This window comes from Lathyrus oleraceus, chromosome 2 (assembly GCF_024323335.1).
Source record: "Lathyrus oleraceus cultivar Zhongwan6 chromosome 2, CAAS_Psat_ZW6_1.0, whole genome shotgun sequence".
In the NCBI taxonomy this organism is placed as follows: Eukaryota; Viridiplantae; Streptophyta; class Magnoliopsida; order Fabales; family Fabaceae; genus Lathyrus; species Lathyrus oleraceus.
In genome coordinates, this window is record NC_066580.1 from 125,469,546 (window position 1) to 125,541,634 (window position 72,089).

At 34.8% G+C, this 72,089-nt stretch overlaps 1 protein-coding gene and 1 long non-coding RNA gene across 2 annotated transcripts; one reads left to right on the forward strand and one right to left on the reverse strand.

Moving 5' to 3' along the window:
* Positions 1–28,558: 28,558 nt before the first annotated feature.
* LOC127121225 (uncharacterized) lies at positions 28,559–30,143 on the reverse strand. The gene is made up of 2 exons (XR_007803352.1): positions 30,055–30,143; positions 28,559–29,900 (listed from the first exon to the last, which is right to left on the reverse strand). It is a non-coding gene; the product is annotated as an uncharacterized LOC127121225 (long non-coding RNA).
* A 25,489-nt stretch (positions 30,144–55,632) lies between these two features.
* Positions 55,633–59,219, forward strand: LOC127121226 (uncharacterized). The gene is made up of 2 exons (XM_051051793.1): positions 55,633–55,965; positions 58,007–59,219. The coding sequence occupies exon 2, from the start codon at positions 58,012–58,014 to the stop codon at positions 58,888–58,890; it is 879 nt and encodes a 292-aa protein (XP_050907750.1). The 5' UTR covers positions 55,633–55,965; positions 58,007–58,011; the 3' UTR covers positions 58,891–59,219.
* The last annotated feature ends 12,870 nt before the right edge of the window (positions 59,220–72,089 follow it).

A 72,089-nucleotide genomic window follows, 5' to 3' on the forward strand; every position in this document is an offset into this window, starting at 1 on the left:
AACAAAACAAATCAACTTTCAAACCTAAGAATATGGTGTCCACTTCAAGGACACTACAATTGTTTCACATGGATTTATTTGGTCCATCAAGAACAAGAAGTTTCGCAAGTAATGTATATGCATCGGTTATCATTGATGATTTCTCTATACTTTCTTGGACATTCTTTTTAGTGCAGAAAAGTGATGCATTCAAGGCTTTCAATAAATATGCAAAGCAAATTCAAAATGAGAAGTCACTAAAAATTGTCTCCATAAGAAGCGATCATGGTGGAGAATTTCAAAATGCTCCTTTCGTAGAATTTTGTGAAGAACATGGAATCTTTCATAACTTCTCGGCACCAGGGACTCCTCAACGAAATGGAGTGGTGGAGTGAAAGAATAGGTCATTTGTGTGAATTACAAGAATGATGCTTAGCGATTCAAATCTTCCAAAATATTTTTGGGCGGATGCGGTAAGCATGGAATGTCACGTAAGTAATCGGGTGATTATAAGACCTATCTTGAAAAAGACCCCTTATGAACCTTCAAAGGAAGGAAACCAAACATATTGATATTCGACATCATTTTCTTCGTGATCTCGTGCTTCAAGGAGATATCTAAGTAACTTTTATGGATACTCACAACCAAATGGCCGATATCTTCACAAAACCTTTGGCACGAGAACCGTTCTACAAAATTCAGAGAGAATTGGGAATTTTGGAGAACAAAGACATATGATGAACGGTACACAAATTTACTCATATATTTTCACAATTTCATTTGTGTAAATCCTTATATGATATATTTTTTGTTTATATTATAGGATTATATGATGCTTATATATGTCCTCTATATGTTAAATGTGTGTATTGGTCCTTAAATATGTGCATATGTGAGTTGCAAAGCCACTGTTTTAAACATTTTTCAAACAAATTCCTTCATGTAACTGGTTACATGGTTCAGGTAATCGGTTACATCATTGCGAAAATCACTTCTTGGTTACGTTTTTGGCTTTTGAGCATGGATGTAACCAGTTACATCCTTCAGGTAACCGACTACATCGTCGTTACTTCTCAAAATTATTTTCTGTGTTACCTGTTTTAGTTAGCTATTATCTTATTTTTCCGCGTAGTATTGTCTTAATCCGTTTAAATTTTCGCTTATTTTGTTTTCATGTTCAGTGTATTATAATTTTAGTTTTCTACAAACAATATTTGTTTTGGTATTGCATGAATCTATTGTATGACAATATTTATGCATCTTGTATGTTATGTTGTCCTATGGTACATTGTTATTCTTTTCCCCATCCTTTTTTTATAATAACAAAGGGGGAGAAGAGCATGTGTTTGTGTTTGCTCTTGTCCAAAATTGTGCAACAAGTAAATATTTTATCAACTCTCTCCATGGTTCAAGAAGAAAATTGATTAAGGGGGAGTTATCAACATATGGGGATCATGCACTTTAGGAAAAGTCAAGAAATCTAAAGATACTCACACACCTCAATTTTAAATGGTTGTCATCATCAAAAAAGGGCAGAATATGAAGTCAAGCCCCTCCAAATATATGTTTTGATGAAGTCAACTAATATGCAAGTGTATTAACTAAGGATGAGCAAAAGATCAAGAAGGCTATGAATTAAGATTGCTACTTCATGAAGATTAGCTTTGTTTGATTGATCTTCAAATTTTATTGGTACAAGTTTCAATTCAAGCCTTGATATATTTTAAGTGCTCAAAATTATCTACATTTTCATAAATATTCCTAACAATCTCCTAACAATCATTTTATCACATTGTCATTGGTTTAAAATAAGTTTAAACAATTATTTTTCACTTTTTTCTTCAGTGTAACTGGTTACATGAGTGAGGTAACCGATTACATGAACTTTGGCAGAACTAGATTTTAACATTTTTGGCAATTTTTCAGTGAGATAACTGGTTATATCACTGAGGTAACCGGTTACATCGTTGAACCAGTGCCTTTTCACTGCAAAGCTTTTTTAAACGTTTTCAGCTTTTACACCATTAAACCATTGCATTTTTAATCAATTCCTACTCTTTCAAAAGGGTGTAATGCTCCTATAGATACTCTTAACTTTCAATTTCAAATCACCTCTTTCATTTGCAATTTCAAATAATTTACTATCTCAATATTTAAACAAGTGTTTTGACATTAAAATTTTCATTGAGATTTTTCTGCACACTTTATCAAATCTGTCCAGAAAAGTTTCATCATTATTCATATACTTTTGAGCACTTGTATATCTTGGTAAATTGATAACTTGAAAGATAAGATCAATCATAGTGATTGATATATATTTAAATACTTTATTTACTCAATATTTTTCTAGATTTTGTTGTATATCCTTGTTGTCCAGGAATATTGGAAGCAAAAGAGTCATTAAGAGAGGGTTGTTCTCTTAGTAGACTTAGTAAAAAAAATCAAAGAGGATTGTTTTTGGTGGTTTGTTAGAGTCGTGTAAAAGTCCTAACAATAGTAAAATCTCTTAATGTTGAAAGGGGATTAGAGTACTCTCAATCTGTGAGGGGAACTATAATATCTCTCTGAGTTTTCTATCTTTTCAGCATTTACCGTATTGATCGAATAGTAGTCTCTAAGAAAATATTCTTAAAACAAGTCAAAATCGAAAAAACTTTCATAGTACCTAGTCCCCCCCCCCCCCCCCCCCCCCTCTTCAACTTACAATATTAATTTATATATATTAATGTTTTATTATTATTTTTTAATATTAAAATTTTAAAAAATCAATTAAATTTGAAGCTATTTCAAATAGCTTTTCCTAAAATTCATTTTAAAAATAAATATGATTTTGAAAATAAATAAAGCGCGGTGGCGACTCTTGCTTTGTGAGTTAAGTTAATCAATAGGTTAATCTCAAAAAATTTACGGCTATAGTTGATAATTATCATTATTAGATGTTCAACATTTTGACTTAATATTTAATTTCATAGTAGAAATTTTATTTGATGTTTAACAATATATAAAGGGAAAACTCTCTTTTGGTTTCTATCACATTTTTTTTAAAGTTGTTATTTATTCAACTACTCATAACTTTTGTTAGATTTAACCGTTACAATAGCATAAAGTTATAATCGACACCTTAATAAAACCCCAATCTGAAAATTAGTAACCGACGCATAATTATAGAAACAAATTTGAAATTGAAGCAAAGAGGAAGGGTTAAAATATGAGAAGGAGAAGCATGGAGATCGCTTTATAAAAAAATGATTTATAAGAGTAGAGCACATTTTTGCTGACAGCAAAAAAGAAAATTATATTTTTCAGTTGCGGCTTATGAGAAGAAAAATTACTTTGTCAATTCAATAATGGGATATGTATGTTTTTCTAACTAATTTTTTGGGTTGATTTTTTCAAACACCATTTATTTCTTTCATATGATTATTTTCACATAGCCAATGTTCTGCTAAAATTTACAAGAATATTCCCTCTTTTGTGTATATCTAAAGTCGGTCTGAATTTAGTTATGTAGTTATTGTATAATCAGTACTCAACACTAAAATTTTCAATATAAATTGTGAGATTTTTTATTTATATGTTTTAATTTGTATTCCTTTCTTATAATTTGAACCTTTGTTAATATCTGTTTTTTATTTTCAATTCTTACTTATCTTAAAAATCAACAAATTAAATAGTAGAAAAGAATCAAAAGAATGTTGCTTCACACAGGATTTCGACTTAGGCCTATTTTAGTAGTGTTAGCTATTTTGGACTTTTATAGTTTTGGACTTTGGCTGGACATCCAAATTAACCTAAATCTATAAATAAAGGGAGTAATCCTTATTCTTGAAGTGAAGTGAATAGAGCATTCATAACATTGTATTCACAGTATTTTACAGTTGTAAAGTGAATAAGAAGTTTTCCACAGTTTGTGGGCAGAGAGAAACTCTACATAATTATATTACTCTTCTCCTTCATCGTTCTTTCTTTCTTTCTCCATCGTTCTTTCTTTTTATTGCTATTATGTGGGTGATAAAAATCTTGTTCATCAAGATTGATTGAAATTCTCCATAGGTTTTAGGGGATTTCCAACATATAGTATCAAGAGCTCCGATTTAATCGATTCGCGGGAAAAAAATTACCATTGCAACAAATAATCCAAATGGGCACTTTCCAACAAATCTTCGGATTCTCAAGAACAACAATTATGAGAATTGGTGCAAGCAGATAAAGGTTGTGTTCTGTTATTAAAATCGTTCGCATCTTATGAAGGAAGGAGTAGCAACGCTTGCAGAAGACGCGATAGATCAAGAAAAGGCTGCACATAAAGAATTGAAGAAGAAATATTATAAATCTCTCTTTATAATCCATCAATATGTTGATGCAGATAAATTTGAAAAGGTTAGTGAGGCAGAGTCAGCAAAAGAAGCATGGGAAATTCTGGAGAAATCGTTTTGAGGGGCAGAGAAGGTGAAAAAGGTGAGGTTACAAACTCACAAAAGGACGTATGAAGTGCTTTAGATGGAAAACAATGAAAGCATAACTGATTTCTTCACCAAGGTTACGAAACTGGTGAATCAAATAAAGGTATGTGAAGAACTGTTGTTTGAAAGATCTTGAGGTCGTTGTCTCCAAAGTTCGACCACGTCGTAGTAGCCATAGAAGAGTCGAAGGATTCTTCAAAACTGACAAAGGAACAACTTCAATGGACGCTTGAATCTCATTAACAAAGAATGGCTGAAAGAGATGCAAGAAAGTCGAAGAGTGATATGGATTCGTAGGCATAATTAGCAAAAGAAAGAAAAGGAAAAGGAATTTGGATTGACAACAAAGGCAGAGGAGGTTACAACAATTCGACTGGTCGAAATCAGCAATAAGAAAACTTGTCGAATTAGAGAAAACCCTGGAACCAAGGCAACCATAGAGGTGGCGTTGCAGGTAGAGGAAGAGGTGGTGGTTAAAAGCTAGACAAGACTCACATTTAGTGTTACAATTGTCAGAAGTATGGTCACTATTCTAGTGATTTTCCATAAAATCACAAGAATCAAGAAACTTATGCAAAGTTGGAGAAACAGGACGAAGAAGAGACGTTGCTGATGGTTAAAATAAGAGATGAAGAGAGATTCAAGGACCAGTGGTACTTGGACTCAGGATGCTCATCACATATGTATGGAAGGAAAGATTGGTTTGTCAACATAAAGCCCTCAATGAAGAACATGGTGAAATTTGCATATGACAACAATCTAGCAGCTGAAGGTGTTGGTGATGTTCTGATTATGAGGAAAGATGGCAAGAGGTCAGTAATTTCAGATGTGTTGTACATACCATTCATGAAGAGTAATTTTCTCAGCATAGGGAAGTTAGTCGAAAATAACTACAAGGTATCGATTGAAGATAAGATGATGAGAGTTTTCGACTCAAATGGAAGTTTGATCTTGAAGGCTCCAATCTCTCAGAATAAAACCTTCAAGATTGAACTAAATGTGATGGAGCATAAGTGCCTTAGAACAACAGCGAGAAGAGATGAATGGATATGACATAATAGACTTGGCCATCTCAATTTCAAAGACATCAGAGATTTTAAGAGAAGAAATATGGTCTCAGGATTACCAGTAATCGAAAAACGAAGTGTGTGAAGAATATGTGCAGGCGAAGCAGCAAAAGAATAACTTCAGTAAGGATGTAGGAAGCAGGTCGAAGGCAATTCTTGAAGTCATATACTCTGATGTATATGGTCCTCTCCAGGTGGATTTGATTGGAGGTAACAATTACTTTGTTACATTCATAGATGATTTTAATGGAAAACTATGGTCTTACCTGATCAAGAAGAAAAGTGAAGTGATCGAGGTATTTGCCAAGTTTAAATTTATGGTCGAAAGACAGGGCGGTTGAAAGATCAAGATTTTGAGGACTGATGATGGTGGAGAATATGTGTCAAAAAACTTTAATGCATTATGCGTGAAAGAAGGGATTGTGCATGAGGTGGTGCCACCCTACACTACACAACAGAATGAAGTCGTACAAAGGAAGAATAAAACCATCATGAATATGGTTAGAAGTATGTTGAAAGACAAACGTATACCCAAATAATTATGGGGAGAAGCTGTGTCGACTACGACATATATCCTGAACAGTTGTACAATGAAGAAGCTAGAAGGAATCACGCTAGAAGAATGTTGGTCAGGTGTCAAGCCTAGCTTTAGTCATCTGCGGGTGTTTGGATCTATATCACATAGACATGTGCCAGATCAGTTGAGAAGAAAACTTGATGACAAGTCAAACTAGATGATCTTGATAGGATATCATTCAACTGAAGGATACAAGTTATTTAACCTAGTCAATAAGCAAGTGGTGATCAGCAGGGACGTGATAATATATAAGCTTAGAGAATGGGATGAGAATGAGAATGTCAAGAAAGATTCAGTAAGAATATTTTGTGATGAACCAGCTAGTGAAGTCGAAAGAGAAGTTCGACAGGAGGAAGTCAGAGGTGAAGTAGGCCCAAGCAAACCTCAAAGAATAAGACACATGCCTGCAAGATTGCAAGAATGTGTGATTACATCAGATGATGTGGTCAATGAAGAAGGTGAGCTGGTACACTATGCTTTCTACGCAGATGTCGAACCTGTCAATGCAGCTGAGGCATTGAAAGATTCAAAGTGGATGAACCAATGAACAAAGAACTGAAGTCAATCAAAGTCAACAACATTTGGTCACTTGTCGAATTTCCCCAAGACAAGAAGGAAATAGATGTGAAATGGGTATACAAGGTGAAGTTAAATCCCAAAGGAGAAGTGACTCGACACAAGGCGCGGCTTGTGGCGAAATATGTCTTCAGAAATAAGGAATCGACTTTGATGAAGTTTTTGCACATGTTGCTAGGATCGAAACAATCAGGTTAATTATTGATCTAGAAAACATAAACAATTGGAAAATGTGTCAGATGGATGTGAAATGTGCATTTCTTAATGGCCCATTAGAAGAAGAAGTTTATGTTGCACAACCAGTTGGGTTTATGAAACATGGCGAAGAAAGAAAGGTGTATAGGATGCATAAAGCCTTGTACGGACCTAAACAAGCTCCAATAGCTTGGAACACAAAGATAAATGGTTTTCTAAGGGAGAAGGAACTTGTGAAGTGAAAATATGAACATGGAGTATATGTAAGAAGAAGAAAGAGTGAATTGCTTATATTATGCCTTTATATCGATGACCTGTTAATAACAGGTAGCTGCAAGAAGGAGATCAAAGACTTCAAAGGTGATCTCAACAAGGAATTTGAAATGTCAGATCTGGGTGACATTTCATATTTCCTTAGCATCGAATTCTATAAGAGTGGATGAGGTTTGATGATGCACAAAAGAAGGGATCAAGATTTGAGATGCAATATTGTAACCCAACTTCAACTCCAGTTGAGCCTAAATTACAATTGTCGAAAGATTCATATGAAGATGATGTCGATCCAACCCAATATAGAAAACTTATTGGGTCACTTCGATACCTTTGTCATACAAGGCCTGACTTAGAAGACAATGTAGATATGGTGAGTAGATTCATGCAGAAGCCAAAGGTATCACATCTAGCAACATTGAAGAGGATACTAAGGTATCTAAAAGGAACTCTCGACTATAGCATTTTGTTCCCTGCAGATGATGAAGGAAAGGAATGAATATTAGTGGGATACACCGACTCAAGTTGGTGTAGTGATACTGAGGATCAAAAATCCCCAGCTGGCTATGTGTTTATGCTAGGTGGTGCACAAGTTGCTTGTAGTTCGAGAAAGGAGCCAGTAGTGGCATTATCATCATGCGAAGAAAAATATATAGATGTTTCTCTTTGTGAATTTCAAGCAACGTGGATGGTGAATCTGGTCAAAGAGATAACAATGAAGAGTCATGGAGCAATTACCATGAAGATCGACAACATGCCAACTATCAATCTGGCGAAGAATCCGATAGCACATGGTCTAAGCAAGCACATTGAAATGAGGTTCCATTATCTTCGAGAGCAGGTAGCATATGGGAAGATGAATATGGAACACTGAAGAACTGAGAATCAGAATGCAGACATCATGACAAAGGGAGTGCAGGTCGAAGTGTTCAGAAGACTAAGAGCTATGATGAATGTAGATAGCTTAGACACAATGAATTAAGTGGTGTGTTAAATTTTAATTCCTTGTGACGAAGTAGGTTGCTCGACAGAAGCAAGTAAGTGTCGAACCACCTAGTATGCTGAGTTGTGTTAGTGTTTCGAAGTGTCGAAACATGTTGCTTCACACAGGATTTCGACATAGGCCTATTTTAGTAGTGATAGCTATTTTGGGCTTTTATAGTTTTGGGCTTTAGCTTGAGGTCCAAGTTAACATAAATCTATAAATAGAGAGACTAACCCTTATTCTTGTAATGAAGTGAATAGAGCATTCATAACATTGTATTCATAGTATTTTGCAGTTGCAAAGAGAATAAGAAGTTTTCCACAGTTTGTGGGCAGAGAGAAACTCTGCAGAATTATATTACTCTTCTCCTTCATCGTTGTTTCTTTCTTTCTCCATTGTTCTTTATTTTCATTGCTATTGTATGGGTGATAACAATCTTGTTCATCAAGACTGATTAAAATTCTCCATAGGTTTTGGGTGATTTCCAACATTTGGTATCAAGAGCTCCGGTTTAATAGATTCGTGGGAAGAAAATCACCATGGCAACGAATCATCCAAACAAGCAGTTTCCAACAAATCTTTTGATTCTCAAGAACAACAATTATGAGAATTGGTGCAAGTAGATAAAGGTTATGTTCTATTATCAAGATCTTTGGGATCTTGTGAAGGAAGGATTAGCAACGCTTGCAAAAGACGCGACAAATCAAAAAAAGGACGCACACAGAGAATTGAAGAAGAAAGATTATAACGATCTCTTTATAATCCATCAATATGTTGATGCAGATAACTTTGAAAAGGTTAGTGATGCAGGGTCAGCAAAAGAAGCATGGGAAATTCTGGAGAAATCATTTGGAGGAGGATAGAAGGTGAAACAGATGAAGTTACAAACTCACAAAAGGACGTATGAATTGCTTCAGATGGAAGACAATGAATGCATAACTGATTTCTTCACCAAGGTTATGAAACTGGTGAATCAAATGAAGGCATGTGGAGAAGTGTTGACATCAAGATCTGTTGTTGGAAAGATCTTGAGGTCGTTGGCTCCAAAGTTAGACCACGTGGTAGTAGCCATAGAAGAGTCGAAGTATTTGTCAAAACTAACAAAGGAAGAGCTCCAAGGGACGCTTGAATCTCATGAACAAAGAATGGCTGAAAGAGCTGTAGGAAAGTCGAAGAGTGATATGACTTTACAAGTGTAATCAACAAACAAAAGAAAAGGCAAAGGAAGTTGGAATGGCAACAAAGACAGATGAGGTTACAACAATTCGACTGGTCGAAATCAACAAGAAGGAAACTGGTCGAAATCAGCAAGAGGAGGTTAGAATAATTTTGATTATATTTTATAAAAAAGAATTTTCCTTTTCAATCTGGAATATTTTATAATGATTTTGATTTTAGGATTTTTTTTAAAATAACCACCTTTTTCAATTTAAACACTAAAATAACTTATTTTCAAATTAATTACCAAAATAATCACCTTTCATTACTTTAACTGACGCATCTAATTGTCAATCAAAAGAGGCGGCCTACCCATTGGTGCATGCATGTGAAGGCACCATATGCAATGGTACATGCATGTGAATGCGCCACATGCATTGATGCATGCATGTAGCCATATGTGTGTGCACCTAAGGCAATAGAGCATGCATGTGTGTGCCGATCTATAAACATACAACATTTCTCTCATAATTTTTCATACAACTTCTTACCCTTATTCCATTTTTCTTCGATTTTCCTTCATTCTCCTTCATGCATGTATGAAGGAGATTGAAGAAAAATGGAAGGAGGGTAAGAAGTTATGTGAAAAAATTATGGGAGAAATGCAGTGTATTTATAGATCATCACACACATGCATGCGCAATTGTATTAGACGCACAGACACATGGCTACATGCATGCGCCAATGGATGTGGCGCTTTCACATGCATGCACCATTGCATGTGCGTTTTGACATGCAAGACTGCATCCATGCGTCAATGGGTAGAGCGTCTCCTTTGATTGACAATTAGATACGCCAGTTCAACCGACACATAAATAAAGAAAGGTGGTTAGTTTTGGTAATTAATTTAAAAAAAAAAGGTTATTTTAGTATTTAAATTGAAAATATGATTATTTAATAAAAATTCTCGATTTTATACCATCAAAAAGAATTTTCTTTTTTAATTAGGATATTTCATAATAATTTCAATTTTATACTATCAAAAAGAAAGTAAGACTCTTGAAAGAAAATAAATATATATATATATATATATATATATATATATATATATATATATATATATATATATTAATTTAAAAAATATATTTTTCTAATAGGCAAATACAAAATTATTTTTCCACAATTATTATTGTTTCTCTGTAACAATTTTTTTTTTGGAAAGAATAGATAATATTAAAAAAATATTTTAAATACAATATCACTCAAAAAATATTTCTCATGCATGTTTGTTCAATTTTAAAAAAAAATAATTTTTATAGTGTTATATATTTTTATTACAAAAAAAATAAAAAAAATAAATATAAATGAAAAATTAATATAAGTAATTACTCTTAAAATATTAAATTAGATATACTATTCTTTTATTACTATTTTTTAATATTAAAATTTCCAAAAATCAATTAAATTTAAAGCTATTTCAAATAGCTTTTCATAAAAATCATTTTTTAAATACATATTTTCGAAAATAAATATGATTTTGGCTCTGTTAAAAATTTAAATAATGTACATTTATGTTATAAGATCTCAAAATTAGTTTTTCACTTAATAAAAAATGAAATTTAAATTCTTTTAATATTTTAAAAATATTTTTTTAAATATCATTTTAAAAATAGAAAAAAAAAAGCTTTTTAAAGTAAAATAAATGGGCCCTTAATCATAGCAAAAAATATAGTTAAATTGAAAATCATCTATGTTGTTATGCATTAACTTAGAACTTGGTTTTTCCATCGAGTAACAAATTACTCAAGTTTGTTATATTGTAGTGACGAGTGTCAATTTGTAAGTAGTGAATTTTATATAAAGTAAAGATGTTTAGATATATAAATGTAAAGAATTATCCCTTCTTGTAACAAACTTTTTATAGATGAAAATTGTTATAATAGAAAATGCTTTCTCTGTCTCTCTATTTATCAGATTGCTAAGCGTGTTTTGTAAAGAATTATCCCATCCGACTAAATTTGTAGTTTTCACTAGAATTCTTACTCAATTCTTAAAATGATGAATCTCTCCATATTGGATCTATTAATAACGAGTATTCAGTTTGTCTTCAGAAAATTCATCTTTTTTTTTTGATGCTATAGATGTTCCTATAGAGTACTATAGATGTTTAGGGTGCTAATACTTTTCCTTTGCATAATGAACTCTTAGACCCTTATCAAATGAATAACATTATATAAAAGGAAAACTCTCTTTTGGTGTAGCTTATTTTTCCTTCTATTTTACCCTTAACATAATTGGTTTCTAACACATTTTTTTAAATTTGTTATCCGTTAAATTGCTCATAACTTTTTTTAGATTTAACCGTTACAATAGCACGAAGTTATACTCAACACCTTAATAAAACCACAATCTAAATTAGTAACCGACGCATAATTATATAAACGATTTTGAAATTGAAGCAAAAAGGAAGGGTGAAGATGAGATATTCATTAAATATGAGAAGGAGAAGCATGGAGGCCGGTTTAGAAAACAAAGTGATTTATAAGAATAGAGCACATTTCAGATGGCAGTAAAAAAGAAAATTATGTAATTCGATTGTGGCATTGCTTTGTCAATTCAATAATGGGGTATGTATGTTTTTTATAACTAAGTTTTTGGGTTGCTTTTTTCAAACACCATTTATTTCTTTCATATTACTATTTTCACGTAGTCAATGTCTACTAAAATTTACAAGAATATTAACTCCTTTATGTATATGTAAAGTTAGTATGAATTTGATTATGATAGTTATGAGTCAACACTTAAATTTTCAATATAAATTGTGAAGTTTGATATTTACATGTTTTAATTTGTATTTCTTTCTTATAATTTGAACCATTGTTAATATCCCAGAAATTTTCTTCTCTTTCATTCTGACTCAATTCTCATCAATTCTCTTGGATTTTTGCTTGTCTGAAGTCCTACCAATGTAGGCAAGAAGATTGAGTTACTTTGAGGTCAAATCGGAGCAACTCAGTTGACACACCTCAAAATTCAACTCCTCATATCTTTCTATATATGTGGAGTTAGTTAAAATTGAGGTCAGATTCGTGCTCTACGCCATTTTTTCTTTCAGATTATGTCCTCATTTTTCATTTATGTGATGGTAATGACTGAACCAGTCCGGTGAGGCTCGCCTGAGAAAGCGACCGGAGGTTTAGCACCGGTGATGTGCTGGATAGGTTCAGAGTCATTGATCTTGTTCAAAATGTTTTAATCTTACGCGTTGCTTGTAATTACCACTTGTGTTACCCGTTGACTAGTGACAATGATGGAAAGCCCTCTGACGACCACTTGATTTCCCACCTCAATTAATGAGGGAGGTCAAGTGGTCCACGTTTTTTATGATATTTGAATTTCATTTTATTTGTTTTATTTTCATTAATTCATATTAATTTTAATATTGATCCAAAAAATATGAGAGTTTCACCAAAAAAATTTAAATAAATTCCTCTTTCATATTTTGAATTAAAATTATTTTTTGGATCATTATTAATATTTTTCATGATTTAATTAATTTTGTGATTATTTTTAATTGTTTAAAAATACTTTTAAGTCTCTAAAAATTCTGAAATTTTTTCTCCAAGGTCCTTTGACCTTGTTTGACCTATGATAAATCTCATGGTCATTTCTTTGGTGTTTTGATGAGGTTTTAGGAATTTGACAAACCATATTTAATTTAATGCATTATTTTTAGTATTTTTAAATTGAATAAATGCCAAATAATTTTGTTGAGCCATTTTGATTGTTTGTATGAGTTTGACTTGTGTTGTTGGGCCTTGGTCAAGGTTGATTTGACTGTGCTAGGTTAAGATCATTGTATTTAGGGGATTGATGGAATGCACATTACATCTTCCAAAATGAATGAATGATCTTAATTTGATAAAAGTCCTCATTTGTCCAATTTGAGTTTTATCCATTTCCCACCCCTCTTCATCTTATTCCCTTTCTTTATGCATTCATGTCATGGTCCTATGATATCTCAATGTCCTAAGGCTAGTTGATTGAAAATGAACATAAGTATGGATGAGATTAGGCCACCTCTTTTGCATATTCTTTTTGTGTGTGGTATGTTTCATGAGCAAAATCCATCATACTATGTCTCTAACATGCATTAACACCAAAGTTCTATTGCCCCGCCTCAAATAGTTGTGACTTCTATATAAGTCCAATTACGATTGCTTAACATAGTGCTAAATTTTTGACACAAAAGGCATAGCATTCTAGTTAGTAAGATTGTAAGTCTCCCCTCTTTCATGGTATTGTGTGGAAACTTGGCCTTTTTTCCTTCCTTTGAAAGATGTCTTGGTTCGAGGATCCATGCTTGTGATAAGTGGGTTGAGTGTTCTCCAAAGAATGACTTAAAACAAAAAGCAAAAGCAATACTAACTTCTAACTCATTAACAACTAACATTTAATTTCAAGTTATTTACTTTAATGCACTTTATTTTTAAGCCCTATTCATTTGCATTATTCATACCATTATAATTGTTTATGTTAATGTCATTTTTCACTTTGTCCATTTGGTCCATATTTTGTGATATATTTTGCTTGCGTATATTGTGTTTGCTTGTGTGGTCTTTGGCCATTAATGTACATAATAAGAACAAAAACCCTAAAAAAACATCTTGTGTGGACTGTTGGTTTGATATGAGACAATTGGACTTAGATTTTAGGCAACACTCCCTATGCAAAGGACTTGGACAATGCCAAATTTCATGTAACCAAGTGCTTGTAATCTGAAACTTCATCTGATACATCCTTGAAAGATCCATTTGAGCTCATCTACAACATGATCATTATGAAGCTGTTATTTTGAACCTGTGACTTATGGCATTATGGAATTCATCTACTACATGCAAATTTGAAGAAGATCATGGAATGTCTAAGCTTGGATGTGGCTATATTTATTTGATGCCTTTACCTTCAAGTTAATATTGTGTGTCTTGTTTGTTGCTTGATTCTAATGTTCAAGGGAATTTGGGTTTCTATATGACATTCTTTTCTATTAGATTGCAGCCCATTGGTCAGATCTTTTCAACTCTTAACTTTTAAATTTATGCTTATGATTAGTCTCTTCATCTGCTCCCCATCTCTTTAATTTCAAAATCTCTCCCTCCTTTTTAAAACTTCTTTGTTTGTACTTGTTTTTTTTCTAAACTTAGACCCTTTGCAAATTAGAAACTTTGGCCTTATGCCATTGCATTTTCAAACTTCTTTTCTTAAATCAAACTTGTAAATAAACTTAACTATACTTGACTTAAAATTTTCAAAAGCCAAAAAAGAACTAACTAATTCAAACCATTTTCTAGGCCTTTGTGCCTTTCAAACCTAATTTTTGTTAAAAGCAATGCATCCACTTTGAAATTTGTATCAGGAACTACGAGGTTTTGATCCCTCATTTTTATGTTGGTACGTAGGCACAAGTCTGAAGGTCTTGTCAAACACAAAAATATAATTAATGAATTCTTTTCTTGTCCCCCCATTCTATTTGCTTGCAAACATCATTTGTACAAAATACATATGCATACAAAAAAGGGCTCCCTAGGAGTATCTATGATACTTTGGGTGCTAACACCTTCCCTCTGTGTAACCAACCCCCTTACTTGTAATCTCTGGCATTTTATTAGTTTTGATTTGAAAACTTCTTATTTTTGGGTTTTGTTCGTACTTTTCCCTTTTCCCTTGGAAACAATAAAAGTGCGACGGCGACTCTTGTTATTTGATGTCTTGCTTATCCATAGCTTGATGATCATGAATTTACCGCTACAATGACTTTATTCAACCTATTTTTTCAAGCAAATCAATAATGTGAGTGGAATAATTTGGTGGTTGGAAAAACCTAAAAATAAAATAGGTTACACCAAAATTACGTATTGTCTTTATATATTGTTATAGATGATTCAAAATTATAAGAAGATTTAGATAAGCATCATCATGCTACTTGAAAACACAATAACTTATGTCCACTTTAACCACTTATGCCCGAATCCCATATTTTGCAAAATATATCTTACATGATTCGAAGACACATAATCATATGCCTTTTCAAAGTTTACTTTGAAAAGCATACACTTTTTCGTCTTCCTCTTTGCTGTTAGACGGTGTGGCTAGTGATCGAGAGGGGGGGTGAATAGATCACCTCTTTGAAATTTAACGGATTTGAAATTTTATCAGAGTTTTCAAAGTTGGCGGAAAAATCAGTCCCGAATCGACTTCCGTCTATTCTGAACCGCTACTAGAAAGCCGGACACACAAGTTTAATTGCTGGATTTTAATGAGAATGACAGAAACAATTCACACCAGAATTTTAACTAATTGAATGCACTTATCATTAAAGTCTATTTCCAATGAATAAAATCTAGCTAACCGTTTTGTCAAACAGTTGGTGTGTATGTGATCGATGATAAACAGCAATGGAGTTTGATTAAAAGTTTTCTTGCCACTGCTGTCTTGCAACAGGAACAATCACCACACACTAACTGAAATTGCGAAAACAGTTTTAAAACGTAAAGAGGAGTAAGGTAAGAATACGATACGCAGAGATTTGGTAAGGAAGTTCCCCACGTCGTCCTCGCGTGTGGGTACGTCTCCCTCTCAATTTCAAATGAAATTGAGAACTTTGATTATCAATATTTGCCGAATCCGTTGATACAAGGTTATGATACAAAGACAGAATTCTAAACTCTAAGAACCTCTTCTTGTATGAACCTTCACTTGATCTGAGCACGATTAAGATTTTCCTGCACGAAATTGCAAACAATTCACCGGTTCCACGACCTGCTTGCGAAATCCCCCGATTTCCAAACGCAACGCTGCGGCTGAATATGTTCTGCAAACGTGACTCCCAAACCCTCAAGAACACTCCAGTTCTTGAAGGACAAACCAGTAGGTTTTTCCTAGAAACCCCCTTCAATCTTCAACCCAGCTAGATCCTCGATCGTTCCACTGCAAACCACAGCTAGATCCTTGATCGTACCACTGAACGTTATCTCGATGCTTCTTTAATCCAAAGAACAAGAATGGTTATGTGTAAATGTTCTTGAAGAAAAGTGATTGAGAAGATGAAGAAGATGAAGTCTCTTTCAGGTTTCTAATTGCTCTCAAACAATTGCTCCAACACTGCTTTTGATCTTGTGTTCAATTGTTTTCCCTCAATGAATTCGTAGTTTTCACTGCTGTCATAACCTGTCTTATATATGCTGCAAAACAGTTACTGTTATAACATAAAACAGCTTTATGTATTGATGCATAAGAGTGTGTATCGATGCATACTGTAAGATATGTGAATTTTTGGTGAAATTTATTAATCATGTATCGATGCATAATTCGTATGTATCGATGCATGTGATTATTTCACTAGTATGTATCGATGCCTAATGCGCATGTATTGATACACAGGCTGTTTCAATTGGTCATGTACCGATGCAGGGATCGTGTGGATCGATGCATAGAGTCTTTAGCCTTCCATGTATTGATGCATGACTCGTATGCATTGATGCATACTGAACAGAAAGGTTTTGTGATTTATCACATGCTGTATGTATCGATGCAGAGGCTTATGTATTGATGCATACTGACATAAAATGCATTTTAATTGTTATTTTAAGGGAAGTATCAATGTAGGTTTATATGTACAGTTATGCAACAGTAGAGTGGGATGGAAACATAATAAAAACACAAATGTATCATGTAATGCAATGCACAACCAACATTTGGATGATGATCACACAATTTGCTATCATTAAAAATTAATTCAAGGTAAAGAATTCTCTCACAAACTCCCCCTTTTTGATGATGGCAAATTCTTGGCAAGATGTGTGATACTCCCCCTGATTTTGTGCATATCTGCATTTTCTCCCCCTTTGTCAACATCAAAAAGAGGAAGAAACAGGTTTATCAAGGTAGCATAGTGTAGCAGGACATGACAAAAAATGGATAACAGGCTATCAATCACAAAGAATGAAGCTTCAAAGTAAAGAATCATTCACAAAGAATGACGAATAAGGGCAATAACAATAGAGATAAACAGAAATAGAGAAGCATTTTAAAGATACGAACGAGTTTAAGAGTTACATAAGCTAAACCATATATTGTGCAACAAACTAAAACTTGAGCAATATGAAATGAAATGCAGTGAGATGAAAAGATGGTTGGTTAATTTGGATTGTGGCCACCACAGGACTCCTCATCATGTCTATCAGGATCTCTGTAGCTTGGCGGAGGCGGAGGAGGAGGCATTGTGTCTGGATTTTGGCCCATGAAGGAGTATTGCCTAAATAGGTTCTGAACTTCAATGCTTCTAAAGTTGTCCATAATACCAGGATTTTCACGGCAGTCGTCCATAAAGCCGGACATTTCGTTGTAGAAAACCTGATGCCATTTAACCAAGTCTTGGTGCCAAGCGTGTTAATTCTGATACATCCGTGTATGCTCATCATGCCAGTCCCGATGCTCGTTGTGCCATTCAGATTGTTGAACATGCTAGTACCGTGCTTCTTCATGGCGTTCTTTGTTGACAATTTCCATCTGTTGAAGCATATGAGTGATGTCCGCATTTGGTGTTGAGGCTGAAGTACCACCGGAGAATGGAGGGGCTGTAGGTTCAGGTACATAGTTGGTAGGGGACCACCTTTGTGGCACCCAATCACCCCAACCAGCATTGGCCTCAGCTTGTGGTGCATCTATTTCAGCCGCATCCTGCATTTCTTCATCAGGCTGATCTTCAGCAACATGGATGCGTTCCGAGGGCACGTCAAAGTTGTAAATTCTGGTTTTGGATTTTCTTTCGAAGAAATAGAAACATTTGCGGTCCTTGTCCCACCGATATCCCATATGCGATAGAGTGGCAGAGTCAAACTCTTGAGTAGCAGATGGAGATAGGAGAGGAACAATAGGTATTGCAACTTTCCAAAACTTAAGAATTTTCATTATTTGAGAGGCATAACCTAGAGCCACATTCTTGGAGCTGTCTCGCACGAAAAATAGACGTTTTACAAAGTAATTAGCCCAATTTAAGAACACCTTATTTTGCAAAATGTAGAGAAGATGTATGCTGGGCCTGTCCAACCGCGAATGTCCACTGTTTGTTGGACGCAGAATATGTGTAATAATCTAGTGAAGAATACGCGGAGTTTGCTTGATCATACCAGACGTGACGTGTTCATCATCACTCAAAGGTCTGTCTATCTTTAGGATAGATGGAGTAAAGTCCTTCATGTCAAATTCAGGATCAAAATGCAGGTCATGCCAGGACTTGAAAGCCATCGATGGAGGCGGCATTTGAAATACCGTTTCCCAATCAGAGGCTTCAAAGGTATATGTTCTGACTCCGATAGAACACTGGAACATATAGCCTCTACCAGTTTGTAAGCCAGCATAAAAGACCCGAATGAAATCCTCATGATAATCATCCTTTGTGGACAGAAACGACCCAAGTCTTTGTGCATGTAAGAGTTCAACCACTTCATTTAGGTGTAGGTGAATAGCATCTGTTTTATCAAAGACGTGAGGTTTCATGACTAACCTTGTCTTGAAGGATTCCTCAAATTCAGCAGCAACAGCAGGATGAAGTAGCTCTAAGGCATTTGAAGGAACGTCTGGTGGTTGCTGAGATGTACCGGTTGTTTCCTTTCCCTTTCTTTTTCCTTTGGCTCTGGCTGGAATAGTGCGTGGAGGCATGGTGATGTGAGATTTAGGGTTTTAGAGAGAGAGTGAAGATGAGGAGGATTAGGGTTAGCCACTGGTTTTGGGGTTTTTGAGGGCAGATGATATGAAGTCTTGAGATAGGAAGTGATATGATTGGCTGATGTGTCGATGCATGAGAGAGAAAGAAATGCATTTAATTCAGATAGCATCAGTATGTATCGATGCAGATGGTCATGCGTCGATGCCAAATATTCACAATGGGCATGTGTATCGATACATGCGATGGATGCATCGATGCATCCTGAAGCAGTTTTTAAAAAATTTGAATTTCAGAATGTATGGATCGATGCTTGCTTCGTTTGTGTCGATGCATACTGATGCTGAACTAGCTTTTAATGAATTTTAATGCAGTATGAATATGCATTATGCACTATGTCATGATGATTATGCTCAAGAGAGATTCAGAAGTCAGATTGTTAATGTGCACACAATATGGACAAGGAGTATATGCAATCAAATTTTATATCAACTAGAGTAAGAACATTTGTTCTAACATACACAATCACTTAGCAATAAGAAAATTGTAGAAAGGATTGATATTACCTCTGTTGGAGAACTCTTGTGATGGATAATTGACATCTAAAACAGCTCTTATCAACCATGGTGAGGCATAATATAATTAAGAGGTAACATGCTTATGACATCAATTGAGAAAGATCTAAGATTCCCAATTCGCGACGAATGTTGAAGAAAGGTTCCGTTGCCAACGGTTTAGTGAAAATATCAGCAAGCTGATTTTTGGAATCAACGTGCTCAAAGACAACGTCTTCTTTTTCAACATGATCACGAAGGAAATGATGTCTAATCTCTATGTGTTTAGTGCGTGAGTGTAAAACAGGGTTTTTAGTAAGGTTTATGGCACTAGTGTTGTCACATTTGATAGGAATACGTTTGAGTTGAATGTTGAAGTCTTGTAGTTGCTGTTTCAGCCATAAAATCTGAGCGCAACAACTACCGGCTGCAACGTATTCTGCCTCTGCAGTTGACAAAGCCACAGAGACTTGCTTTTTGCTATGCCAACTGACCAAGGAGTTTGAAAACAGGTGACATGTACCACTTGTGCTTTTCCTATCTGATTTGCAGCCAGCAAAATCAGAATCGGAGTACCCTACTAAGCTACAATCACTTCCTTTGGAATACCAAAGCCCATATTTAGGTGTTCCGTGAAGATATCTAAATATGCGCTTCACCGCTTTTAGGTGCGATTCCTTAGGATTTGATTGATAGCGTGCACACATACAAACACTAAACATGATGTCAGGTCTAGAAGCAGAAAGATACAAGAGAGATCCAATCATACCTCTGAACCTTTTGACATCTACACACTTACCGTGCTCATCCTTATCTAGATTTCCGTTGGTAGGCATTGGGGTGTCGATTGATTTTGAGTCATTCATTCCAAAGCGCTTGAGTAGTTCTCTGTAGTATTTTGTTTGACATACTGCTGTACCCTCATCAAGTTGCTTTATTTGCAGTCCTAAGAAGTAGTTCAGCTCCCCCATTAGACTCATCTCAAATTCACCCTGCATAACCTTAGAAAATTCTTCGACCAAGTGTATGTTAGTTGAACCAAATATAATATCGTCGACATAAACTTGAACTAAAAGAATGTGCTTCCCTTTGTGTTTAATAAAGAGAGTATTGTCCACTTTACCTCTTGAATATCCATGATCAATCAGGAATTTGCTAAGCCTTTCATACCAAACCCGAGGGGCTTGTTTAAGGCCATACAAAGCTCGTTTTAATTTGTAAACATGATCTGGATTTTCAGCATTTTCAAAACCAGGAGGTTGTGAAACATATACTTCTTCATTTATGACACCATTGAGAAAGGCACTCTTTACGTCCATTTGGTAAAGCTTAAAATCCTTAGAACACGCATAGGCAAGCAAAAGACGTATAGCTTCAAGGCGAGCAACTGGAGCATAAGTTTCCTCATAGTCTATGCCCTCCTCTTGGTTATACCCTTGTGCTACTAAACGTGCCTTGTTCCTAGTAATCACTCCGTTTTCATCAAGCTTGTTCCTAAAAACCCACTTAGTGCCTATGATATGATGATCTCGCGGACGAGGGACAAGTTCCCAAACGTCATTTCTTTTAAATTGATTAAGCTCTTCTTGCATGGCCATTAGCCAAAATTCATCAATCAAGGCCTCTTTGGCATTCTTAGGTTCTACTTGTGAAACAAACGCGAAGTGAGAACAAAAATTACTTATCTTAGAACGAGTCATTACTCCCTTTGAAATGTCTCCCAAGATGTTGTCAATGGGATGGTCTTTTGAGGATCTCCAAGCTGTTGGAAGATCATTCACTTCAGCTGTCTTTTCTTCCTCAATTTCTTCATGACTAGTATCTTCCTCCTTCTCATGGGCAGCTGTTTTGGACTGATCAGTTTCCTCAACAGCTTCCTTGAGTATGTCTTCTGTAGATACACCTGCGTCATCAAAAGAAATACCTTTTCCGACATTTTTCGGATAAGACTCATCAAAAGAAACATGAACAGATTCTTCAACAGTAAGTAAACGCTTATTATACACTCTATATGCTTTACTTGACAGTGAGTAACCAAGAAAGATACCTTCATCTGCTTTTGCATCAAACTTCCCAATGTTTTCCTTACCGTTATTCAAAACAAAACATTTACAACCGAATACGTGAAGATGTGACAAGTTTGGTTTTCTTCCTTTCAAAAGTTCATAAGGAGTTTTGTTTAAAATAGGGCGAATTGAGATTCTGTTTAGAACATAACAGGCTGTGCTGACAGCATCAGCCCAAAAGTATTTTGGTAATCCACCCTCATTAAGCATTGTTCTTGCCAACTCCTCTAAAACACGATTTTTACGCTCCACAACGCCATTTTGTTGTGGAGTGCGAGGGGCTGAAAAGTTATGCTCAATACCATACTTGTCACAAAACTTCTCAAAGTGATAATTTTGAAACTCACCACCATGATCGCTACGAATTGTAACTATTTTGGAATTCATTTTGTTTTGGGACAGATTTGCAAAATTTTTAAAAGCAGAAAAAGTTTCATCTTTGCTATGAAGGAATATAGTCCAAATTAATCTAGAGTAGTCATCAACTATTACAAAGCCATAGTAATTTCCACCTAGGCTCTTTGTCCTAGAAGGTCCAAAGAGGTCCATATGGAGAAGCTCAAGGGGTCGTGAAGTTGAAATTACATTTTTAGATTTAAAAGACACCCTTGTTTGCTTTCCCATTTGGCACGCGTCACATAGGTGGTCTTTTGAAAATTTTATTTTTGGTAGACCGACTACTAGATCCTTAGATACAACCTTATTTAGCAAATCGAAGTTAACATGCGCTAAACGTCTATGCCAAAGCCAAGAATCATCATTCAAGGTGACTAGACATTTAGTATTTGTTAAAGGTACATCAAACAAGTCAAGCATATAGATATTGTTTACTCTTACACCCTTAAACACAATGTTTTGTTCAACATGTTCAATTATGCAGCAAGTTTTTGTAAACGACACTTTATAGCCCATGTCGCATAGTTGACTTATGCTTAACAAATTGTGTTTAAGTCCCTCAACTAAATGGACATTTGAAATAGTAGTGGTGGAGGGATTACCTACACTACCTTTGCCGAGTATAGCTCCTTTGTTGTTGTCTCCATAAGTGACATATCCCTTCTTCTTTGCCTTGAAGTCTATAAAGAGCGATATGTCACCGGTCATGTGCCTCGAGCAGCCGCTGTCAAGAAACCACCTTCTATCTGCGGAGGCAAGGCACTCATCCTACAACATCAAAAGAGAGAAGTTGGTACCCAATTTTCATTGGGTCCAAGTGGGTAAGTGCTAACATGGTTGCCTTTTGGCTTCCATTGATAAATGCCTTTAGGGACAAGAAATCTCCTAAATTTGCATTTCTCAATGGTATGGCCAGCATGGCAACAATAATGACATAAACCATGATGATGTGTTTGTTGTTTCTTGTTCATTGAATCCTTTAGAATAAAAGAGTGTTTTGCATATGGAGGATTCAATGACTTCTTAAACAACTTGGGGTCAACGACATAAGTAACTTTAGGTTGTAGCGCTTTCTCTAATTTGACCTTAAGAGTGTTTACCTCTTTTTGCCAAATATAACAAGCGTCACAATACCTAACTCTACTACATCCGTCAATGTCAATAATTTTTGAATTTTCTGCAATACTAGCTTTCAACGCTTCTAACTCAATTTCAGCTTTGTTTACTTTACCTTCCAAAAATGAAAAAATATGTTTGTCGGAAGATAGTCTTTTAAAAGCATCTACAGCTTCGTTATGCAGTTTTTCAAAAGCTATTTTTAGTTCCAAAAAAGACATAGAAGAGAAATTATTGTAGTAGGCTTGTTTTACCTTTTTGTCATTGTTTTTCTTCTTGTGGTAGGACAAATTTTTTGTGTGAGCCATAAGGCACAGATTTGCTGCTTCATCATCATCACTTGAGCTTTGTGTGCTTGATGAATCGCTATCACTTTCCCATGCAATGTACGCTCTTCTTTGTTTGCTGTACCCTTTTGGTGAATCCTTTCTTTGATCCTTATACTTTATAGGGCAATCCGTTTTATAATGTCCAGATTTACCACAATTAAAACAGGATCCTCTTCCTCTACTCTTCTTGTTCTCTTCTTGTTTCGAATTTGTAGATTGTTTTCGAAACTTCATGAGATTTTTGTCGGAATGCTTGACTCCATTCTTTCGAATGAATCTATTGTATCTCCTTACAAACAGTCCCATTTCCTCATCATCCGAGTCTTTGTCACTACTTGAATCATTGTCGTTTTGCTCTTTTCGTGAGGACTTAGAGCTAGAGGCCACAAGAGCTATTGGCTTCTTCTCTCCCTCTTTGTCTCTTTTCTTCTCCTTTTCCTTCTTACTTTTGTTCTCATATTTTTCAAGACTTTCCAATGCTTGCTGATGTTCTTCCAGCTTTCCAAACAAAGTTGTAATCGTAAGTCTTGTTAGATCGTTGGCTTCCTTGATTGCTGTTACTTTAGGTTGCCACTCCCTACTAAGACACTTGAGAATTTTATTAGTAGCAATTTCATTGGAAATAGGTTTTCCAAGAGCATTCAATCGGTTAGTTAGATGAGTGAATCTCTTTTGCATGTCGGAGATGGATTCTCCTTGTTTCATGCGAAAGAGCTCAAACTCTTGATTGAGTGTGTTAATGCGGGACTGTTTTACTTCAGTAGTACCCTCATGGGCAACTTCTAAAGCATCCCACATTTCTTTAGCTGTCGTGCAATGGGATACTCGATAATACTCATCAACACCAAGTGCTGAAATTAACATGTTTCGAGCTCTCCAATCACACGACCACTTTTTTTCATCTTTCTCATTCCAATCATCTTCTGGTTTAGGTACTATGGCGCCAGCTGCATTAGTCATAGTAATTTGAAACGGACCGTTTTCAATGGCAGCCCATACTAGCCTATCCACAGAATTTATATGAACTCGCATGCAGTCTTTCCAGTAGCCGTAATTTTCACCGTTGAAAATAGGCGCTCTATTATACGCCCCCTTTGGTTCAGAATCCATACTGTTACAGGCAGCCACAGAGCACCAGCGAACCGGCGCTCTGATACCACTTGTTAGACGGTGTGGCTAGTGATCGAGAGGGGGGGGGGTGAATAAATCACCTCTTTGAAATTTAACGGATTTGAAATTTTATCAGAGTTTTCAAAGTTGGCGGAAAAATCAGTCCCGAATCGACTTCCGTCTATTCTGAACCGCTACTAGAAAGCCGGACACACAAGTTTAATTGCTGGATTTTAATGAGAATGACAGAAACAATTCACACCAGAATTTTAACTAATTGAATGCACTTATCATTAAAGTCTATTTCCAATGAATAAAATCTAGCTAACCGTTTTGTCAAACAGTTGGTGTGTATGTGATCGATGATAAACAGCAATGGAGTTTGATTAAAAGTTTTCTTGCCACTGCTGTCTTGCAACAGGAACAATCACCACACACTAACTGAAATTGCGAAAACAGTTTTAAAACGTAAAGAGGAGTAAGGTAAGAATACGATACGCAGAGATTTGGTAAGGAAGTTCCCCACGTCGTCCTCGCGTGTGGGTACGTCTCCCTCTCAATTTCAAATGAAATTGAGAACTTTGATTATCAATATTTGCCGAATCCGTTGATACAAGGTTATGATACAAAGACAGAATTCTAAACTCTAAGAACCTCTTCTTGTATGAACCTTCACTTGATCTGAGCACGATCAAGATTTTCCTGCACGAAATTGCAAACAATTCACCGGTTCCACGACCTGCTTGCGAAATCCCCCGATTTCCAAACGCAACGCTGCGGCTGAATATGTTCTGCAAACGTGACTCCCAAACCCTCAAGAACACTCCAGTTCTTGAAGGACAAACCAGTAGGTTTTTCCTAGAAACCCCCTTCAATCTTCAACCCAGCTAGATCCTCGATCGTTCCACTGCAAACCACAGCTAGATCCTTGATCGTACCACTGAACGTTATCTCGATGCTTCTTTAATCCAAAGAACAAGAATGGTTATGTGTAAATGTTCTTGAAGAAAACTGATTGAGAAGATGAAGAAGATGAAGTCTCTTTCAGGTTTCTAATTGCTCTCAAACAATTGCTCCAACACTGCTTTTGATCTTGTGTTCAATTGTTTTCCCTCAATGAATTCGTAGTTTTCACTGCTGTCATAACCTGTCTTATATATGCTGCAAAACAGTTACTGTTATAACATAAAACAGCTTTATGTATTGATGCATAAGAGTGTGTATCGATGCATACTGTAAGATATGTGAATTTTTGGTGAAATTTATTAATCATGTATCGATGCATAATTCGTATGTATCGATGCATGTGATTATTTCACTAGTATGTATCGATGCCTAATGCGCATGTATTGATACACAGGCTGTTTCAATTGGTCATGTACCGATGCAGGGATCGTGTGGATCGATGCATAGAGTCTTTAGCCTTCCATGTATTGATGCATGACTCGTATGCATCGATGCATACTGAACAGAAAGGTTTTGTGATTTATCACATGCTGTATGTATCGATGCAGAGGCTTATGTATTGATGCATACTGACATAAAATGCATTTTAATTGTTATTTTAAGGGAAGTATCAATGTAGGTTTATATGTACAGTTATGCAACAGTAGAGTGGGATGGAAACATAATAAAAACACAAATGTATCATGTAATGCAATGCACAACCAACATTTGGATGATGATCACACAATTTGCTATCATTAAAAATTAATTCAAGGTAAAGAATTCTCTCACATTTGCAAAGTCCAATACCTCGTTAATTACCAAAACTCCATCAAACATCTGCCTATTAGGTATAAAAGCTGATTGACTCTCTAAAATTAAGGATTCAACCACTTTCTTCAATTTAGTAGTCAAAAGCTTTAAAATTATTATGTATAAAGAACCTATAAGGCAAATATATCTAAATTCAACAACTTTATGAGGGTTGATAGTTTTTTGGAATCATAGCGGAAAACATTCAGTGATGGCTTAAGGCAGCTCAGCATTTTTATGAAATTTATTCACAAAATCCAAAATATCTTCCCTTAGAACTTCCTAACATTTAAAAAAAAACTATATTGAAGACATTCAGATCTGAACTTTTATCACTCCCACAAAGCCAAATTGCTTCTTTGATTTCCTCTAAACTAAATTGCTCTTTTAACATGATCAAAATATCCTTGAAAGTTTCCCAAAATTGACTGATTCCAAATCAGGCCTTCTACCATTAGGTTCATGAATTCTACTTTTAAAATGGTTATCAAACTCCATTTTGACTTGTTCCTCTTGATCAGTTCTACCTCATAGCACGTTTAGACCCATGATGTTTTTACTCCTTAACCTTCCGTTCATAACTGAATGAATGGATGTTCTTATTTTTTTGTCAAGGAATGAATGTTCATATATTTTTGTTCAAGGAATGGATGTTCATAGTTTTTGTTGGTTTATATTCATCCTTTGTATCATCTTCACACGGTAAGTTTTACATTACTTTTGTATTTCTTTGATATTTCTCTATTCACAAAGATTTTATAAAATAAAAGTATATACACTTATTCAACTATTCATGATTTTACGAAAGATGTAGAAATTTGGATAGATATTATTTTTCAATCTCTTTCTATGTTAAATTTTGATTTCTTTCTACTATTTAATTTGTTGATTTTTAAGACAGGTAAGAATTGAAAATAAAAAGCAGATATTAACAATGGTTCAAATTATAAGAAAGAAATACAAATTAAAACATGTGAAAAAATGGCGTAGAGCACGAATCTGACCTCAATTTTAACTAACTCCACATATATAGAAAGATATGAGGAGTTGAATTTTGAGGTGTGTCAACTGAGTTGCTTCGATTTGACCTCAAAGTAACTCAATCTTCTTGCCTGCATTGGTAGGACTTCAGACAAGCAAAGATCCAAGAGAATTGATGAGAATTGAGTCAGAATGAAAGAGAAGAAAATTTCTTGAAAATACCTTCAATGTTGTGCAGAACTTGATCTTTCTTGCTTCAATCCTTGCTTGATCACACTCAGGGAGCTTACAGAAGTGGTTTGGAAATGGAACAAAGCTTTGGATCCTGGAGTTTTTGAATCTCCAAACAGTGAGTTTCAAACTCAATTTTCAAAATGAAAATTCTCAGGTTTTCCTTTGAATTGTGAGGGTTTGAAAAGATGGGGCTAAGCTGGCGCGCAATGATCCTCTCAAATGAGCTCAAAGGGCTTGTATTTATAGCAATTGGGAATGTTATTTGCACACTTCAAGTTTCTTCCAAATTTGGAAATGTCATGCACATGCTTGCATGGGCATGTACAGGCCCATGAAGCAATCCAATTAGGTCCAAATGCATCTGAAATGAGATTGAAATGAAGCTTGAATGGCAAGGCAATGTGAAATGGTCATTTGCACTTTTGATTTTTCCACTTGATGCAGGCCTGTTAAAACCATACGCAAACCTAGCAAACCTTGTCCAAAATGAATGAAATAGGGCTCTTTGGAAAGCTTAGATCAAGAGGAACAACTCTTATGTTGACCATGTTTCCATTTGGAACTTGGATCAAGGTGAATGTTGAGGTGAAAGTTTGGAAATTTCAACATGTTGAAAAAATTTCGAAGTGTCAAGCCATATACCTCAATGTTCCACCTTACTAAACTTTTTATGTGAGCTCCAAATGAGGAACGTGTCTTCATAAAAGTTGTAGCTCTTTCAAAGACCTTCAAAATGGTCACCAATTTGACATTATTTAGATTTAGAATGAGATAGTTATGTATTTTTGAAGTTGAGGAAAATCACTTGTTCAATGGTATTGGTTCAAAATGACCTATAATGTATCCTCATATCACAAGCTCATAAAAGTTGATTTAGCTCTCACTCCAAACATAAACGTTGAAGTGGGCATCTTGAATTTGATTGTGCAACTTAGAAATATTTCATCTCATAAAAATTGAGCAAGTTATGACCTTGGGAAGTTGACTTTCAAATTTGGGTTTAGACAAAATGACCTATAGTGTTTCAATATAGAAAATGACTTTTCAAGAAAAATTAGCTCTAGACTTCAACATGAAAGTTGTTTGGAATGTAATTTAGAGTAACGTTGCTCTTGGAATAATTTTCATATGATGAAAATTGTAGGAGATAGGGTCTAGGGGGACCCAGTTTTGATCAGATGAATTCATCTGGCCAACCACCATCAACCAACTAGCTAGCTTGCAATTCTCTTGACTTTTTAGGCTCATGGTAGATCATATATGCATAAGATGATGAATTTTGAAGTGCACCTTGAGAAATTTGATCAATTGGTGAAGAAGCTTGTTGAAGAAGTTACTCAAAATACCCAGACAAACTAGGGTTTCCAAGGCAAACCAACTCCAAACTCTTATAGAATGCTTGATCAAAATAACATGTAGAGATCATTGGGACTCATATATGATGCTTAGAGACATTGTGGATCATTCCTTGGTTGTGATCTTAGCTATGAGGGTCTCAAACCCTAGATGTGAACTTGATAGATCAATGGTGATCATGCCCTTCCTACAAAAGAGTTAGGCAAATACAAACACATATTTTTGGTATTTTGATTAGTGAAATGATAAATATACAAGTATGATACAATCACATGGTGCTTGGTGATCTCTCCCAAAACAAACCCAATGAAAGAGGGGTAAGGAGGATGCCAAGGTATGATCCTAATGCTAATGCATATGATGAGATTGCATGAGAGATCTTAGGGTCAAAATTGGGGTCTTACAATCATGTCACAATGTGATTTTCTCAATTCAAAATAATTTAATGCGTGAATATTACATATTACAAACAAAACTTAATATGTGTCTGAATAAAAACAAAATGTTTCATCGTATAAATAGTTTGTATTAAAATCAAAATTATAAAAAAGACAATATTATATTTTCACGCGTTAGGGCAATAAAAAAAGCGGATAAACAGATACAAAGTGTCCGTTTGAACGCTAGTATAACATAAAGCCCTTCAATCACGAAAATAGATCATTTCCCCTCCTGTGCTTTTTATGTTCAGTCTCCCCTCCCGTGCTTTATTTAATGGCTTAAACATCATTAAAAATAGATAAATATAAAAAAAACATTGGTAAAAGATATAAAATTGTGATTAAGGGCTGCGATAAGCGCAGAACGACTACAGGAGAAATCGGCATGAGAGGATCTAGATCCTTCAATCACATCCATGAGTACAACTACATAGACCAAGAGTGCAAGAACCTTCCCCACCATCGTATGAGACTCTGCACCTTTCATCACAATCTCCCGCTCGACCACATTCTCCCATAGGTGATACACATATATTTTCACAATCCACTTGTTGTAATCCTACGTTCTAAACTTGTGTCATGAAACATATCAAAGTTAATATGAAGTATTTCAAATTCGAATAATAGTCAAATTTTATGTTTATGTTAGTAAACAAGAATAAAAATATATATAATAGCACAAATTCACATAGAATGATAAACAACATGATATAAACTTACCAGCTGCAACCAAAACTAGAACAACAAAAAATTGGAACAAGTTTGAGATGGATTTCACCATTTTGAAAGGTATATTTGTCAACTTTCTTCTTTTTTTCCCTTCCTTTCCATCACATGTTTCCTATGTTATTTATAGGCACTTCATATTCATATGTTGGTCAATAAATTCCAATAAAATACTATCAACTTTTATCAAATGTTTGATTAAAAAAATTATATACGTCGGTGATATATATAATACAAACATTATGCATTATATAAAAAAACATTTATATATTTCTGTCTATATACTTTTTCAATCATATATGTGGGGCAATAAATTCCAATGAAAGAGTTCAAGGTATCTGAATTTGTATGAAATTTTTGGTCAAAAACATTTATATATTTATGTGATATATTTATTAAAAAAATATTATATATTTCGATTTATATATTTTTTCAATATCATGTATTGGTCCATAAATTTCAATAAAAGAGTATCAGTGTATATGATCTTCTATAAAATTTTCGGTCAAAAACAATGATATATTTCCGTGATATCTAATATAAGCATTCTGTGATTTATTAAAAAAACTATATATTTCCATTTTTATACTTTTTCAATTTCATAGGTTGGTCAATAAATTCCAATGAATGAGTATCAGAGTAATTGTATTTCTATGAATTTTTTTGGTAAAAAACAATTAAATATTCCATTTATATACTTTTTTTAATCTGATATGTTGGTTAAATTTTCTTATTATAATGATTTCGAGTTTATAATATACAAAAGAATTTTCTTTTTTAATTGGGATATTTTATAATAATTTTGATTATATTTCATAAAAAAAAATTTCCTTCTCAATATGGAATATTTTATAATGATTTGGATTTTAAGATTTATTTTTAAAAAAACCACCCTTTTAAATTTAAATACTAAAATAACATATTTTTTAAATTAATTATCAAAATAACCATCATTCATTACTTCAATTGATGCCTCTAATTGCCAATCAAACGAGGTGTTCTGCCCATTGACGCATGCATGCAGTCATGCATGTGAAGACACCACATGCAATGGCACATGCATGTGAAAGTGCTACATGCATTGGCGCATGCATGTAGGCATGTGAGTGTGCACTACATGCATTGCCGCATGCATGTAGCCATGTGTGTGCGTCTAAAGCAATAGCGCATGCATATGTATGTTGATCTATAAATATACAATGTTTTTCCCATAACTTTTCACACAACTTCTTACTCTTTTTCCATTTTCCCTCCATTAGGAGATTGAAGAAAAATGGAACGAACATAAGAAGTTATGTGAAAACTTATGGAAGAAACGCAGTGCATTTATAGATCAGCACACACATGCATGTGCCATAGCCTTAGACGCGCACACACATGGCTACATGCATGCGCCAATGCATGTGATGCCTTCACATGCATGCGCAATTGCATGTGGCGCTTCGACATGCATGGCTGCATGCATGCGCCAATGGGTATGGCGGCTCCTTTGATTCACAATTAGATACGATAGTTCAACTGACGTATAAATAATGAAAGGTCCTTATTTTGCTAATTAGTTTTAAGAATAGGTTATTTTAGTATTTAAACTAAAAAAGATGGTTATTTTAAAAAAACTCGATTGTATACCATCAAAAAGAATTCTCTTTTTTAATTGGGATATTTTATAATAATTTCAATTTTATACCATAAAAAAGAAAGTAAGAATGATGAAAGAATATATATATATATATATATATATATATATATATATATATATATATATATATATATATATATATATATATATATATATATATATATATATATATATATATATATATATATATATATATATATATATATATATATATATATATATATATATATATATATATATATGTATGTGTGTGTGTGTATTTTAGTTTAAAAACAATTATTTTTCTAATAGACAAATACAAGATTATTTTTTCCATAATTATTGTTTTTTTTCTGTAACAATATTTTATTTTTGGAAAGAATAGTGTTATATATTTTGTTCATCTTATTTAAATATAATTTTTATAGTGTTATATACTTTATTCATTTTTTTTAAATTTTTTTTTTATAGTGTTATATATTTCTATTACAAAAAATATTGAATTAGATATATTATTCTTTTATTGTTATTTTTTAATATTAAAATTTCAAAAACTCAATTAAATTTAAAGTTATTTCAAATAGCTTTTCATAAAAAATCATTTTTAAAATACATATTTTTGAAAATAAATAAGATTTTGGCTCTATATTTATGTTATCGGATCTCAAAATTAGTCTTTCAATTAAAAAAAAAATTTTAATTCTTTTAATATTTCAAAAATCATTTTATAAATATCATTTTAAAAATATAAAAAAAAAACAGATTTTTTAAAGTAAAACAAATGGACCCTTAATCATAGAAAAAATGTAGTTAAATTGAAAATCATATATGTTGTCATGCATTAACTTAGGACTTGTTTTTACCAATTACAAATTACTCAAGATTGTTATATTGTAGTGCCGAGTGTCAATTTGTAAGTAGTGAATTTGTTATAACGTAAAAATATTTGCATATATAAATGTAAAGAATTATCCCATCTTATAACTAAATTTTCATAGATGAACATTATTATAATAGAAAATGCTCTCTCTGTCTCTCTATTTCTCATATTGCTAAGCGTGTTTTGTAAAGAATTATCCCATCCGGATGAATGTGTAGTTTGCACTAGAATTCCTATTCAATTCCTAAAATGATGAATCTCTTCGTATTGGATCTATTAATAACGAGTATTCAATTTGATTTCAGAAAGTTCAACCTTTTTTTTGGTGTTATAGATGTTCCTATATAGTACTATAGACGTTGAGGGTGCTAATATTTTCCCTTTACATAGTCAACTCTCTGACCCTTCTCTTTGTTTTTATTAGTTTTGTTTTTAAAACTTCTTTTGGGTTTTGTTTGTTCTTTTTCCCTTTCCTTTGAAAATAATAAAAGTGAGGTGACGACTCTTGCTTTGTGAGTTAAGTTAATTAATAGCTAAATCTCAAAAATTTTACTGCTACAGTTAGTAATTATCACTATTAGAAGTTCAACATTTTGACTTAATACTAAATTTCATATGTGATTCCTATTGAATCAATTGTTGTATTGCAAGAACATTTTGGACAACAACGACGCAAATAATCACTACTATCATCGGCTATGGAGTTCTTTCAATCTCATGGGCAATATCTCAACTTTGTTGGAATGTTTGACCGGTTGTCATGCTTTTATTCACAATCATCAATCTTTACACTTCTAGTTTACTAACACAATGTAACATAACGGATGATTATGTTACTAGACAGAGAAATTACACCTACACTGATGTAGTGAAGTCTATCTTAGGCAACATCAAGATCAAGAACATGTAATGTAGTTATGTTTGGTGTATTTATATATAATGAAATTTGATAATGGCTTTTTTTGAGTTTCAAGAGGAAATAAGTTTACAATTTATGGTGTGATTCAATACGTGAATTTGTTTGGAATTGTAATTGTATACACAATTGTTGCCTCTGTTAGTATGATGTGAGTTGCTAAAGCATATGTGACCTCAATTATTAATTTTTGTTATGTAATGTGAATCAACTTGAATAACAAACACTTAAAGAAAAATTGTATAAAAAAGAATGATAGATTTTTCACAAAGAAAATAACTTGTCAAAATATTTGTGTAATCGGTGTTTTTCTTCAAATCTCTAATATATACTTATATAGCATAAGCATACGACCATTGGAGGGAAAATTGGGGAGAGATCATTTCAGCAGTTGTCCATTGTTGGATGGGAAAGGAATGATACTGCATACTATCTTTTCGCCTACAAAATCAGTGACCTGTGTGATGTATAGTACTGTCCTTGCCCATGAAAATAGGTAGTGGAAAGGATATTTGTTCTGTACCATGTACTATTTGATCACATTCCTATTTTGATCTTATCTTCAAATTCATTTCCTTATGATGAAAGTTGATGAATAATGAAATGAAGAAACAGAGAGCTGGACTCAAAAACTTCGGAATCTTTTGTCAGAACTTTGACATCGTCAGTAGTCAGGATTGAAATCTTCAGAATCTTTGGAGTCTTCAGAATCCTCAGTCAGAACCTTGAAAACTTCAATCGTCTAGCTTAAGATCTTCAGTATCTTCAGATACATAACACCACTTCAGAAGCATGCTATTCTTCAGAAGTTTGGTGATCAGAGTCACGTCTAGAAGCATGAACTAAGAGAACATTGCAGGAACATTTCATAGTAGCAAGTGTGATTCCTATTGAATCAATTATTGTATTGCAGGAACATTTTGGACAATAACGACTCAAATAATCACTATTATCATAGGCTATGGAGTTCTTTCATTGTCATGGGCAATATCTCAACTTTGTTGAAATGTTCAACCTGTTGTCATTCTTCTATTTATAGTCATAAATATCTAAATTTTTAGTTTACTAACACAATGTTACATAACAAATGATTTTGTTACAGGACAAAGAAATTACACCTACACCGATGTAGTGAAGTCTATCTTAGGCATCTTCAAGATCAAGAACATGTAATGTAGCTATGTTTGGTGTATTTATATATAATGAAATTTGATTGTGGCATTTTTTGAGTTTCAGGAGGAAATAAGTTTACAATTTGTGGTGTGATTCAAGACGTGAATTTGTTTGGAATTGCAATTGTATACACAATTGTTGCCTCTCTTAGCATGACGTGAGTTACTAAAGCATATTTTAACACAATTATTAATTTTTCTTATTTAATGTGAATCAACTTGATTACTTTCAAAATTATTTTACCACAAGAAAATTCTAATTGATGCAAAAAAAAATTGCGTAGGAGCTATACTTTGTGAATATAATAATCACTATTGTCATGCTTCTATTTGCATATTTTAGTTTTATTAAATATATTGATGTTGTGTTATTGACATTTCTACCTATTTCTCAGGGCCATAAAAAGGTCAAATTGTTACCATACGAGTCATGGAAATGATCCATGTCATATCTCAAGAAGGGTTAATAGAATCTCATACTTTTTAAACATTCTCATAATTATTATAAGCATCGAAATCAGAAATTTCCCAAGTGGTTTAAGTTAGAAAAAGATGAATAAGTCTAAGGTTTATATATGCTCAAATATATTGGAAAACCAGAAAAAGATTTCCGCATTAGAGTCTTATTCATCCATACTTACATAGGAAAATAGCATTGTGTTCATTGATATATTTTCTTAAAGTTATTTCTATTTGCAATGTGAAACTCGAAGGATGATGAATCTATTTTTTTATGAATGAACTTGGTTTTTGTTTTTTCTATTGTAATCAAAAGTCCTTTTTAGTGGAATGCATAACATATTTGGACCCTCAATGTTTTCCATTTTTCTTTTATTGGGTTTGTTGCAATTTTTGGAAGGAGTGAATAAGAACTAATAAGAAGATTAGAAGAGAACTAAAAGAGCATAAAGTTTTTCTGCCTTTTACTTTTTTACATGCTTCACTAACAAGTCTTTCCTAGTCACTTTTATGTTGAATTTATGCAGGTTGGGGATATAGTTCATGAACAAAGAAGTGAATCTGAAGGCATGGATAAACACTGAATTGAAAGTCCACTTTTTATGGAGGACTGTGAAGGTGTGAAAAAACAAGAAATGGGGGTTTGAATTGGGTTTTACAAGAAAAATCTTTTTCCAAAACAAGAAAATCATTAACAAGATAATAATACAGAGATGAAAACACAAGTGTTTTTATCTTGATTCGCTTGAAACTCAAAGCTAATCTAGCCCATCCGCCAAGGTGATTTGCCTTATACACAAGGACTTAATCCACTATAATCAATAGATTATAACAAACACAAAGAATAACCTTATTTTCCTTCTCAAGGATCCAACTAAACCTTAGTTTCCTTAAGGACACACAGAGAATAACTTTCTTTATCTTCTCAAGGATAAACTCATTAAGGAATCAAACAAATAGTTTGAAAAATATTTTGTATGTTATAAGATGCTTCTACCCAAGCAGATTTTACACAAATGAATAACAAACACTTAAAGAAACACTATATACAAAATAATGATAGCTCTTTCACAAAGGAAATAAATTGTCAAAATATTAGTGTAACCGTTGTTTTTCTTCAAATATCTAATACATACTTATATAGCATAAGCATACGACCGTTGGAGGGAAAATTGGGGAGAGCTCATTTTAGCGGTTGTCCACTGTTGGATGGGAAAGGAATGATACTGCATACTGTCTTTTCGCCTACAAAATCAGTGACCTGTGTGACGTACAGTACTGTCCTTGGCCACGAAAATAGGTAGTGGAAAGGATGTTTGTTTTTTACCATGTACTATTTGATCACGGTCCTATTTTGATCTTATCTTCAAAATCATTGCCTTTTGATGAAAGTTGATGAAGCATGAAATGAAGAAAAAAAGAGCTGGACTCAGAAACTCCAGAATCTTTGGTCAGAACTTTGACAGCGTCAGTAGTTTGGCTTGAGATCTTTAGAATCTTTAGAGTCTTCAGAATCCTTAGTCAGAACCTTGATAACTTCAATCGTCTAGCTTGAGATCTTCAAAATCTTTATGTACATAACACAACTTCGGAAGCATGCTATTCTTCAGAAGTTTGGTGATCAGAGTCACATCTAGAAGCATGAACTAAGAGAATATTGCAGGAACATTTCATAGTAGCAAGTGTGATTCCTATTGAATCAATTGTTGTATTGCAGGAACATTTTGCACAACAACAACTCAAATAATCACTACTATCATAGGCTATGGAGTTCTTTCATTGTCATGGGCAATATCTCAATTTTGTTGGAATGTTCGACCTGTTGTCATGCTTCTATTCACAGTCATCAATCTCTACACTTTTAGTTTACTAATACAATGTTACATAACATATGATGTTGTTACAGGACAAAAAAATTACACCTACACTGATGTAGTGAAGTCTATCTTATGCAACATCAAGATCAAGAACATATAATGTAGTTATGTTTGGTGTATTTATATATAATGAAATTTTATTGTGGCATTTTTTGAGTTTCAGGAGGAAATAAGTTTACAATTTGTGATGTGATTCAATACATGAATTTGTTTGGAATTGCAATTGTATACACAATTGTTGCCTCTGTTAGTATGATGTGAGTTGCTAAAGCATATCTGACTTGAATTATTAATTTTTGTTATGTAATGTGAATCAACTTGATTACTTTCAAAATTATTTTGCCACAAGAAAATTCTAATTGATGCAATAAATTTTTTGCGTAGGAGCTATATTATGTGAATATAATAATCACTATTGTCATGCTTCTATTTGCATATTTTAGTTTTATTAAATGTATTGATGTTGTGTTATTGACATTTCTACCTATTTTTTAGGGCCATAAAAAGGTTAAATTGTTACCATACGAGTCATGGAAATTATCCATGTCATATCTCAAGAAGGGTTAATAGAATCTTATACTTTTTAAACATTCTCATAATTATTATAAGCATCAAAATCTGAAATTTCCCAAGTGGTTTAAGATAGAAAAAGATGAATAAGTCTAAGGTTGATATATGCTCAAAGATATTGGAAAACCAGAAAAAGATTTCCGCATTAGAGTCTTATTCATCCATACTTACACAGGTAAATAGAATTGTGTCCATTGATAGATTTTATTAAAGTTATTTTCATTTGCAATGTGAAACTCGAAGGATGATGAATCTAAATTTTCATGACTGAACATGGTTTTTGTTTTTTCTATTGTAATCAAAAGTCCTTTTTAATGGAATGCATAACATATTTGGGCCCTCAATGTTTTCCATTTTTCTTTTCTTGAGTTTGTTGCAATTTCTGGCAGGAATGAATAAGAACTAATAAGAAGATTAGCAAAGAACTAAAAGAGCATAAAGTTTACCTACCTTTTACTTATTTACATTCTTCACTGACAAGTATTTACTAGTCACTTTTATATTGAATTTATGCAGGTTGGGGATATAGTTCATGGACAAAGAATTGAATATGAAGGCATGGCTAAACAGTGAATTGAAAGTCCACTTTTTAGGGAGGACTGTGAAGGTGTGAAAAACACACGAAAAGGGGATTTGAATTGGGTTTTACAAGCAAAATCTTTTTCCAAAACAAGAACACCACTAACAAGTTAATAATGAAGAAATAAAAACACAAGTATTTTTATATTGGTTCTCTTGAAACTTAAAGCTAATTCAGCCCATCCGCCAAGATGATTTGCCTTATACACAAGGACTTAATCCACTATAATCAACAGATTACAACAAACACAAAGAATAACCTTTCCTGTCTTCTCAAAGATCCAACTAAACCTTAGTCTCCTTAAGGACACGGAAAGAATAACTTTTTTTGTCTTCTCAAGGATACACTCATTAAGGAATCAAACAAATAGTTTGAAGAATATTTTGTATGTTATAAGATGCTTCTACACAAGCAGATTTTACACAAATGAATAGCAATCACTTACAGAAAAACTGTATACAAAAGAATGATAGATTTTTCACAAAGAAAATAACTTGTTAAAATTGTAGTACCCCAAAATTTTCCCTCCCTTTTTTGCTTTTCACCTGACCTATAACTTAAGATGCATCTATACTCATTCATACTTCATTCATGTTCATTGTTCATTCATGATTAAACTTGCTAACATGCATCATAGATTCAGAGTTTGTGGCTAATGAAAATCATGGTTTTGGCTTGAGGATTGTGGTATTGCTCATCATGTGGAGAGAAACCCTAATCTCTGGATTCTTTGGGACCTTGACTCTTGTGGCCTGCATCTTGACATTCTTTTGTACATCCCAATCCTAATTGTTGACTTTTCTCCTATGGGATTTTGTGTTTGACCTTTTGTATAATTAACCTGACTTTTGAACCCTAATTGTGGGTCCAGGGTTTGATGTGTTTTCTGTGGAGCTTTGGGCTTTATTTGAAACCCTGATTAGGGATAATTGGTATTCAGGTGCTTTACTAGTTTGGCTTTCTGATCTAAGGTTCATCAAAACCCTAGTCCTTGGCTTTGAGGTTTGTGAACCCTATGGTTTGCATTGAGGAAGTGGAAACCCTGGTTATGGTTCATGGCATTGATGCTCTACTTGAGTTGACTTCTCTCCTGGCTTGATATTCTTGATTGATACATAACTTTGAACTTTGACCTAGTAAACCCTAATTCATGGTGTTATGTGATTGATTCAAGGCATGTTTGCACTCATGTTTCATTGACCTCATGGTCTCATGATCCATTTGATCCGAGTTTTATTTCATTCCCACTTCATCCATTACTTTCATGGTTTTATTAAGATGTCAAGATTCATTCATGCTTTGATTTATAGTCCCATTGATACAAATTCATTGTCCATTTGATCAAGTCATTCCATAACCCATTAGTTCAAATTCACTCATTCATTCAAAGAAATCCAAGCCAATATGTCTCACACATGACCCCACGCATCAAAATAAAGGAAAAAACCCATTTTGCATGATGGAAATTGATTACCATGTTTGGGAAATCGACTTCCCTGCTCCAGTAGCCAAAAATGCATTCCTGGATGATGGAAATCGATTACCATGGTTGGGAAATCGATTTCCCCTGCTCCAGTAGCCAAAAAAACATTTTTCATGATGGAAATCTATTTCCATGCTTGGTAAATCGATTTCCCCTGGGACAGTGGGCCAAAATACAACATTTTTCAACAATAATGCAGTTTCCTTTGCACTCTAAAACAGTTCCAATGCTTGCATAAATGCACATTGAAATCTCTACATAATTATGCAGTAACCAACTATAACATTCATGCGTTGAACCAAGTATTCCCAACACTTCAAATCATCAACTTTAAGGTATTCTAACATCCCCCAACTGTCATAAAAGTCCCAAACTAATTCTAAATCACATCAAACTAATTCCAAACCACATCAAACTAACTTCAAACCTCTTCAAACTAATTCCAAATCATTTTAACTAATTCCAGCCTCATTTAACTAATTCCAATCCACATCAAAACTAACTCCGAACCTCCATTTGATCAAAACATGTAACTTATATAAACATAAGGGGGAGCAAAAACTCAGAACTTGATCATTCTCTCAAATTACTCATTGCAAATTCAATTTTCCTCCTCTCACATTTAAGTTTGTTATCAATTGAGCTAAACCTCTTGTATTCAACAATCATCCCTACATTCACACAATCAACATCAATAACAACAATTCAATTCAGAATTTTTCAGAGTTGATTCTTGAAGAGGAAGGGTTCATAGTGGAAGTAGAATATTAAAGGTTCAAAGTAGCATACCTATGGTTTTCACTTCATCTTCTTCATCCTCATCACCTTCAAATTTTAACAAGTTCCAAGATAATCCTTCGTCTTGCAGGTCGGTGAATTTTCATCCTTGCTTATTTGTTGAAATTTTGATGCCACAATATAGCTTATGTAGTGTAGAATCAAAACCTCGAGGTTTGATGGTTTGATTCTCCTCCATCTCCATTTAATTTCAGATTTTGTCCTTAGGTTTCTTGACTTTAATGGCTCAATTTCCAGAATTTATTAACTTCTAGTTAGAATAAATGAGAGATTAGGATAGAAGAGGTTGAGAGGAGTAAGAAAGTGATGCCTTTTCTTGATACCTGCCAACATCGCCGCCTCCGGTGAGGTGGTTTCGGAGCTCCGGTGGTGGTTATGTTTTGACATGAGAATTGTAAGATGATGTATAGAGATGAGAGTGATTTGTTGAATTTTTTCACATGTCCCTTTGCAAATTCTGTTGGGCTTAGCCATTAAGCCCAATATTTTTCTTTCTACACCCCTGTTTTGCTTAGCAACATACTTGCTGAATCTAACTACATTTCTTGGTTTTGGGCTTATTTTGTTGGGTCCAAAACCCCTTTTGCTGGATTCTGCACTCTATTCAGGACCTGCACCCCCCTTGCCCCAACATTTTAATTACCATTTTAATTACCTTTAATTCCATTCTATTTTGTGTTGATATTTTTGGTAATTATTTTTTTAGCATTTTAATTAGGTTTATTTAGGCTTTAGGTTTTTAATTAGAATTTAGGACTTTATAAATTTTTTGTATAATTTTCTTATTTGGTTTTTGATATAGTTTTAATTAGATTAGAAATTAGAAAATAATTAGATTTTAGTTAATCGTAGAATTTAGTTAATTCTTGACATTAGGTTAAAATAGATTTTAGTACTTAATCAATATGTAGGTTTTAATTAGACTTTAATTAGAAATAAATTTGTGTTCATGATTGGATATTTTTGGGAAATGACCTTTTTACCCTTAGGGGGCCATTTTGGCATTTTGACCATATAATTGCATGTTCCCTTAGAAATTTTTTACATAAATTTTAATCAAACCATGACTAACTATAACATGATCCTTTAGATTGGTTTGATTCATTCTAACCATTAGATTAGATTCTAACCCAGTTTTCAAACTAAATCTTAACCCACGATTCAAATTGATCAAAAGTAAATTTGATCAATTAAATCCTCTGATATTGTATAATCCCACAGTCGAATTTAAATAACCAAAAGACCCTTGGTCACTTAATAATACTTTTTTCTATAAGCTGTGGAGCTTAAAGCCTCAAGTCAGATCTTCAATCAAGGTATCCTCGGTCATATAAAGTAGTGGATAATACAAACTACATCAAAGGTGGTATCTTCAAGAGCTTGTTAAATCAAAGTTAGAATTGTGTGGCATGAGCCTTAAGTAATAGAGAAGGAATTGGATTGGAGAATCCTACCCCCATTCTGAATATCTTTGGGTATGGGACGAATGACCTAGTGCTCATCGTATTCACCTTTATTCATAGACGTTAGCACAATTCAAAGCATACGATTGACAAGTCTCTCTATCCCTCTCTATAAACCATCATTCAACAAACAAAGGACCACATCAACAACTTATCAATCATAATTCAAGTTGTATGACACGAGCCTTAAGAAATGGAGAAGGAATGAGACTAGAGAATTCCTACCCCCATTTTGAATATCTTTGGGTATGGGACGAATGACCCAGTGCTCCTCGTATTCATCTCCATTCATAGACTTTAGCACAATTCAAATCGAACGATTGATAAGGTCTTAATCATCATAAACTACAACAAAGATTCTCCTCCAGCAACTTGAAAGTTAGGATGCGGATCATATGCCACGAGCCTTAAGTAGTAAAGAAGAAATGAGATTGGAGCTTTCCTACACTCATTCTGGATATCATTGGGTGCGGGACGTTTGGCCCGTTGCTTATCGTGTCCACCTTTACTCATAGACCTTAGTGTGGTTCTTATCCAGTAACTATCAAGTCTATTACACTCTTTCAATCAATCAATCATCTTCTTTTGCCTCATCAATTATCTTGCTTTCAGCCCTAGTGGGTTGAACTACGAAAGCTCTGATTTCCTTATTATACTATAAGGACACGTAGGCATGAGAATCTAGATTCTTCACGAGTTACCTTATTTATTAATCAATCATTCTTCATTCATTCAATCAATACCATCTTTTTGAGATTGAGTACTACTGTTCCTTGGTTTCTATGTTCATCCTTTTAGGACGCCTAATGAATAGTCCGCCTTGTGAACCAAGAGTTATTTGGCTTATTGCCAGACACTTAATTCCTTTGTTTTTGGTTATTCCATTATAGTGATACCATGCCTCGGGCCCCTCACTTGTTGGTTTATCTTTACTTTTCGATTCAGAGTTTATTCCTTCATGGATCCAAAATATATCGTTCTCTTTGATCTCAAAATGTCTGTTCCCCAGCAAGTGATATATTTTTTCCTTGTGCCAGTCAATACTTCCTTTTGGGCTCCATATTCACCCTTTTAGGACGACCTAATCAGTGTCCATATTTGTATCAAGAGTTGTTTGGCTTATTGCCATAAATTTAATTCTCTTTGTTTCCAGTCATTCCGCGACAGTGATACCATGCCTCGGGCCCCTCACTTGTCGGTCTGTCTGTTTACTCTTTGATTCAAAGCCAATTTGCCTTTATGGATTCCCATGTTACCTGTTGGTACAAGTTACATTGTTCATCACTTCAATCATACCTTCTTAGTTATTTATCTTGTCAGACCGTGTTGCTTAGACAAACACAGTTTTGTTTTCTCTTTGTTTTCGTGGTTCCACGAACTACGATTGCTCTGATTTTCTCAGTGTACAGTGAGAATACGTAGGCACGGGGATGCGAATCCTTGGCGATCATACTTCTAATTATTCCTAATCTGCCTTAGGGCACCACTCATATCTTTCACAATACATTACCTACCTTTAATCATAAACCGTTCACTCTAGTGACATATTATTTTCTTTGAAATCAAATACACTTTCTTTGGATACCCATATATATCCTTTTAGGACGCCTAGTGATAATTCTGCATTTGCATCAAGATTTGTTTGGATTGTCCCCAACCATTTAATTCCTTATTTTTTTCGGCTCAACCATAGAGTGTACCATGTCTTAGACCCCTCACATGTGGTTTATACAACCTTCCCTCTATGGTACAAATTCCATTTCTCCTAGGGATTCTAAGATACCTTTACCTCTGGGTTCAAATTATACCTTTTCGGTCACTTGTTACCAAGCCTTCGATTCTATGACTTTGGTCATTCATTCCGTTCATTTCTATGATATATTCATACTCTACCTTCATTCACCTCATCTGATACACCCTATTCTTTGAGACAAATACAATATACCTTTGAACTCCATCTTGTACCTCTTTGTGAACCAAGAGCATATTTGTTTGTCTTGTCAGACCTTGTAGCTTATTTAGACATCTACTTACTTACTTTGCATCCGTATTCAGGTAAACCTTCTTTTTCGGTTATTCCAATACAGTGATACCATGTCTTAGACCCCTCACTTGTTGGTTCATACTAGTTTTACTCTTGGGTTCATATCTTCACCCTTTTTGGAGTTCAAATCATACATTCCTTTGCTTCAAACCATACTTTAATCACCATTCTTTTCATCTCCTACCACTAGTTCTTTGAACTAAGGAGCTCTGGATTCCTCATTGCACTATGAGGATACGTAGGCATGAAGTCCCCAATCCTCACCGAGCACTTTATCTATTCCTTTTCCTTTTCCCTTATTATTTTGCGAGTAATCTTTAGATATAACACCCATTCGAGCGAGAACAATCAAAACGGTTCCCATGGAGTATCATGGATGTTAGGGGTGCTAATACCTTCCCCTTGCATAACCGACTTCCTTACCCATTATATCTCTTTCCCCCGGGTTTTATCTATGTTTTCCCTTTCCTTCGGGAATAAATAAAGTTCGATGGCGACTCTGTTGTATGTTCGAGCGTGCGATACATTCAGGTATATTTTCGCTAGCTTCAAAAATATTTGTGTAACTATTGTTTTTCTTCAAGTCTCTAATACATACTTATATAGCATAAGCATATGACCGTTGGAGGGAAAATTGGGGAGAGCTCATTTGAGCGGTTGTCCACTATTGGATGGGAAAGGAATGATACTGCATACTATCTTTTCGTATACAAAATCAGTGATAGGTGTGATGTATAATACTGTCCTTGCCCACGAAAATAGGTAGTTGAAAGGATGTTTGTTTTTTACCATGTACTATTTGATCATGTTACTATTTTGATCTTAGCTTCAAATTCATTGCCTTCTGATGAAAGTTGATGAAACATGAAATGAAGAAACAAAGAGCTGGACTCAAAAACTTCATAATCTTTGGTCAGAACTTTGACAACGTCAACAGTCTGGCTTGAGATCTTCATAATCTTTAGAGTCTTCAGAATCCTCAATCAGGACCTTGATAACTTCAATCGTCTAGCTTGAGATCTTCAGAATCTTCAGATATATAACACAACTTCAGAAGCTTGCTCTTCTTTAGAAGTTTGGTGATCAGAGTCACATATGGAAGCACGAATTAGAGAACATTGTAGCAGCAACATAATGTCTCCTTAAAAGCTTCTGATGAGTGAAACAGCTCAAAAGCAGAAAGAACATTGCAGCAACAATATTGACGTCTTTCAGAACTTCTAACAGCTCGCGCAGAACTGGAATTAGAACACATAGTTCAAAAACTGATGATGTTACGCATCATATATTCAGAATCAGAACTGGTTGTTAAAACTACACAATAACAAACCATTAGGGTACCAAAATTGTTCTCACAAAAATACAACATTGTTATCATTGAAACTCAAGGTATAGGTGGAGAACCAAATATTGTTCTAACAATTTCCCCCTTTTTTATGATGACAAAACATGTATTTTGATGAATAGTTTTCTACAGGGTAATCACAGAAGAATATATATTATAGAAGCACAAAGCTTCCCCTTGAGATGTATAATCCTATGAAGATAAAATCAGAATGAAAGAACGCTTTCCTAATTAACCTTTTTGAAATACCAGAATGAATTTTCTGTCAGAATTTCGTTTATCTTCAGAAGTTAGTTGATGTTGTCCAGAGCATTGGTTGATAATATCAACATTCTAATAGGCTTCACTTCAGAAGCTTTGTGAGTTCTTTAGAAGAAACTTTAGAACTGATTACCTTCTTTAAAAGAACAGGTTTTCTTATTGGAACCTTGACTTTTCAAGTCTGATTTCTATAGAAGAAACGTCTCTCTTAACTAGATTTAAGAACCATGATATTCAAAAAGACATATTTTGAACCATTCTAATTCTAGATAAATAACCATGTAAAACACTTAACAAACTCTTTTTCGAAGTATTTGTTAGTAGAAGCATTAAACAATGTTTGGGTTTTTACTCAAGGAAATTTGATATCAAAATAAACATTAATTCTTCCCTTTTAGAACATTATGTGTTTCTCCCCCTTTATCATCAATCAAAAAGACACACGACAATAAATAAATAAAGAGAAACAAAACATTTTTCATTGAAATATGCCAAAAGGCAGTGCAAGGTACAACTGATAAGAAACAAGATAAATTTTCAAGAAACTAAAAAGAAAAACTAAGGGTTCTGAGGAGGAGGAGGAAGCCTTGAGAGAATCAACTGAAACATGAGATCCTGTTTGTCCAGACGATCATTGACCCTTGCATTGTTAGCCTTGGTATCCTCGATTGTCTTCATAAGTGCAACAGGGATAGGCTGAGAGGTAGAAGCTTCTGAGACAATAATATGAGTAACAACTTCTTCCATAGCACAATCTTGAGGTTCAGAAGCAGCAACAACTTCTGGAGCAGACTCAATATGTTGAGCAAACTCTATTTCAAGAGCAGCTTCTTCTTCCATATCCTTAGGAGTAGCTTCCTTGATTTATGGAGCAGGAAGGTAGAGTTGGGAGTTTCTTAACTGTTAGAACAAGATTTTGGTTATGCAATATATCTCTAAGTTTTGATGATAACAAATAATGAAACAATTTGGTACCCTGATATATTTCTCTAAGTGTGCAGGTTTCTAAGGAATTTTTTTTTATGATAACAAAGAATGAAACAATTTGGTACCCTGATATATTTCTCTAAGTGTGCAGGTTTCTAAGGATTTTTTTTATGATAACAATATCTAACAACTAACGAAGTCCAGAACAACTGATCCAACATTGAAGGGATCATATCTGACTTCAGACAAGAATTCTTCTGAATAAGTTACATAAATAATTTGTCATTGAATTTCACATCTGAAGACTCTGAAGATTTGTATATTTAAAGACTCTGAAGACTCTAAAGACTTTTACACCCGAAGACTCTAAAGACGTGTACACCAGAAGACTATGAAGAACTTCACATCAGAAGACCTCTATCTGAAGATCAGTCAAGTTAACACTACAGACTACTCATCAAACAACTATCTGAAGAATACAAGCTCTGCTCAAAGACTCTGAACTCCGCTCACTCTGATTCAAACCCAACAAATAATTTGACTCATCAAATCATAAACTTAATCAAAAAGTATCTAAGTATGGTATGAATCTATATAAGGAAAGTATTGATTACACTCTAAGACTGCTATGGAAAAGACAAGAAAATTAATGTCATTAAGCCCCATAATTGGCAAGATATCTCCATCAATTTTCTCTCCAGCAGTATCATCTCCTATCTCTATATAAAGGCCTCACTATCATCATACTAAAATATGAAGCAATTACACAAGAATTATATAATACACCTTGAACCATATACTAAATACTTGTTATTGTAAAATTCAGTAATCACACAAGAGTTGTTGCTCATAGTGTGATCATTGATCATTTGTTCTTAATCGTGTTCATACTGCTTGCCTATAAGTACTAAACAAACACTTGCAATTCTCTATAGTTGTTGTGGTTCCTCAAGTGACTTGTGAAGTTTGTAGACTTGAGAGGACTAAGAGATTGCTGAACTCTTAGACGATTGTTGTAATCTTTCAATATTATGTGATTAAGTCCTTATTGAAAGCGAAATCACCTTGGTCGGGTGGACTGAAGTGGCTTTGATTTTCAAGCGAACCAGGATAAATTTTATGTGTTGTCTAAATTTAGTTTTGTGTGTGTGGTGTTGCAAAAGTTTTTATTTACTGTGAAAACAATTCAAACCCCGCTTTATTATTTTTCTCCACCTTCAATTGGTATCATAGCTTCGACTATGTTATTGATATTTGAATGAAACACTTAACAATGTAGAGAGATCCAGCGTGAGAAAAACATCATGGCTAACACAAATGAAAGAGATAGCTACAACGTTAAACCTCCAGTTTTTGATGGAGAAAAAGTTGATTACTGAAATGACAAAATTAAAAGCTTCTTCTTAGGCTACGACGCTGATATATGGGACATTGTTACAAATGGTTATGAACCACTCATCTCTGCTCTTAGTATCGATATTCTAAGAAGAAGAACAAGTGATGATCATAAGCTTGATTTCAAGAATCATCACAAATCCAGAAGTATTCTATTGAACGTAATATCCTACAATGAGTATGAAAATATCACCAACAGGGAAACAACTAAAGAAATCTTTGGTTCCTTGAAGATGGCTCACGAAGGAAATAATCAAGTCAAAGACACTAAGGCTCTAGCTTTAATCCAAAAATATGAAGCCTTCAGAATGGAAGATGATGAAGTTTTTGAGGTAATGTTCTATGGATTCCAAACTTTAGTTGCAGGACTCAAGGTTCTGGACAAAGGATACACTACAGTTTATCATGTCAATAAGATAATCAAAAGTCTTCCAAATAAGTGAAGACCTATGGTTGCTGCTTTGAAGTTATCCAAGGATCTGAATAACATAAGCCTTGAAAAACTCACCAGCTTCCTCAGGAGTCATGAGATGGATCCAGAGGAAGATGAACCTCAGAAGAAAATCAAACCAGTAACTCTAAAGTCTAGATCAAAAAGAAGAAAGCCATAAAGGAACAAAGCCTTTCAAGCTGAAGAAGAAGACGATGATGACTCTGAGAAGGAATATTGTGATGATGAAGATGAGTTATCTCTTATATCCATAAGAATCAAACAACTCTGGAGAAAAATAAATAACAAATTTAGGAGACCCAGACAGAAGGGAGATCATCCAGAGTTAACCTCCAAAGGCATATCCAACAAAGAAGTGACCTGCTATGAATGCAAAGAACCTGGACACTACGGAAATGAATGTCCAAAGCTCAAGAAAGACAGCTCCAAAAAGGAAGGTTTCAAGAAAAACTCCTTCAAAGAAAAGAAGAAGGGACTCATGGCAACATGGGATGACTCTGAATATGAAGCTTCAGAATCTAATTCTGAATAGGAGCAAGCAAACATTGCACTCATGGCCACTACATCTGAAAGTTCATCCAAAAGAGAAACTGACTCTAAAGAGGTATTCTCTGACTTTTCTCGTTCTGATCTGGAAGCCTGTTTATCAGAATCTCTGAGCTCTTATCAGAAGCTTCAACAAAAATTCAAGATCCTGAAAAAGGTTCATGAAGAGACTGTTGAAGAGTGTGATAAGCTTTAGAAATAAGTTTCTAAACTTAAAGAAAACAACTTTATCCTTGAAAAAGAAAATGAATTTTAAACCAAAAAATGTTCAAAACTTGAAGAAACTCTTTCTAAAGCTCCACCTACTTCTGACACCATCATATATAAATATGAAAAAGCCTTCTAGAAATTTCTGAAAATGGACTTGGAAGAAGCAAAGTGGCTTCTATGATTTAGGGTGTTAGTCACAATAAGAAAAGAGGAATTGGATATGACTCTGATGAAGATGAATTAAAACCTTATGTAGAAAACAAACTGAAATCTCCATTTTCTTATCATTACACACATGCACAAAACCAGAAATTTAATAATGCTAGAAAACCCAAAGTTTTCAGACACTCTGGGAAAATTAATCCCAAAGGACCCAAAAGATTATGGATACCAAAAGATAAAATAGTATATGTTGCAGATATCTTGTGCAGCAAAGTTAAAACACCAATCATGGTACCTGGACTCTGGATGCTTATGACACATGATGGGAAGAAAGCATATGTTCCAAAGCCTGGAACTTAAAGATGTTGGCTTCGTAGGCTTTGGAGGAAATCAGAAAGGAAGAATCAAAGGATCTAGAACATTTTGTAATGAATCTCTTCCCTCTATTTCTGATGTCCTTTATGTTGAAGGATTAATGCATAACTTGTTATCCATAAGTAAATTAAGTGATAATGGTTATGATATAATCTTTAATCAAAAAACTGCAAAGCTGTTAATCAGAAAAATGGCACAGTCCTTTTCACTGGTAAGAGGAAGAACAACAATTACAAAATTAAGCTTTCAGATTTAAAAGATCAATACGTAAAGTGTTTAATGTCTATAAATGAAGAGAAATGGGTGTGGCATAGACACTTGGGTCACATTAGCTTGAGGAGGATTTCTCAGCTAAATAAACTTGAGTTGGTTAGAGGCCTACCTGAGCTGAAATTTTCTTCAGATGCTCTTTATGAAGCATGTCATAAAGGAAAATTTTCTAAAACAACTTTAAAAAACAAAAATGTTGTTTCTACCTCTAAGCCTCTTGAACTTTTACACATTGTCCTTTTTGGACCTGTTAAGACAGTGTCAGTCAATGGTAAGAAGTATGTACTTGTCATTGTTGTTGATTATAGTCGTTAGACATGGGTAAAATTCTTAAGACACAAGAATGAGTCACATTTTGTGTTCACTAGTTTCTGTTCAAAAGTGCAAAATGAATTTGACTCTAAAATCATCAGAGTCAGAAGTGATCATGGTGGCGAATTTGAAAATAAACTTTTTGAAGAACTTTTTGACTCAAATGGAACATCCCATGATTTATCCTGTCCTAGAACTCCACAACAAAGTGGAGTTGTATAAAGGAAGAATAAGACTCTCCAAGAAATGGCTAGAACCATGATCAATGAAACAAATATGGCTAAGCACTTCTGGGCTGAAGCTGTGAATACGGCGTGTTACATTCAGAATAAAATATCTATCAGATCTATTATGGAAAAGACTCCTTATGAATTGTGCAAGGGATGAAAACCCAACACTTCGTATTTTTATCCCTTTGGATGCTCCTATTTTATTATGATACTAAAGATAATCTGAACAAGTTTGACTCTAAAGCACAAAAGTATATTACGTTAGGATACTCAGAGCGTTCTAAAGGCTATAGAGTATACAATACAGAAACACAAATTGTGGAAGAATCAATACATGTTAGATTTGATGATAAGCTTGACTCTGAAAAGTCAAAGCTAGTTGAAAATTTTGCAGATTTGGAGATAACACTTGCAGGTTCTGACGAAAAGACCAAAGAATCTGAAGAAGAAGAAAAGGAAACTTCAGAAGCACCTGAAGTCACAATCAATCAGAAAAGATCAAGAAATAGACAAAATGTTTCTGAAGAAGTGATTCTGGGAAACAAGAATGAACCTGTTAGAACAAGATCAACATTCAAAGTTTCTGAAGAAACACTTGTGGGACTAGTATCTCTAATAGAGCCAACATCTATGAAGAAGCTCTTTAAGACAAAGAATGGATTCTGGAAATGAAAGAAGAACTTGATCAGTTTTCCAAGAATGATGTTTGGGATCTTGTACCACGACCCAAGGGAACCCATGTGATTGGAACCAAATAGGTTTACGGAAATAAACTTAATGAAAAGGGTGAAGTGGTAAGAAACAAAGAACGATTGGTGGAACAAGGTTATAGTCAACAAGAAGGTATTGACTACAATGAAACCTTTTCTCCAGTCGCCAGGTTAGAATCTATTCGTCTTCTTGTATCTTCTGTTGTAAATTATTCCATCAAATTATATCAGATGGATGTCAAAAGTGAGTTTCTGAATGGGTATATTTCTGAAGAGGTGTATGTCCATCAAAATCCTGGTTTTGAAGACTCAAAATGTCCAGAACATGTTTTTAAACTGAAAAAATCAATTTATAGTCTGAAACAAGCTCCTAGAGCTTAATATGAAAGACTTAGTTCATTCCTTCTAGAGAATGACTTTATTAGAGACAAAATGGATTCCACTCTCTTCTATAAAAACATCATAAACGACCTTATGATCTGTCAGATATATGTTGATGACATAATATTTGGTTTTGCTAACCTCTCTGTTTGTCAAGAATTTTTTGAGCTAATGCAGGCAGAATTTGAAATGAGTCTGATGCAAGAACTAAAGTTCTTTCTGAGGATTCAAATTAACCAAACTTCAGAAGCCACATATGTATATCAAAGAAAATACATAAAAGACATTCTGAAGAAATTTGAAATGTCAAAAAGCAAATCAGCCAAGACTCCCATGCATCCTACTTGCATTCTAGAGAAAGAAGAGGCAAGTCAAAATGTTTGTCAAAAACTCTATCGTGGTATGATAGGTTCTCTTCTCTATATGACTACTACACATCCAGATATATTTTTCAGCATGTCTCTCTATGCTAGATTTCAGTTAGATCCAAGGGAATCTCACTTGACAACTATTAAGAGAATCCTGAGGTATTTGAGAGGAACACCTATCCTTGGCTTGATGTATAAGAAAATATTAGAGTATATGCATTTTGGGTACTGTGATGCAGATTACGCTGGAGACAGATTGGAATGCAAAAGCACATCTGGGAACTGTCAGTTTCTGGGAGGAAACTTCATTTCATGGGCTAGCAAAAGACAATCAACCATTGCACTCTCAACTGCAGAAGCATAATACATTTCAGCTTCACTATGCAACACTCAGATGCTCTGGATGAAGAATCAACTTGAGGACTTTCAGATCTATGAGAGTAACATCCCTATCTTTTATTACAACACTATTGTTATATGCTTAAGTAAGAATCCTATTTTACATTCAAGAGCGAAGTACATAGAAATTAAACATCATTTTATCATAAGCTATGTTCAGAAAGGGATAATAATTTTAAAATTCATAGATACAGACCATCAATGGGCTGACATCTTCTCAAAACCCTTAGTTGAAGATATATTTCCTTTCATTCATAAACATTTAAATATTGCAGATTGCCCAAAATGAATCTAAACTTGTGCTTCTCATCTCTAATGATAAAATAGGCGCTGACTTAATCATCCGGTGTTTATCTGGTTCTGGTTCTGATACTTCTACAAGTTAGATGTTATCTAGGCTAGAATCCTTCTGAGTTAGAAACCTCTTGGTATTCTTGACTCCATAAACATCAACACGTGGTCTCTCAAATGTGTGGCTTTGGATCTTCTAGTCTAACTCTGAACTCAAGAGCCAAACTATTGAGATCCCCTCGAGCAATGTGCATATTTTTTATATTAAACAACCATCATTAGCTGCATTTAATTCTCCCCACGCTTGTCAACTCAGATTTCAGCAAAATTAATTACTTTTGTCCCCAATATAATTTAAACGTCCTAGAAATCCTTTAACTTGCTTCTCAGTTTTAGGTGCAGGAATCTCTCAAATATCCCTAACTTTATCAAGATCTACCTCAATACCTCTCTGGCTAACAATGAAACCCAACAGCTTCCAAAAACAAACATCAAAAGTACATTTATTAGGCTTCAGATGGAGTTTATACTTCCTCAAATGTTGGAAAAATTTCAACAAATGCTCCACATGATCCTACTCATTCCTTGACTTAGCAATCATATCATCAATATAAACTTCTATCTCTTTATGCATCATGTCATGGAAAAGGGTTGTCATAGCCCTCTGGTACGTAGCATCATTGTTCTTCAACCCAAAGGGAATCACTCCATAGTAGAATGTTCCCCAGGGTATGATGAACTTCATTTTTTCCATGTCATCAGGGGCCATCTTAATTTGATTATAGTCGGAAAATCCATCCATAAAAGAGAACACATCAAACTTTGTCGTATTATCTACCAACATATTAATGTGTGGTAGAGGGAAATCATCTTTTGGATTGGCCTTATTCAAGTCTCTATAATCAACACACATGCGTACTTTTCCATCTTTCTTTGGAACCGAAACAATATTAGCTACCCATTGAGGATACTCTGCAGTGACAAGGAAACCTGCACTGATTTTCTTTTGTACCTCCTCTTTGATCTTCACTACCGTATCAGGGTGAGTTCTTCTCAACTTCTACTTCACAGGTGTACAGTCTGGCTTGAGTTCCAATCTATGCTCCATAATATCAGTATCAAGACCCGACATATCTTGGTAGGACCAAGCAAACAAATCCACATACTCTCTAAGAAGCTCTACCATCCTCTTCTTAACCTCTGGACCTAGCAGTGCCCCAAGCTTGACTTCTTTTTTTATCATCTTCAGAACCCAAGTTAATTACTTCCAATGGCTCTTTATATGGTTGAATGGTCTTCTCCTCGTGCTCAAGCAACCGAGAGATCTCATAAGGAATATCATATTCACCACTCTCTTCTTTTGCTTCAAACACATGAAACTCAAAGTTGGGAGAGCGCATAGGGTCATTATTTTCAATGGGTTTATCAAGCAATTTTCACAATGATTTTATGATTGATGTTAGAAACTAACACAATGAATACGTGATTATACGAATATTGAAATTATTATATTTTTGGGCTTTTTAGGTTACCATCTTCCAGAAAAACATAAAAATAAAACCACACATGGATAAACAAAATAACATTTTATTGATGATTGTAAAATTTGAAACAAAGCTCGAACATTCATCACTTTCACCTTGGGCAAAGTGAAAGAAAATTTGAAAAAAAAACATATTACTTAGATATATGAATGGAAGAAGTAACATCAATAGTTATCCAGTTTTGGCAAATTACTCCAGGCGTCACAAAGTTGGATAAATCTTGCTCGGTATCTTCTTTAATGTTAGCATCAACTTCTGAAGTAGGCTTGTGAATATAACCTCCACTGCGGAAAACATCTTGGATAGGACGAATAACATCATCTGACCTAGCACCTTTGGCATAATTGGGAGAAAACCCGAGACCAATGCGAAATTTGTTTTTAGGAAGTTCAATAAGCTGACCCCATCCATTAACCAGACCATTCTGAATGATTTGATGAGCATCTCCTAAGGAAGAGATAGAAGATCCATTCATCTTCACAACATTGTCAACAATAGATAAAGCTTGTGTCGCACCCCAAAATTTGACTTTGGCTTTGTTGACCACATCTTGATTAATCTCATTGTCTCGTATTCATCTCAATTTCTTAAACTTCGCGTGACAACTGGTTTGATTAGGTTTTGTGTGTTTTCGTTGCTTACCGTGTTGTATTTCGTTGTTTTAGCAAAACCTGGCCGATATCGTTGCCTCGTATTTATCTCGCTTATCTCTGTTGTGCGTGGCATCACTTCGATTAGGTTTTGTGCGTTTTTATCTATTTAATTGTTTGTTTGTCGGTATTTTGACTGTATTTCGAATATATTAGAGTTTTCGTATTGTCCGATTATTTGTGATTGTGTTTGTCAGCGTTTTCGTGATGTCGTGTTGATTTTATTATTGCCTAGGGTTGTTTATTTAATTACGTGTTGTGCCGTGTGATTTAATCGAGTCTGTTTGAGTCGTGTTGTTGATTTTACTGGTTTACCGGTTTACTGGTTTATTGGTTTTATCAATTTGACTGTTTTGTTGTGCAAATTGTCATCGTTTTTATCGCGTTCGTGTCGCTCGATTTTATCGTATTTTAATCGTGTGCCGTTAATATTATTTGTGCTTAATATTAATTGTGTTTAGTTGTTAATTAGTTTATTTAATTAGGATTAATATTATATTAGTTTATTATTATTATTATTATTATATAATATATAAATATATATTATTAATTTATGTTAGATATTTTTTAGGTTTCTTATTGTTTAAGTAATCTAAATATATATTATCAATTTATGTTATATATTTTTTAGGTTTCTTATTGTTTAAGTAATCTAAATATATATTATTAATTTATGTTAGATATTTTTTAGGTTTCTTATTGTTTAAGTAATCTAAATATATATTATTAATTTATGTTAGATATTTTTTAGGTTTCTTATTGTTTAAGTAATCTAAATATATATTATTAATTTATGTTAGATATTTTTTAGGTTTCTTATTGTTTAAGTAATCTAAATATATATATATAGATATGGTTAGTAAGAAAAAAAAAGAAAAAGAGGGTGGATCAGTAAGGAAAAAACGTGTGGTGAGAGAAACAGAGAATTGAAAAGAAATATTTTTCCAAAAGCATTACCGTATTTCACTTGTTCTTCATTTTCGGTAACCCAAAATCGTCCCGATTATTCACCGAAACACAAAACCGATTTCATATCTTTGAAGTTCGTTGAGTCCAGGTCACAAATATCCAAGGTTCATTTCATTCCGGCGTCGTTTCACCGATCAAAAGCGACGTTGAAGTCAAGTACTCACGAAGGCAGCCAGCACTGCGTCGGTGACGGTTTCCAGCTTTCGGTCGATCATTTGGACGATCAGAAGTTCATCCTCTTCACACAAGGTAATATTCTTCACTTATCTCTGAAATCGGCAAAGTTCCGGCTTGCCGACATGTGTTTTAATATATTATTTATCTATATATATATATATATATATATATATATATATATATATATATATATATATATATATATATATATTATTTTTGTCTATTATATATCTAAATAAATATATATATATATATATATATATATATATATATATATATATATATATATATATATATATATATATATATATATATTATCTTTGCCTATTATATATTATTTGTCTATATCTATAAATAAATAAATAAATATGTGTGTGTGTAAATATTTGTCTACTATATATTTATCGTCTAAAAATAAATAATAAATATATATATATATATATATATATATATATATATATATATATATATATATATATATATATATATATATATATATATATATATGTGTGTATATATATATATATTACTTTTGTTTACTAAATATTGTTTATCTTTTATTATTATATATGTTTTATTTAAATGTTAGTTAAATTAATTATTTGTTTAAATGTTTATTTTGTCTAAAGTAAATGTTTATATTGTTTTTTATATTTGTTTATGTTGTTACTAACCGTTTCGTTTCAGTTTCAGCTCGATTAACTCCACTAACTATTCGTAATACTAACTATTCATAGCTAACTGTGTTGTAATAATTTACTTTCTCGCATTTTTTATTTTCTATATTGTGTGTTTAATCGTATTGTTCACGTTTTATGTTAAAAAATCGAAAAATCCAAAAAAGAGAAACCCGATGCGATTCCAACGGTCACCGTTTAAGAAACCATTTTCACACACTCATAAGCTTACTCTTGGGCTTTCCTGTAATGAGCCCATTTATTTATTTCTTTAGGGTTTAGGCTCGTTCAAATCTAAAATCAACAAAACTGACTTTCCCCTTTTCTTTTGGGAGAACTACGTGGATTCTGATTTCTCCATTGCGCCTTGGAGATACGTAGGCATGAAGTCTACGACTTTATCGAGTCCAAAAACAATAAAATCAAGTTCTTTTCTCATCTCCCCAATCAAACGATCAAAGCGAAAAAAGCAAAGCATTCCCATAAACATAAGCAAAAAGGTTCCTGTGGAGTACCACAGATGTAGAGGGTGCTAATACCTTCCCTTTGCATAACCAACCCCCGAACCCGTAACTCTAAAGGGATTTATCATTATTTTTCCCTTCCTCTTTTTGGATAAAATAAAAGACGGTGGCGACTCTTGCATTTAAAATATTTTTCAAACGGGTTAAGTTCAATCAATACTTAATCTCGTGAAAAATCCCGCCGCGACAGAATGGCGACTCTGCTGAGGACACAATGATTAAACTTATTTGAGGGTTTAGCCTATCTTTGCTTGTTTATATGTTTGCTTTGTGGATATTTGCTAAATTATATTGTTTGTAATGTTTGTTATTTTGGGTTTTGGGGGATACTTGTGATAAATCCTATACCCGGATTTGGGGCACATTTGAGATAGGATGGATGATAATTCAGGTTGACTTGATAGGAGACAATCCTTACCGAGTTGACTTGAGCCTTTGTCCGCTTGGTGGAGGCCTCTTTGAGGGTGATAGTGCTAAACAAGTCATTTGTGAGGCATTGTTGCTTTCGACGGGCCCGTGAAGCCAAGGACCTTAGTTTACCTTTACCCCATCTTGGCCTTACTTAGGATGTGATGCGGTGACCACTTCGGACCAAAAGTTTGGTTTGGTTGATACGCGATATCACACTCAAGCGAGATTCTTTTGAGAATAATATTGGAAAGCGAGTAGTTGCTTAACCCGGTATTATCCGAAGAAGGATCCATAACCTTGGGAACTTTTAGAACCCGTTTGGCAGGTGAACCTTAGAACTTATCTTGGGGCGTTGTCCTAAACTCCATGCTGGTGATGAACTTTGAGCCTTGTATTGTTTAACCATGTTTGTGTTTGTTGCATTCATGCATGACATGCATTCATTCCCATCATTTCAACATTTTTCCAAGGAACTTAAAGTGAGGATTGCAAATATTGCAGGAAACATGGATTTTGGACAGAGAAGTGTGAAAAAGTACAATCTCATCAATCCAAAGATAGATGAACTAAAGAAACTGGTTTCTTCGATCGCAGATCCTATTGGTTTCAGAGACAGATATGGGGCACTTATATCTTTATTGACACTTAGGATGGAAGAAGGGTTATTGCAGACATTAGTACAGTTCTATGATCCAGTCTATCACTGTTTCACATTCCCAGACTATCAACTCATGCCTACATTGGAAGAGTATGCCCAGTTGCTTCACATCCCAGTTGCTGATACAGTACCTTTCTCTGATTCAGAAAAGTTACCCGAGCACAGTTCTCTTGCAAAAGTGTTGTACATGAAGAAGTCAGAATTCAAGAATAACTTCACCACCAAAGGAGGACTTCCAGGTTTCACTGCCAAGTTCTTAATGGGGAAGGTTTCTTATTTTGCCAGTCAAGGTTGTGATATTATTGTGGAGCATCTGTTCGCCTTGTTGATCTACGGTTTGTTACTATTTCCTAATATTGAAGGTTTTGTGGATTCATATGCTATACGCATCTTCCTAAGTGGTAATCCTGTTCCAACTTTGCTCGGAGACACCTATCATTCCATCCATTACCGTACTTTGAAAGGAGGAGGAACCATAGTCTGCTGTATACCGTTACTCTACAAATGGTTTGTCTCTCATCTTTCTAAGTCAGCTACTTTTTGGGATCGCAAGTCAGGACTTCAGTGGTCACAGAGGATTATGTCTCTTACCCAGTCAGATATTGCATGGTATAGTAGAGTTTTAGACGATGTGAAGATCATTGATAGTTGCGGGGAGTTCCCCAATGTGCCCCTCATGGGCACAAAGGGAATCATTTCTTATAATCCAGTACTTGCTAGGAGATAACTCGGTTACCCTATGAAGGACAAGCCTCCTAACATTCTTTTAGAAGGTATTTTCTTGAGGGATAACGAGGAGGACCCTACCATGAAAGAGAGAGTAGTAAGAGCTTGGCATCGTGTTTGTCGCAAAGGGAGACTTGAATTGGGTAAGAAAGATTGTACCTCCTATGAGCCGTACCTCCAGTGGATCAGAGCCAGAGCTATACAGTTGAAAATGCCATACCCACATCATGATCCTATCAAACCCGCTCCGTTGAAAACCCCCTACCTTCCGCTAGATGACAAAGAAGAACTCCAAGCCACCTTGGAGAGGGTCAAGAAAGAGAGAGACGCTTGGAAGGATAAGGCCCAGGTGCTCGAAATGGAAAATGAAGAACTTCAGAGACAGTTAAAGGAGCAGAGTGGAGAAGATCGTGCAGGTAAACGTCCAAGGGTGCAAGAGGATTTATTTTCCTCAGGCACAACAGATTACTCCCAGATTCCACAGTCCTCAGGTGCATGGAAAGGTCTTGTAGACAGTTTGGTGAAGGAGAAAGCTTTTATGCAGAAGGCCTATGAAGAAAGAATTGAGAGACTTGAAGGACAACTCCTACTTGTTTATGCTCGTCCTGATGACACATGTCCTTAAATGGTTTTCTTGGTTGTATTTTGGGTTGATAACTTTGTATATTTTGATAAAAATGCTTAAAATGAAAAATTTTGTTTTGTTATAAAAAATGTTTGCAATTCTATCTTTTCCTTCACTTAGAGTTCCTTGGAAAATCATTCATTTTGCATATCCATGCATCACGTGCATACAGGTTGTCTGTCTTGGTCCAGTCTTCTAACAGTTGCTTCCCGCCAGCAGATCCATTTCAAGCTGACGCATAATTACAACACAAGAGCCAACTACAAAAGAAGAATGGAGATAACAGATAACGAGAACCGAGAATTAAAAGCTCAGGTTGACCGCCTTTCTGCTATGGTCGAGACATTAATAGCAAACCAAGCAGCCCAAGCTGCTCAACTTCAAACAGCACAAGCTCAGGTTGCCGAAGCACAAGATGCACAAATCCAGGTGCAAGCACAGGCAGCAGAGATGTGCAACCAAATGTTAACCGCCCGTCTACAAGCAGAGGAAGCCCAGGCTAGGGCTTAAGTTCATAATTCAGGACAGACTTCGGCACAGAATCAACCTCAAATTCAGAATCAGACAACAGCAGCACCCGTCACTACAGTCATCGCTTCAGAAATCAACGCTGTCCCAGTCACTTCTGTTACCATCACAGCATCCCGTCCTTGGGAAATACCCAGGGATCTTAATCAAGATAGATATCAACAAGAGTTCGTTCCACCAAATGCTCCTGTCTTCACTAATGTGCCTCCCGTTGTTCACTATACTCCTCACCTAGGAGAACCTGTCTATCACGGCCCTACCCCAAGTGAGGATCCTGGTCTCAATGATAGAATGGATGAATTCCAGGATCAGTTTGCGGAATTACAAAAAGAGATAAAAGCTCTTCGAGGGAAAGACAGAATGGCGACTGGAGTAGTTATGAAGAACTGGACCGCAGTTGACATCCCACATTGTGTCCACATATCAAAGTAATTAAGCTTTTCAGTTTTCAAAAATCTTCCGCTTTAGCCCAAAGCGCGAAGCATTAATTTTGTAAAATGGGCACTTTTGTCAAAAACGTACTATCCATGAAAAAGATCTTTTGTGTTCCTATACACTTGTGTCCTTTTATCTTTTCAGCTTTTTCGGAAAATGGTAACACAAAAAAACCTTAAAAAGAACACATTTTTGCATGTCATGGTCAGTCCTCTAAAAACAATTGTTTGTACAGGTTACTTAAACCCGTTGAACACAATGACATCATGCCCTCTCCCAACTTTGAACATTCTGTATTCGAAGTTGAAGAGGAAGAGTGGGATGAGATTCCAGAAGAGGTCGCCCGCCAGCTTGAAAATGAAGAAGACACTATTCAGCCATACAAGGAGCCTTTGGAAACAGTCAACTTGGGTTCGAAAGAAAATGTGAAAGAAGTCAAAATTGGAGCATTGTTATCCCCACAGGTCAAGGAGCAATTGATCAGCCTGTTGAAAGAGTATGTAGATGTGTTTGCTTGGTCTTATCAAGATATGCCTGGTCTCGACACTGACATCGTAGAGCACAAGCTACCTTTGAAGCCAGAATGTCCACCGGTCAAACAGAAATTAAGAAGAACACATCCAGATATGGCCGTCAAAATTAAAGAAGAAGTTCTGAAGCAAATAAATGTTGGTTTTCTTGCCACTTCAGTGTATCCAGAGTGGATAGCAAATATTGTGCCAGTTCCTAAGAAGGACGGGAAGGTACGAATGTGTGTCGACTATCGTGACTTAAATAGAGCAAGCCCAAAGGATGATTTCCCCCTGCCTCACATTGACATGTTGGTAGACAATACAACAAAGTTTGACATATTCTCCTTCATGGACGGATTCTCCGAGTATAACCAGATCAAAATGGCTCCCGAAGACATGGAAAAAACTACATTCATAACACCATGGGGAACATTCTGTTATCAAGTGATGCCGTTTGGGTTGAAGAACGCAGGTGCTACTTACCAGCGAGCCATGACAACGCTCTTTCACGACATGATGCACAAAGAGATTGAGGTTTATGTGGATGACATGATCGCGAAGTCTCGTTCAGAAGAAGGTCACTTAGTAGATCTATTGAAGCTGTTTCAACGATTGAGGAAGTTCCGTCTTCGCCTCAATCCGAACAAATGCACATTTGGCGTCAGGTCAGGTAAACTCTTGGGCTTCATTGTCGGCCAAAAAGGCATTGAAGTTGATCCAGATAAAGTAAAAGCTATCCAAGAGATGCCCGCACCAAAAACAGAAAGGCAAGTGAGAGGTTTTCTAGGACGATTGAATTACATATCCCGGTTTATTTCTCACATGACTGCCACTTGTGAACCTATCTTCAAATTGCTGAGAAAGAGTCAGAATTGTGTTTGGACAGAGGATTGTCAGAAAGCATTTGACAATATCAAAGAGTACCTCATGGAGCCTCCTATCTTGTTACCACCTGTTGCTGGAAGACCGTTGGTTATGTATTTGACAGTGCTTGAGAATTCTATGGGCTGTATTCTGGGTCAACAAGACGAAACTGGAAAGAAAGAGCATGCCATTTACTACTTAAGCAAGAAATTTACTGACTGTGAATCACGATACTCCTTACTCGAGAAGACATGTTGTGCATTGGCTTGGGCTGCTAAGAGATTGAGGCAGTATATGTTAAGTCACACCACTTGGTTGATATCCAAAATGGATCCAATCAAGTACATTTTTGAGAAGCCTGCACTCACTGGTAAGATTGCAAGATGGCAGATGCTGTTATCAGAATACGACATTGAGTATCATACCCAGAAAGCTATCAAGAGCAGTGTGTTAGCCGAGTACCTTGCTCACCAACCCGTTGAAGATCACAATGATAATGAGGATGAGTTTCCTGATGAAGATGTCATGTTCCTAAAATCCAGAGATTGTGAAGATCCACTTCCTGAAGAAGGACCTGAACCAGATTCTCAATGGGGTTTAGTATTTGATGGAGCTTCCAACGCTTATGGACATGGAGTAGGTGCAGTCATTATCGCTCCAGAAGGTTCTCATATTCCTTTCACGGCAAGAATTTGTTTTGAATGTACAAACAACATTGCTGAATATGAAGCCTGTATCATGGGTCTTGAAGAAGCCATTGACCTCCGCATCAAAAATCTTACTGTTTATGGTGACTCAGCGTTAGTTATCAATCAGATCAAAGGAGAATGGGAAACACGCCACCCTGGCTTGATCCCATACAAAGACTATGCAAGAAGATTGTTGACTTTCTTCACCAAGGTTGAGTTGCATCACATTCCTCGGGATGAGAATCAGATGGCGGATGCTCTAGCTACGTTGTCTTCAATGTATCAAGTGGGTTTTCCAAACGAAGTACCCAGAATTATGATCAAGCGACTTGATAGACCAGCACATGTGTTTACAGCTGAGGCCAGTTTTGATGATAAACCATGGTACCACGATATCAAGCATTTCCTTCAGACTCAGGAGTATCCTCTTGGAGCAACAGAAAAAGATAAAAAGACTTTGAGAAGATTGTCAGGCAGTTTCTTCCTTAATCAGAATGTGCTCTATAAGAGGAATTATGACATGGTCTTACTCAGATGTGTTGACAAAAAGGAAGCAGAAATGTTGATGAAAGAAGTTCACGAAGGGTCCTTTGGTACTCATGCAAACGGCCACTCTATGTCAAGAAAGATGTTGAGAGCTGGTTACTACTGGTTGACCATGGAATCAGATTGCTGCAAATTTGTAAAGAAGTGTCACAAATGTCAGATCTACGCTGATAAGGTTCATGTACCACCAACCTTTTTGAATGTGATTTCTACTCCTTGGCCATTCTCAATGTGGGGCATTGACATGATCAGTATGATTGAACCCAAAGCTTCCAACGGACACCGTTTCATTCTCGTGGCAATTGATCACTTCACTAAATGGGTGGAAGCAGCTTCGTATGCAAAGGTGACAAAGCAAGTGGTGGTCAGATTCATCAAAAATAATCTCATTTGCCGATATGGCATTCCAAACAAGATCATCACTGACAATGGCTCCAATCTGAACAACAAAATGATGGATGAATTATGTGAAAGTTTCAGGATCGAGCATCACAACTCTTCTCCTTACCGTCCCAAGATGAATGGGGCAGTTGAAACTGCAAATAAGAATATCAAGAAGATCATTCAAAAGATGGTTGTTACCTACAAAGATTGGCATGAAATGCTGCCTTTTGCACTACACGGATATAGAACATCAGTCCGTACTTCAACTGGGGCAACCCCATTTTCACTTGTATACGGTATGGAAGCTGTGTTACCGATAGAGGTTGAAATTCCATCAATGAGGATACTAATGGAAACTCAGTTGTCAGAGGCTGAATGGTGTCAAAGCAGATACGATCAGTTGAATTTGATTGAAGAAAAAAGAATGACTGCCTTGTGCCATGGACAGTTATATCAAAAGAGAATGAAGCAGGCATTTGATAGGAAGGTTAAGCCGAGAGAATTCAAAGAGGGTGACCTTGTGCTCAAGAAGATGATACTATTTCACAATGATTCTAGGGGCAAGTGGACTCCTAACTATGAAGGACCCTATGTTGTCAAGAAAGCCTTCTCAGGCGGTGCTTTAATTCTTACAAACATGGATGGTGAAGAGCTTCCACGTCCCGTGAATACAGCTGCAGTCAAGAAATACTTCGCCTAAAAAATGAAAAGAACAGCTCGCTAAGTTGAAAACCCGAAAGGGCGGCTTAGGCAAAAATGAGCGTCTCGGTGGACTGAAAACCTGAAAGGGCGGTCCAAGCAGAAATTAGAGACATAAAAAAACAAAGAGAATATTATCCCGGTAGATTGAAAACCCGAAAGGGCAATCTAGGCAAAAGTTAGGGATTTCAGGCAAGTAACTGCATAACAGAGATAAGATCATTGAAGTATCAGAATATTTTCAATAGTTCTCCAACTTTCTCAAGGCTGCAATACAGGTCAAAAGTGGAAGAGAGAATGATGTCATTGTAGTTCAACGTACCCTTTTTCCACAAAATTACCATTTTCCAATTTGTAAAGATCTATGGAATCACGCTGTTGGCTGATTACCATCCTATCAAATCAATTTGAGCCTTTATATATTTCTTGGCACTCTTAATTTTCATTTCAATTTACGAAAGTTCTTTTACTTTGACAGATATGTTTTGAAACAAAAGTTTTGAATTAAAAACAGCTTTTGAAAAATATAAAGATTATTTATTTTAATTTGTGGACATCAATAAAAGGATTGAGACATGTGGTCCCAGTAATTTTGAAATCATGTGATTCCAATTAGACATGTTCATATTACTATCCTTATATGTATATGATGAAAAAATCTCCACAGGTGTCTTGGCAGTAATATTTCTCCAGCAGAGGTTGTGATTCTGGATATCCCTAGCTATGCTTCCTAGTTTTCCTCAAGAGATCATGCAAGAAATACTTCAAGAAGTTTCTTCCCTTCACTTGGGGCATGAAGACTCCCCAGTTAATTGATCATGAAGACTCCCCAGTTTAATTGATCATGAAGACTCCCCGGTTAATTGATCATGAAGACTTTGATCCAGGTTTTAAGTTACAGATTTGGCCTATGGGATTACTACAGGTATTTCCCCAGTAATTTATTAAGGCGGGATCAGCAATGTCCCCAGCAGAGGATGAGAAGGAAGATTTGATTTCCCTGAGCAGGAGTAATACAGAGGTCTCCATCCCTCAGCGAGTGAAGAAAGTTGATATTCAGAAACTACAGGGAATCTCCTGTTGTTCTCTGTCCATTCAATAGAAGGATATGTCTCCGCCTCAGTAATGTTTTGTAGTAAAAGAAGAGTGTGTTATGCATTTTAAGCAAATTCAAGAATTGCAGGATTTCTCCTGAATTCTCATTTATATTCAAAGGTCAGACATCACTGTTCCCCGACAGAGTCTCCTAGAGGAAAGATCTCGTAACCAGATATCAGACACCATAATCCCCTGCAGAGTCTTCAGATACAGAAAGTCTCCATGATAATTAAAGCAAAAAAATCAAGGATAGATTTCCCCTATATTTTTATTCCCTGGAAAGATACCACCTATCCCCAGCGGACTTTATCCCCAACGGAGTCTTCCAGAAGAATAATCCCTTCTGCATTATCAGCAAATTCAAGAATTGCAGGACTTCTCTTACAATATCATCTTATTTCCAGAGGATAACACCTTGTATCCCCAACGGAGTCCTCAGAAAGGTCCAATCCTCATATACCTCACAAATTCAAGAACCACAGGGAATCTCCTGCATTTTTGAAGTAGAAGGCATCTCCATTCTTCTACGGAATCCTCAGCAGAGACAGACTTTTAAAGAAACCTGGATATGGTGCTCTTGTACCAATTCCCCAGCAAGTCTTTGTACTACTCCCTAGCGAGTCTCAGTGTAAATCTCCAGCAAGTCCTTATGCAGTTGTTAACATTTTTAGTTATTCCTAGTTTTGTCTGTCCATCATGCATTCATTACTAAATATTCATGCATATCTATGACATATCATGCTTGCATTCATATGCACCTTGTTTCCTTGTTTATATTGTGGGTTGAGTCAATCTCTCCATATAGAGTATCCTCATAAGCAGCAAAATACCTTTTATTGGTCATGTTCCCCACAGAGATCTATGCCTCGTGGAAGATGGTTGTTTCAGTTGTAAATCCTGATGAGTTCATTCCTCTTCAGTTGAAGTCTTGTTTGACCGATTCATTCTAGTTCTATCCTAGTTTGAACTTCGTATCTCCAGATAATATTCAGAAATTACCCAATAAAAGAAGGCTGCAATTAGTCTTTTGTGACTCTCATTCAATGATACAGTAAAAGACATGACAAGTTTTATGTACCTTCGTCTTTGAGTTGGTGTCCATTCCAAAAGCTTAAGTTACCTACATCCATGAGTAGTAACCTGTTGTTATCCACAAAAATAACATCAAACTAATCACTATCTCCATCCATGAGTTGATAACATTTTTACAAAAAAGTTCCATAAATCTGCCTTCATCTATGAGCTGGTAGTGTGCTTTCAACCTTGAGTCTGCACAATTTCTTCTGATTCCATCTTCAACTTTGAGTCGATGGAGTACCTTCATCTATGAGTTAGGTACGTGTGTGCTTTCATCTTTTGAGTCTGCACAAACGACTTCTGATTCCATCATCATCTTTGAGTTGGTGGAGTGCCTTCATCTATGAGCTGGTAGTGTGCTTTCAACTTTGAGTTTGCACAAGTTCCTTATGATTTCATCTTCATCTTTGAGTTGAGTGAGTACCTTCATCTATGAGTTAGGTACGTAGCGTGCTTTCGTCCTTGAGTTAGCACAAGTTTCTTTTGATTCCACCTTCGTCTTTGAGTTGGTGAAGTACCATCATCTATGAGCTGGTAAGGTGCATTCATCTTTGAGCTTGCACAATTTTCCTGTGATTCCATCTTCGTCTTTGAGTTGATGGAGTACCTTCATCTATGAGTAGGGTACGTTTGATCCTTGTTGAACTGGTAGTGTGCTTTCATCTTCGAGTCTGCACAGATAACTTCTGATTCCATCTTCGTCTTTGAGATTGATGGAGTACCTTCATCTATGAGTCAGGTACATTTTGTCCTTCCACCGTCATCTTTGAGTCGGTAATGATAAACATCTCCAAGAGAATATGTTCTAAATTCTTTTAAACACCTTTGTCAATGAATCGGTGGTTGCCTTCAACTTTGAGTCGGCATTTCTCTGTCTACCTCATCAATGAGTTGGTAGTGTGCATTCAACTGTAAGTCTGCACAATGATCCTTATATCTGATTCTTCATCTACACCATCATCAATGAGTTGGAATTTGATTTCCCTAGCAGTGTTATTATCAATCTTTTGAAGCTTGCCTTCAACTTTGAGTTGGCATGTCCTGTTTACCTCATCAATGAGTGGGTAGTGAGCTGTCAACCATGAGTTAACGCAGGTCGATTCTTATACCCTTGTTATACCTTCATCCTTGAGTTGGTATTCATCTTTTCTGTTACCTCCATCTTTGAGTTGGTAATGTACTGTCACATCAGTACTCTTGTTATATTGATCTTTTCCCACTTTCATCTATGAGATAGTGATGTATCGTCAACATTGAGTCGATATCTCTTTTCCTCCTATTTTCCATCTATGAATAGGTAGTGAATCTTCCCCAGCTGAGTATTCTCAGTGTTTACCTTCATTCATTGAGTCGGTGTATGTCCTTCCCCAGTAGAGTTTGCACTCCTGTGTCTCTGTGTCTGTCTGTCTTTTGCATCATGCATAGTGAGCCAAATTTTGGGGGCGTTTGTCATATTTAATTACCTTACGCCATTCGATAGCCTCCGGCTATCTGGCCTAAGTTAATTAAATAGGGGCATCTGTCGCACCCCAAAATTTGACTTTGGCTTTGTTGACCACATCTTGATTAATCTCGTTGTCTCGTATTCATCTCAGTTTCTTAAACTTCGCGTGACAACTGGTTTGATTAGGTTTTGTGTGTTTTCGTTGCTTACCGTGTTGTATTTCGTTGTTTTAGCAAAACCTGGCCGATATCGTTGCCTCGTATTTATATCGCTTATCTCTGTTGTGCGTGGCATCGCTTCGATTAGGTTTTGTGCGTTTTTATCTATTTAATTGTTTGTTTGTCGGTATTTTGACTGTATTTCGAATATATTAGAGTTTTCGTATTGTCCGATTATTTGTGATTGTGTTTGTCAGCGTTTTCGTGATGTCGTGTTGATTTTATTATTGCCTAGGGTTGTTTATTTAATTACGTGTTGTGTCGTGTGATTTAATCGAGTCTGTTTGAGTCGTGTTGTTGATTTTACTGGTTTACCGGTTTACTGGTTTATTGGTTTTATCAATTTGACTGTTTTGCTGTGCAAATTGTCATCATTTTTATCGCGTTCGTGTCGCTCGATTTTATCGTATTTTAATCGTGTGCCGTTAATATTATTTGTGCTTAATATTAATTGTGTTTAGTTGTTAATTAGTTTATTTAATTAGGATTAATATTATATTAGTTTATTATTATTATTATTATTATATAATATATAAATATATATTATTAATTTATGTTAGATATTTTTTAGGTTTCTTATTGTTTAAGTAATCTAAATATATATTATTAATTTATGTTAGATATTTTTTAGGTTTCTTATTGTTTAAGTAATCTAAATATATATTATTAATTTATGTTAGATATTTTTTAGGTTTCTTATTGTTTAAGTAATCTAAATATATATTATTAATTTATGTTAGATATTTTTTAGGTTTCTTATTGTTTAAGTAATCTAAATATATATTATTAATTAATGTTAGATATTTTTTAGGTTTCTTATTGCTTAAGTAATCTAAATATATATATATATATGTGGTTAGTAAGAAAAAAAAAGAAAAAGAGGGTGGATCGGTAAGGAAAAAACGTGTGGTGAGAGAAACAGAGAATTGAAAAGAAATATTTTTCCAAAAGCATTACCGTATTTCACTTGTTCTTCATTTTCGGTAACCCAAAATCGTTCCGATTATTCACCGAAACACAAAACCGATTTCATATCTTTGAAGTTCGTTGAGTCCAGGTCACAAATATCCAAGGTTCATTTCATTCTGGCGTCGTTTCACCGATCAAAAGCGACGTTGAAGTCAGGTACTCACGAAGGCAGCCAGCACTGCGTCGGTGACGGTTTCCAGCTTTCGGTCGATCATTTGGACGATCAGAAGTTCATCCTCTTCACACAAGGTAATATTCTTCACTTATCTCTGAAATCGGCAAAGTTCCGGCTTGCCGACATGTGTTTTAATATATTATTTATCTAATATATATATATATATATATATATATATATATATATATATATATATATATATATATATATATATATATATATATATATATATATATATATATATATATATTATTTTTGTCTATTATATATTATTTGTCTAAATGTACATATATATTATTTTTGTCTACTATATATTTATCGTCTAAAATAAATAAATAATATATATATATATATATATATATATATATATATATATATATATATATATATATATATATATATATATATATATATATATATATATATATATATATATATATATATATATATATATATATATATATATTACTTTTGTTTACTAAATATTGTTTATCTTTTATTATTATATATGTTTTATTTAAATGTTAGTTAAATTAATTATTTGTTTAAATGTTTATTTTGTCTAAAGTAAATGTTTATATTGTTTTTTTATATTTGTTTATGTTGTTACTAACCGTTTCGTTTCAGTTTCAGCTCGATTAACTCCACTAACTATTCGTAATACTAACTATTCATAGCTAACTGTGCTATAATAATTTACTTTCTCGCTTTTTTTATTTTCTGTATTGTGTGTTTAATCGTATTGTTCACGTTTTATGTTAAAAAATCGAAAAATCCAAAAAAGAGAAACCCGATGCGATTCCAACGGTCGCCGTTTAAGAAACCCTTTTCACACACTCATAAGCTTACTCTTGGGCTTTCCTGTAATGAGCCCATTTATTTATTTCTTTAGGGTTTAGGCTCGTTCAAATCTAAAATCAACAAAACAGACTTTCCCCTTTTCTTTTGGGAGAACTACGTGGATTCTGATTTCTCCATTGCGCCTTGGAGATACGTAGGCATGAAGTCTACGACTTTATCGAGTCCAAAAACAATAAAATCAAGTTCTTTTCTCATCTCCCCAATCAAACGATCAAAGCGAAAAAAGCAAAGCATTCACATAAACATAAGCAAAAAGGTTCCTGTGGAGTACCACAGATGTAGAGGGTGCTAATACCTTCCCTTTGCATAACCAACCCCCGAACCCGTAACTCTAAAGGGATTTATCGTTATTTTTCCCTTCCTCTTTTTGGATAAAATAAAAGACGGTGGCGACTCTTGCATTTAAAATATTTTTCAAACGGGTTAAGTTCAATCAATACTTAATCTCGTGAAAAATCCCGCCGCGACAGCTTGTAACTGAGTTCCCACAGCTTCTTCAGCATCAATATAACGAAAGGAAGATAAGTGGCTCACCAACAATGCTTTTTCTCCACCCATAATAACCAGTTTTCCATTCTTCACAAATTTCAATTTCTAATGAAGCGTAGAGGTGACTACCCTAGCTTCATGGATCCAAGGACGACCCAATAAACATTTATATGCCTCATGAATATCCATCACCTGGAATGTGATTTTGAATGAATGAGGACCAATCAGCATATGGAGACCAACTTCTCCAATTACAGTTTTCTTAGAACTATCAAACGCTTTCACAACCACTCCACTGAATCTTATAGGAGTTCCTTGATAGGCTAGCCTGGATAGAGTTGACTTTGGCATAACATTCAGGGAAGAACTAGTATCAACCAATATATTGGACAACACGTCCGTTTGGAAATTAATATAAATGTGCAGAGCCAAATTATGGTTCCTGCCCTCCCGAGCAGGTCTTCATCACAGAAACTCAGATTATTACATGTTGTTATATTTCTCATTATTCCATCGAATTTATCAATGGTGACACCATAATCCACAAAATCTTAATCTAACAGTTTCATCAAAGTTGCTTTGTGTTCCTCAGAGTTCATTAACAATGATAAATTTGATATCTTGGAAGGAGTCTTCAAGAGTTGATCAATAATCTTGTACTCACTTTTCTTAATAAATTTTAATACTTCATCATCAGCAACATTTAGATCAAAACCACTAGACTGTCCCTCGACCAATCCTGGTCTTGGCTGCGTTACAGTCATTTCAACCTGTACCTGCTTACCACTAACATCACCATCATTCTTCTTGTGAACTAGAAAAACATATACCCGACAACTACGGGTCATTCCACTAACATCCAACATTGTAGCATTATACTTGTATGGCATCACATTGTCAAAAGCATATGGCACTAGGCCATGCAAGCATAAAACCAAAGGCGTTGCAGAAGAATTCTGACTGTCGTAAGATATTTCAAATGGTTCAGGAGAATGAAATGGGGAACCACGACGTTGACTTCATCTTCTCCATTTCTTGGTCTAGTAACATGGATCAAACCTAGATCCAACATCTCTTGTAAATCTCTTTTCACTTTAATACAACCTCTTTCATTCCATGAACATACCCTACAAGCAACATGATCATGTGAATAATCACTATAGTCACACAACACCCTATGCATCTCAACCAAAGATTCTTTAATGAATCACATATCAAATACCCGGTATTCTCCAGGACAACTATCAACCATGTTCGTTGTAGACACCCCATGATTGGGAAGAGGATTAGCTTGAACATTAGGATTAACATCCTCGAAGGTTAGCATGCCACTTCTTACCAACTTCTGCACCTATATCTTCAAGGGATAACAATTATCAATGTCATGTCCAGACGCACCTTGATGAAAAGCACAATGTACATCAGGCTTATACCACCATTGTGGGTTCTCAGGGACATCTGGTGGGTTCCTCAGTAGTTCAGCATAACTCATGGGGTTGGATCAAAATGAGTTTTCTTTTGAGTATGCTCTGGCAGATTATTTGGTCGAGCAGTCTGTTGTGGTATGTATGGTTGGTAAGCAGGAGT

Coding starts and splice junctions, on each gene's coding strand:
- LOC127121226 (XM_051051793.1), top strand. CDS start 58,012: ATGGATTTTGGACAGAGAAGTGTGAAAAAGTACAATCTCATCAATCCA.